Below are 72,089 nucleotides of genomic sequence, written 5' to 3'. Positions count from 1 at the left end.
TGATGACCAATGTAGTCGATTCTACCATAAAATTTTGAGAAAATTTATTATAAAACTGTTTAGTTCTGCAAATTCAAACAAATGATATTTTGAATTTTTAACATTGATTACTCTTCAAGATAATCAATTGGATGTTTGTGCCCTAGATTAGAAAAATAGAAACAGAACTCAAATAAAACTTTTTTCATAACATTGAATTGATGATTTCGGTTCAGAGATAATTTGTTTTTGATAACTTTGAAAAACTATAAGTGGAACTTTCAACTTTTAAGGTCAAATAATAATATAACAGTGTGAAATTCAAAATCGGAAAAGTTCACACATACAATTCAAAACAGGCAAAGCGAATTTTCAACATGGTTCAACAAAGTTCGGAGGTCTTTTTAGAAATTTCTTAGTAAATAAAACTTAATTATTTCATTGTACAAGGAGATCATCCATCTTGAAATGTGGGATGATTTCCAACAGAGATTTTCATTAGATAAAGGATGGGAAAGGTAAAAAAAAACAAACAGTTTGATCTTTTGAAGATAAAATATAAGGCTTTATCTGTTCAAGCTTCCTAAAAAATTATGGTTGTATTTAAAGGATGAATTAGCATTCTAGGGAATTTTTTTTTAATTTAGAGTTAATAAAACTTCATATAAATGTTTAAATAATATGAAAACGATAAACACAGTGATTAATCTAAAAAAAAAGAGTTTCCAAAATTACAGAAAGCCAAACGTTTCAGTTTGATTTATATTTTATGTGAACCCGAGCAAAGCCGGGTAAAATCAGCTAGTTCTCCATAAAAATAAATCCTAATTCTAACGGATAGTTAGTACTTTATTAGTGGACTTGTCTTTAAAAGTTTGAACATTCGACTATCTAAAAGAAAATGCTTCAAATTTTGAGAGTAATTCGATTGAAATATTGAAACACGTTCACTTATCATAAAAGCTTCAAGAGTTTCTTACTTAGTTAACAACAAACATTACTTGGTCGTTTTCAATTCAAGAGAAAACCCAATATTCACGAGAGTTTTGCTTAGACTGAAATATATCTTATGTTTTGTACCAAAATCTCAAAAATCGGTATGAAATTAATATGTTTTGTCTGAAATCGGTATTCGGTATACACAGACTTTAGGTCAAAAATTTGCTCAAAAATCGGTATAAATAGGGTAACGGACTTATTTTGGACCAGCGGACCTATTTTGGACCACCTTGCCTAGCTTTCTTATAAATCAACTATTCATGAAAATTGTTGGAGATTTTCCTTATGTGAAACGGCGTGGGAGTGCACACGGTAAAGCTCCTCATCACCAAATATGCCACAACTAATTAAAAATTATGTTTTCATGACTGCATGTATTCAATGAAACGTTTTACTCACTCTGACTTTACTTCCGGCGCGGCATGCACATGCACTACTGGCGATTGCTCGCCCATCGACCCTAGCGCCCACTGCCATCAAACTGCTGATCTGCTAAAAGTGCTGATCCAACAACACAGGATTCCGCTAACGATGCAGTACGGATCGAGATGGTTGCCTTCTCGGCTCTTTTGCCTTGCGAGAATGGTGTCGCGATCATTTGGTGGGTACTTCCCTAGTGATCGGTGAACCAAAGCTGGCCGGATGTCGAAACCGGATCTAATTTTGCTGCTATGGTTGCTCGCAGGCCTCTGAGGAGCCCCAGCCAAGTCCGATTCTGGGATGACGTCTTGCGACGGCTTGCAAAGCGTTGCGGTTGTTGTTGCTGATGCTCGATTGTAAAGTTTGTGGTCACCGGACCACGGATCCTGCTGCTGCGATACCCGTTGGCAACCAGGATGCGGATCGCTGATCGGATCTGTTCCAGATGGCTGTTGTTGTTGCTGACGCCCGGTTGGCAGATTTGTTGTCACCGGACGATGGAACCTTGCTGCTGCGATGCTCGTTAGCGATCCGGATGTGGATCGCTTGTCGGACCAGGCCCAGGTGACTGGCGAACAGTGAAGCGTACAGAAGTGAGTTGACGTGGCGTGGCTACGGCTTGGCTGATGGGGACTAAAGAGGGGAAACAAAAAAGATAGCCCCGATATTGGGGCTACTGTTTTATAGGTCTTCCCTAATGCCATTGCGATGTAGTGCGCTCCGACTGACTGGCTCTGCCCGTTGGTCTTCGGCAATCAGCCCGCTCAAAGTTTTTTGCAGCTTTGAAAGGAGCGCCGTGTCTGAGCGTCCAAAGGCCTTCCCCGTAGTGTTTTTCGAACCGTTTTTGATGGGCGGGACAACCAGCAGCCGCCAGAACCGAGGAACTGTTGATCGGTGCAATCCGGGATCGGCACCGGAGAATATCGAGTCTCGTGGTGATATACGGCTTCTGCTGATTGTCCTCCGCCTTCCGGTTACCGTTGAAACGACGCGCTCGATAAAAATCACTGTGTCCGCGCTTTTTTCACAGCCACCACGTCAGCAATTTTCCGTATATTTTTTCTTTTCTTTTCGGTACTCCGAGGAATGATTTTTCCGTTTTTTTGTTTCCTTCTTTTTGACATTTACACCGTACGAGGGGTGTTCGAGAGTGATGTGAAAAGTTTCACACTGAGAGAACTTCAGCATATGTTTTTTTTCTAATTCTGTGCTACTTGTGTGCGCAAAATACGTTACTGAATACATGACTAATAAATACAACTGTTACAAATTTTTTAACAAATATTGTTGAAACCCGGGCACTTAATGGAATGCACTATTTTTTTATAATTAGTTGCTTTATAAGAGCGCTAGACAAGGTGGTCCAAAATAAGTCCGTTACCCTACCGATAAATCGGCACATTTGGCATCGCTGCTTCCGAGTGTATTCCTCTTTCGCTGATCGTGCTCCACTCGTTATCCGATTTTACACGAGCTGGAAGCGACTCGGACGGCAAGTGTGAGAGCTTGTGCATCTCAATGAGAGAAAGAGAATTCTAGCCAAGAGCGCCCTAGTGTTTCAGTCATACTTATACACCTCAGTGTAGATGAAGAAAAAAATTATTTTGACTTCTACCATACAACGTACAAAAATTCAGTTATAATTTTGTTTTTTTTTAAGAATCAGGGCAATTCGTAAGTTTTTGAAAAACTCGGACGGCTTCTCGAAGATCAGGACACCTCTGCCATCTCTGGTTCGTAGAGCAGCGTCTTTTCTCATTAACGTACCAAGAAAAACCGTATTAGCTTTCAGATTTCTCCTCAATACAATGTGCAATAGATTTTTCTAGAGGAATTTTCTTCATCAGCAGATGTGAATGCTCTCGCTCACTCTTATGTGTTAACAATCTCACACTTGTTTGCAGTGCGATTTATCTCTTCCCTCCCTGCACAGCTTGGGGGGGGGCAGACGAAAACAAAAATGCACTCTCTTTCACTGGACAAGCCGATCTGAGGAGTTTTGCCATCCATGCTGTCGTGACGGGGCTTGCTCGAATTGAATAGCAAGACCTAACGCGTGCGTTCTCATTGAGAATCTCCTATAAACTAATCCTTGAACATTCCCGATTCGCAAACTATGGATGCGATGTTTTTTTTTGCGAAACGTGAGAGAAAGTTCCAGCGTTTTCCTTTTCATGTGGTGTCCTACGCTCTTTCTCTCAGAGCTTGGTTAAGCGTTTAATTTTCATACCATTTTTACACGCTCATTATATAACGTGTCTATTATCAATGTTACTAACCGTAAAAAGTAATTTCAATTTTAATCATTGATTTCCATTCTTTTAGCATTAATTACTATATTCTTTTATTATCGACACTATACACTACACATGCTTCCAGAGAAAGGAGGATGGAGCGCGTTCAAAAAAAAGTTAAAATATTGAAAAATCACTTCCACCTCTAAAACGTAAGGTACATCCAGAAGATCTTTTAAAATTGTATCGAACAACTATTCTCTCAGTGATGGAATATGGTAGCTTCTGTTTCCAGTCAGCTGCCAAAACTCACCTCCTCAAGCTCGAGCGTATTCAATACCGTTGTCTTCGCATCGCTTTGGGCTGTATGCCCTCAACGCACAACATGAGTCTTGAAGTTTTGGCAGGAATACTCCCTCTGAAAGATCGATTCAATCTACTATCACTTCGGTTCCTCATCAGGTGTGATGTCATGAACCCACTGGTGATTGTAAATTTTGACAGGCTACTTGAGCAAAATTTTCAAACCAGGTTTATGTCTATATACCATGTCCTCATGTCAATGCAGGTAAACCCTTCTTCATTCTCTCCAACTCGTGTTTATAGCCCAGACTACGATCATTCTTCTGTCCAGTTTGATTTGTCTATGCAGCAGGAAATTTGTGGAATCCCGGTCCCTCATCGCTCCCTTCTGATTCCAAGAATTTTCGAAGCTAAATATAGACACGTCGATGCTGATAAAATGTACTTTACTGATGGATCACTTATAGAGGAATCAACAGGATTTGGAGTGTTCAACGAAATATCTAGCGCCTCTTACAGCCTCGAGTCACCATGCTCTGTGTATATAGCAGAGTTAGCAGCTATTCATTGTGCTTTGGACAGTATAGCTTCAAGGCCGGTTGGGCACTACTTTATTGTAACGGATAGTCTGAGTTCTGTTCAAGCAATCCACTCAATAAAACCGGGAAAGCACTCGCCATACTTCTTCGAGAAGATACGGGATAGTTTGAGTGCTTTATCAAAACGTCGCTTTATCATCACCTTTGTTTGGGTTCCCTCTCATTGCTCGATAGAGGGTAATGAGAAGGCAGACTCTCTGGCAAAGGTGGGGGCGATGGAAGGCGACACGTACCAGCGTGAAATTGCCTTCAACGAATTTTACTTTTTAGTTCGAAGAAACTCTCTTGTCAACTGGCAGCGCAAATGGGACGAGGATGACAAGGGTCGGTGGCTGCACTCGATTATCCCTAGGGTAAGCCTTAAACCATGGTTTAATAGATTGGACCTGAGTCGAGATTTTATTCGTATATTTTCCCGTCTCATGTCCAATCATTATTCCTTAGACGCGGTATTCTATCGTTTGAATATTGCTAGCAGCAATTTGTGTAGTTGCGGCCAAGGTTACCACGACATCGAGCATATTGTTTGGTCGTGCGAGGTCCATCTTGTCGCTAGAACGAATTTGATAGACTCCCTTATTTTCATATTTCCCTATCTATCTTCTTTTTCCTTTAAAAGTGAACTAGATATAAGCACACAATTGTTATCAAACAAAACGAGTGTAGCTCCTTAAAACCTAAAGGTATGAGCCGTTTCAAATAAAGAATTTACAAAAAAAAAAAAAACGTAAGGTATAAAAAAGAATCAAAATATGACTTAATTCGAACAATTTTTGGACACAATTTCAATCAAAATATGACACAACTCGATTAATATTCAAGTGATTTTTATCAAATTCGCTAAACAAACAAATTTTCTTTCATAAAAAGACGATTTTTATAAGACAAAACCTTTCCACTTTATAAAGGGGAGAAGGGGCTCCTATTTTAAGTCAATATAAGATATGAAAATGACCTGTGATGTTTCAAATTTGAAACACATTCATTTAAAGTTTATGCGAAGAATAAAGAGGACTGGTAGATATTTTCAAGCAGTTGACATAAAGTCAACGTGGTTCAAAACTCACTACAACATTGTGCTTAAAAAACCGTCAAAGCTGAAAAAATAACTCTCAATTTCGCATTTACAGCTCGCGCTGAACGAACTGTTAACGATTTTTGTCCGCTCGTTGGCTCCCATTTGTCAGACTGGTAAAACTCTTTACCAGAACCATATAATTATAACGAGGGTAATTAAATTTTCCTTCACAGTGATTGCAAATTGCAACCAGAGAAAGGATCGCGCGGCACCCGATCGATGGGTGACGGCCATTTCTGTAGGTAGGTTTAGAAAATAAATCCCGGAAAAAGGGGAGTTGCCTTTTTTTTGCTCTCTGCCGGTTTCCTACCAGGACGGCATTTTGCCGTCATAGTACGTGCCAACTTTCCGCAAAAAGAGGGCGCTGCTTTTTGACAGTTGAAAACATCTCACTTGGCACAGTATGTCACTTGTTTTATTGGGGGCCCCACGAAAGTTAACGACTTCCCAATGTTTCTTTCCCTTCCAAGAACACGTGCGCTCAAAGTCGTCGTCAAAGTCGGTTTCTTTTTCGGCGATCAGAAATGCGCAACAGGATTTGCCAAGTTGATCCCGTTGCGCAGCCTGCTTTTTGAACTATTCCTTAAAACGTATAATTTGATTACCGATTTCCTGTCGCGCTATAGCTAAAAGATCGTTGCCGAGGCCAACTTCGATTTGGGTGCCGTTTGTTTGGCGAAAATAGCGCTGTCGTCGTCGTCGTCGATATCATGATGAATAATTTTCGCAACGGGGTTCTCCAGGCAACCCTATTTTTAAGGAAAACTCCGCTGTTTCTTTGTGAAGATATGAGAATTGGTAAAGAAACTAACGGTTTGCTCACTTCTTTTTTATAGGATGAATGTACGCTGCGTTTGAGCAAAAGTTCAGACATATTTCACAAAATAAAGAGATTTTTTTCGACAACTATTTAAAAAACTTCATTCGTTCATTCAGAAAATTATTGAGTGCATTAAAAATTAGTAATAGTTACCAGCACTTGTAATTATGAAATTTTTACCACCAACTAGTAAAATCTCGCGAAAAAAGCCTAAGTTTTTTGGTTTTGCACTTTTTTCGAAAATTTATTGGTTCATGGTAAAAATTTCATGATTACTGGTGCTGATAACTGTTACTAGTTGCTAGAAGGTTTTAGCATTCATTTTAATAATTCTCGCGTAAAGCTCTTTGATTTGGCGATTTTTGCGAAATTTCACTAGTTCGTGGTATAAATTTCATAGTTACTAGAGCTGGTTTCTATTAAGGCTATGATTATTTAGTATCCGGGCACTTTATTTCGGTGATAGCTACATTAATAGAACTCTGATATGCAAAACTTTAGTAGCGTTGTGTTGGTTATAAAAAAGACTATCTTGCCTATTTTTGATAGATTTTTAAGTTAACGTGTTGTTTGAGATATTTACGATGCAAAAAAATATGGTAAAAATAATTTTGCACAAATTTTCTCCTTTTACGCATTTTGCGCCTCGAAAATTCTTCATTGTTGCAGGATTGCCGAAGTAAATGAAAGACTTGAAGTTAGTTTTACGTCTTTATTGTTTGACGTCTCGAGATATTCTGACGCGATTACAATTATGGAATCCGCAGCCTCCTGATCTAGCTGAAACTAGGCTAACGTGATTGATCCTAAACCCTACAGCTCGGCCATTCTAACAAATGCATCGTCCTCGATGCCTATCCAAGGTCAGCTTTCATTGGGGACCCAATGTTTAAGATTAACAGGTTCAAAAACACTAGAAAACGGAACTCGTGTTTGCTGACAACCATCCAAGTCATTGATTACATAACGGTTGTTTGGTAGAACCTTCTTAACAACATAAGGACCTTTGAAGTGAGCTTGTAACTAAGATGATTCTCCTGGAATTCCACGTTGTGGAATGTACACCAGATCTTCTTCTTTATACACTGACTGAATTTTACATTTTGAATCATACTGATTCTTATTATAAAGTTGTATTGCTTTATTTACCGCATTAGCTTTGTTTCGAATTTCTTCCAAATTTTTTTCTAATTCCTGATTTTTACTAACCATTTTTTGAGTTATAAGATTATTGCCCTTTCTCTGATTAACACCAAATAAAACTTGTGATGGAGTATTTGCAATAGATTTACAATAAGTATTGTTCATATAATATTCAGTATCGTTCAAAAGTGGACTGAATCCTTTACGCGGGTTAGAGTCTAAAAGTTTGGCCAAAACGGGTATGATAATTCTATTAAATCTTTCAACTTGTCCATTAGCTTCAGGACAAGCAGTTGCTGTTAAAATATGTTTAACACCACTTTCATTCAAATTATTTTTGAAACTACAGGCTGTAAAACAACTTCCTCTATCCGAAATTATTTGGAAAGGAATAGAAAATATAGAAAAATAATTGTTTAAATGTTTCAAAATTTCACTAGTGTTTGTTGTTTTGCAAGCGTATAGTTTAATGAATTTAGAAAAGGCATCAATAACTACAAAAATATATTTATACTTAAAATTTTGTAGTTTAAATGGTCCCAAATGGTCAATATGAATTATAGAATGATTCGTTTCCTTTATCAATAATTTGTAATAAGACATCTTGTTTAAAATTCTTTTTAGAAAATATAAAACATTTCAAACAATTTTTTATATACCTAGAAATTTGATCCTTCATGTTTGGAAACCAATAAGATTGAATAATAGCTTCATAAACTTTTTCTGTGCCAAAATGTCCAAAATCATCATGATACATTTTTAAAATTTGGTTGATCATAACATTGGGGACTACAAATAAAACTTTGTTATTTTTTAATTTTCTGTAAAGAACACCATTTCGAAGTTCTTTATGTTTTATGTTCTCTTCACTCAAGCTCCAAACGAATTTGTTAAAAAAACACAAATCTTGAATTTGACTTGCGATGAGTGCTCTCTCGAAATTACTATTCTCATTTTCTAAAGCATTTATTAAAGGCAACCGAGATAATGCATCTACGTGTTTCATATTTAATGAACTTCTATGTACAATATCATAATCGTATTCTGATAAAAATAATTCCCATCGTGCAATTTTAGCATTTATATCCTTTTTCTTCAAAGTTTCTTTCAAAGCAATGCAATCTGTGACAATTGTGAATTTGATTCCTTGCAAATAAATATGAAATCGTTTTATACTATTTATTACTGCTAATGTTTCTTATTCGAATGAATGTAATTTTGATTCATGTGAATCGGTTCTTTTACTAAAAAACATAACAGGGTGCAAAACTCCATAAGATTGAGCTTGCATTAATATTTCACCAAAACCTGAAGAACTTGCATCAGTATGAAGCTCTGTTCTCGCATGAGGTGAATAAATTTTCAAAACTGGTTCTTCAATTAGTTTGTTTCTTAGTGTATTAAAAGAATTTAGTTCAACATCTCCAAAACAAATATCTTTCTTTTTAACTTTGACTAGATCATACAATGGTTTAGCTATTGTTGAAAAATTTGATATAAGTTTACGGAAATAGCTTGCCAAGCCTACAAATTTTTGTACATCGTGAATGTTTTTAGGAACAGAAAATTTTTTGATGCATTCGATATGCTTTTCACTAGGGCTTACTCCATTAGAACTTATCATGTATCCCAAATATTCTATTTTGGTTTTCATAAACGCACATTTTTTAATTGCAATTCTAAATGATTCTGTTTCAAAATATTAAACACTATTTTTAAAATTTGGAAATGTTCTTCAATGGTTTCTGTAGCTACCAATAAATCATCTATATATATTCTTAATTTACCTTCTAACACTAAATCTTTTAAAATGGAATTGATAAATCTCATAAAAGCAGATGGAGCATTGCACAATCCGAATGAGACACGAGTATATTCAAATAATCCCATGTGCGTTACAAAAGCAGTATTGCGGTTACTGGGAAAATTTCTAATCGCGCGACGGTAGCCTTCCGTGCGGTAGGCTAACCGGAGCAGTAAACACAGTTAAAAAATTCATTCTTACTCACTAATTTCATTGAAAAGTTAAGAAGTAAATTCTTGAATCAATCTTCAAATCATTATTTTGCAAGAGAGGACAAAACATGAAGTCATCGGAATGAAATATTATTATTTTTAGTATTCATTGAGATTGAATTAATTACGAGCGTTAAAATCCCAGACAAAACAAAAAAACAATCTACATTATTGAAAACACATTTTTCCATAGCCTAAGAATTAACTAATTTGGCATGACGAAGATTTTTGATGCGATAAATGCGTCTTTGATACTTTATATGCTGGTCGAATTCAATTATGTTGTCGTTAAAATGTAACAAATCGTATATGAGAAGTTAAAAAAAGGAGTTGTGTACGGTGAATAGTCTATTATAGGAAATAATACCATTCGCATCGCAAAAAATTGGACTGCGCACTCATAACTGCGAAATTTGTGCGATCTGTCAAATCAGTATAAAATCTGACGGTTTTCTACACGCTAACCGCTTTTCAGTTAAACTTTATACGGATAACTCCGACTGCAAAACATAGCACGAAATCCAACATTCAATGAATGATCGCTACCGTGTCGTCGAACTCTAAACTTATTTAAACAACTACAGGTTTTCATTTTTTTTTCGTGAATTTGTCAGCTGGTTGACCCCATCGCAAACAGGTTTTTTTTATTATTCATTTTTCCGTGATTTTGACTGCTGATTGACCAAGTTCAAGGCAAACACAATTTTTTGTTTTGTAAACAATAGATAATCCGATAATAATATTTGGTATACATGTTTGTTTGACAACTTTTTATTAAATCATCTTTCAATGTTTTCCGCTTGTTCATCCGATTTAATTTCAGTCGATAAATAATCCTTATGTAGAACAATGCTCATTTTTTTCTTGAATACTGTAATTTTTTTTTACAGTGGTACCCTACGGGAGCCCAAATCAGCTATCGCAGAAATAGAAAAAAAGAGTGGATCAGCAATATATTTTTGTGATTGTTCATCAATATGAAGATGATGATATCCACTTTTAAGGTCAAGTGTTGTGAAATAATTTTTATCTCGCAAACTATCTAAATGATCTTCAATTAATGGAAGTGGATACCGATCTTTTATTGTTATTTTATTTAACTCGCGATAATCAACACACATTCTCCAAGAGTTGTCTTTCTTTTTTACTAACACAATTCTACTAGCATAAGGAGAACTACTTTCTTTAATAACGGCTTCTGATAAAAGTTTATTAATTTGTTTTTCTATCTCTTGTTTTTGTGAAAACGACAATCTCCGAGGAGAAAAATTGAATGGTTGTAAACTAGAAAGCTCGATTCGCATTACATATTTATTCAACGGATTTATCGGTTTATATTTTTCTAAATATTCCTCAACGAAAAGATTCTTAATTCGATTAACATGATATAAAGCAATACAACTGTCACCAATATTTAACTCCTCAACTTCAGTGTTCGAGAAGAAATCTGGACTCACCCGAATGTTATCGATTTCATTAAATTTTTCTTTTTTACAAGCTAGCTCCAAAGGCTTCTTAAGTGTAGATGAAGATAAACGAGCAAACGAAATGGTCTTGGCATCGTAATCTGCGCACAACTCGTTCTTTTCAATAAAATCTGATCCAAGGATACACCCAGGGTGCATGGTCGAGTCGGGTACTATTTTAAACTGTGAAATATAAATAATTGATTACAATTTCAGTCGAAAATTCACCTAGAATAGATAATTTTGAATGATTAAGGCCTGAAAAATTATAACAAATACTAGAAGGAAAATCAAACGATTCTGGAACTAAACTGCGCTTAATAAGACAAATTGGACTACCTGTATCAAAAAGTGCTGAACAATCTAAAAATTTTTTATCAAATCTAACTAAAATACTAAAATATAAATTTTGAATACTAACTGTGCCCTGTTGTTCTACTCTACCTCGAGATGTATTCTGCTGCGCTTGTGAACCATCGGAACCAACCATTTCGTCTTCTTCTCTTACTGCAGAAACAAAATTCATCCTGGTAGCACCTCTGGAACCTGTATCACCTGGATTATTGGACCTTTTTACGTTGCCTTGTTCTCGATTGGTTCTCGGAAATTCTGACCGCTGTAACATTCTACTTCCTCCGACTTGACTGGGATCTTGATTAGCTACTCTTTGATAATTACCATTTCTAGAGTGCGTCTCTGGGCATCCTCGAATTACATGGCCCGGATTTCCACACCCAAAACAAACCGTTGGGTAACGTCCTTGTGATATTTGTTGTCGATTTCTGGATTCTTGGCTCATTGTCGATATACTTTCAAAGTGATGGATTGCTGTTAGAAGATTACCAATCGATTGATGTCCCGCTGTACTTAAAGCCACTCGAAGAGATAGGTTAGGAATTCCGTTGATGATGTATTTGATTGTAGCTGAATCACTGAAGTTCGCTCGTCTCGCCTTGGAAATGATGTCGTAAGCAAAGTTTTCATAAGTTTCGTTCGGTAGCTTTTTTCTCCTCAAGAGCGTACAGTGAACATCCGCCTCATCTTGATGGTTCGGAAAAGCGGGAATTACCTCATTTTTGAAGTCCTCAAAATTTTCGATCCGCTTCTCTACACCTTCAAACCAGAGTTTCGCTATTCCTCCTAGGCGCATTGTAGAATAGTGGAGTGTTTCTGCCGATCGCCAGTGGTATAAAATTTGTAGCCTTTCGATTTTTTTGTATCCACCGAGTCACTGCAATCAATTGAGGATCAAACTCCGGCAGCAAACTCCTAACATCATCCGGGTGAAGAAACATCGATCTTCCGGCTTCGGCCCCATCACTGCCTGTCGCATTCACAGCACCAGTGCCTGGAGAGACTGATCCTACAGCTCCTACCGACATTTCCGGAACGTTTCGATCGTGATCAAGGACGGAAGTTTCTGCTGGATCCGAATTTGAAAAGGCTGGTGGATCCTCCGAAAAAACTTTTCCTAGCTGTGGTTTTTCTCGAATGGTCTCTTGTTATAACCATCCCACTTCTGAATCTGCAGGATTGCCGAAGTAAATGAAGGACTTGAAGTTAGTTTTACGTCTTTATTGTTTGACGTCTCGAGATATTCTGACGCGATTACAATTATGGAATCCGCAGCCTCCTGATCTAGCTAAACCCTACATTGTTGAATTGAAAGCTCATGAACTATTGATTTTTTCTAATTTTTTTTGGAACCAAATGGTTAAGAAGTATAAGAAGCCACTCTAGGATCCACATGAAGTTCAAACGAACCATCAGAGTACTTCCCTTGATCTTAAATATGGTAATAAGTCTATGGTTATTGGAGATAACTGAAAGCAGACTTCTTAAATAATGCAAAAAATCCATTTCCGCCAGGCAAAAAGTGTTGCCTGTCTACTTGTCTACCAAGTAAATAATTAATAATGATCAGTTCCAAAGATCGCAATCTATGCATCCGGTTTTTACGCAATACGACAGATGTGTTCTGATGGACAAAAAAATGTATGTTAAAACCGGATTTAAGAGATCAAATTCTTCGAGATGCCTACTTATGAAAAGGTTCCAACCAGATTCCAATAGCTTTTTCCAGGTGAGTTTGTGTAAAATATCATGATTTTGCAAAGGTCTTGCTTCTGTGGTAAAAAACATAAATCAATACATGACTGAAAAAAGTGTGCAAAGATAAAAAAGAGATTTTATGAAATAGTTAGAGTATTTCTTGAAATCATTGATAAATATTTTTTTTTTATATTTTTACATTAAATGTCATATAACCACCTTCATTTTCTCCATAGAAAGTTTTTCGTTCAAATGCATAGTTTTTAAAATACACACGTTCGTATCTGTCCGGATTCTAAATGATCATAGCCTTACTAGTAGGTAAGTATTTTAAAACCTCCAACATTGATTCTAATAACTTATTATAATAATAAATTATTTTAACAGATTTCTCAATCGGCCCTCAAACACGAAACACATTGCATATTACGTATCCCAATTTCTATCATTTTCGACACCCCTTTCCCCTACGTAACACATTCGCATTAAATTTTCTATCCAAAATCCACAAAACGTAACAAGCTGTTATAATCCCTCTCCCCTCATAAACGCGTAGTATTAGAATGGTCCTTTATTTTGTAATATGTGATGGAAAAATGTCAATAAATAGATATCATTTTAAAAAATGGTAGACCTCATAGATAAAAGCGAACGGCTGCAAGCGATTGCTCATCCCTGTGATGATATTTAAATGTGCCTCCTTTTTAACAAAAAAAAAATGTGTTAAATTTTACATAATAGATAGAGTAAAGTAAAGGAACTTGTTTGGGCAAGTCAAACACTTTTTTAAGTTTGGTCTGGTGAAAACTTAGGTCGTATTTAGATTTTTTTAAAAATAATTCCGAGATAGCTTAATGCCTGAGACATTCTTGTATTTCTTGAATTCAATTCGTGGAATATGTAATGACATATAACCTCTTTCTTTTACAGGGTCGTGGTCGTGTCCAACATATGCCGATTGTGAGAAAACCACACATCATCATCTGCTGCTAGAAGAGGGTGCGTGAGCTGCGACATTGGATGAATAGAGAAAATAAGAAGAAACAAACAATAAACAAAGACAAGATGGACCCCATCTTTCAAGAACAATAAAAATAAATTCCAACGCATTTTCCAATTCCCCGCTCATGATATGCAACTGAACCGAAGTCACTTGTGAAGCGTCATGTGTCATTTAACCTTGTTTTGACATACTTACTCTATCTAGAGGCATGTGAAGAGGTGGAGATAGTCTCAAGCCAAGCATATGGGAAAAAGGGGTTCTCTCGTCGTCGTCGTCGTCGTCGTTGATCTGAAAATTGAAAAGTAATAATCGGTCGTCGGAACCTGCTTGCTGTACCGCAACATCTTCCTCCCTCAACGACGAGTCAGAGTCGGCCTCTCTAGAGAGACACAAAACACAAAACACAACACATTACACAACAATGGAGCGAGCAAATATCATAATTACAATTTAATTATGACTAGCTCCTCGTTTTGTGCTATCAACCCGACAATTTTCCGCTGCCGTTGACTTTAGGGTAGCTATAGGTAGCTATAGGTATGTCATCTTGGTCGGGTGCGCCTATTATTGGCCGCTTTGCCTGACTTCGGTTGAGGTTGAATTGGGACGGTTTGGGTAATACGGGGAGACCGTATGGCGGATCAGGCTTTCTGATGGAAGGGTTAATTTAATAAGTATACTTTGGCGCAACGACCGCCAATCTACAGTATGTTGCATTCAGCCAATAATGCATGGAACAGTAGTAGCGGTATTTGTCAAATGCGTTGTGCGTGGCTGTCAGTTTGTGGGTGCCAACTAACCGACAATCAAGTGCTGGCTACTGTCAAATGGAATACAACGAATGGCGATTGACGACAAAACCGATCCATATATGGAACCAGACTGAGACAAAGCGGAAAAGGATGTGGTTCGGTTAAGGTTGAGCAGTTAAAACGGATTTGCGAGTCAAGAACGAACGCTTCAGTTCACACGTCCCTTTATAAAACTTGACTTGACTTTTCCACGCAACCATTTGAATTTTGAAAGGTTTTTGTAACCATCAAGACTAATGTCAACATTCTTTAATACTCTTCGAAACAAATCTACACAATATTCTTCCCGAAGATTTATCTCAACCGTCTATTCTATGTTTTTTTAAGATATATTTTTAAGAAGCAAACCGAACTTAAAAGTTAGATATTGCTGCTCTGCTCATGCTTCTAAAATAATGTTATGTGTAAAGGTCACAAAAGATTAGATTAGATTAGATAGAGACCCTTGATCGATTAAGGTGATGTTAGATTCAATGTGTAGGTAATTTATTCTAGTTCAGTCCGCCTCCTATTTGAAAACTTTTGGGTTCTTTCGGAGGGCCTGCTTAATGATCGCCCAACATTTTCTTTCTGTAAAAGAAACAGGTTACATGTCATTACATATTCCAAGAATTGAATTGAAGCTATAAAAGAGTGTTTCAGGCATTAAGCGATCTTGGAATTATTTTAAAAAAAATCTAAATACTGCCAGAGTTGTCACCAGACCAAACTTGAAACACAGATTGACTTGCCCAAACAAGTTCCTTTTTTACTTTAATGCTTGCCCATTCTGTAAAAATTTTACACACTTTTTTGTTAAAAAGGAGGCACATTTAAATGTCATCTCACAAAACTGTTTCACAACAAAAGACATCCTTTTTAAACGCGGTACTCTATCGTTTTGATATTGCTGGCAGCAATTTGTGCAGTTGCGGCCAAGGTTACCATGACATCGAGCATATTGTCTGGTCATGTGAGGTCCATCTTGTCGCCAGAACGGAATTCATAGACTCCCTTCGGGCCCGAAGAAAACCACCTAACGTTCCAGTGAGAGATGTACTAGCTGTGATAGATTTGGACTACATGTTCTTAATCTATCTTTTTCTAAAAGCCATCGATCTTCGTCTATAGTTCTTTTTATTTTTCATGTTTTCCTTTCTATCTTCATTTTCTTTAAACTAAAAGTGTTAAGCTAAGCAAACAATTGTAAAAACAAAAAGAGTTTGGCTTCTTAAAACCTGAAGGTACGAGCCGTTTCAAATAAAGATTGACAAAAAAAACAAAGACATCCTTTTAGGGCATGGGTGAGAAGCCGCTTGCAGCCGTTTGCTTTTTTTTTTTTCTATGCGGTCCACCATATTTTTTTTTCAAAATTATATCGTTTTTCAGTCACACTAAATAACGAATTATTTGCAGGACAGTGTATTTCACTTTCCAAACTTAAAAAAAAACTACTAACCTATACTAATTATCGTCTCTTTTCAAGCCCAGGATAAATTTAGTTCAATCGACGAATTTCGATTGCTTCCAAACATCGATTTCCGGTTGATTAGAAGACATCTATGCAAGACGTGCCAATAGCGGGGTAAGATGACATTTTTCTTTACAACTCAAAATTCACCTCACATGGAAAATAATTATTCAATGTTGCTTAATTTTCATTAAATCAAAGTTCGTTGCAAGTTACCCCTTTTTTAAATATGTATAGTGAAAATCGCATGTTTTAAAAAAAATTAAAAATAACTGAAGAAACCAATAATTTTTCTGATTACGTCAACGTTGCTTCAACCAATTGAGCTGAAACTTTCAGAAAGTCAATTTTTCAACTTATGGCACCAATATGGTTGATGACGTGCCAAAAATAAGGATTTTTATTATTATTGACCAAATGTAAAGTCAACCGTTTTGACCAGTTTTATTTATAAGGCAGGTGCTCATCTCTTGGATCAAAAACAATGACTGGTACACTGTATGTGGTGGTATGTGTTCTACCAAATTTTACATCTTGAAAAAATCAAGATCGAGATCCATTAGAATTTCGTATTTCGAACCCATCTACGGTCGCCATTGGGTCCCAAAATTTGCCCAATCATCTTGGACCATAACATTAAGTGGCTCCACCGTTCGGTCCATATTTTTTCCCTGAGCTTTCTTTTGATTTCTCCCGGGGCAAAGCCAAACCGATTTGGAGCCTCCGGCGCGGGGCATTTCTGTGCGTCGGCGGCGGCTTCTGGCCATTCGGCGCTATAATGAGAGCAAAATATAGCAATAATAATTGACTTATTGACGCGCATCATTACCAAATCAATCAGATCGGACCCTTCTTTCTATCGAACGAGAAGCAGACATCGGGAATCGGTAGCGTATGTGGGCAGGATTTTGGACCCGACGATCGGTCAGCCCCGAGCCACATTAATGGCGCTTTGGAGGTCAATCCGAAATGGGAGAAGATGATGGTGGTTTTACCGTTAGAGATTATTGGCCCCTTGTGGTTGATTTTACCTATCGAGCAGTGATTTCAAATTGCTTTAAAGGTCGTACACTGGACTAAGATCAGTTTTACTGAGTAAAATTGTTTAAATCGTTTTTTGTTTTAATTGGTTTTTAGAATTTAACCAAAAAAAGATAGTCTTATACCGTATTTTTTTTACCTGGAGGCAAACTAGAGGCAACCTAGGTTCGCTCTAACTACTGTCATCGTGCTCATTTATTGCTCGAGAGGCAACCTAGGTTCGCTCGAAAAACGGACGGAGTCGCCCTGAAAAGAAAGTCAGTTTTGCGAGAAGTTCACCAATACTCTCAACGTTGTTGTCAAAACATTAAACAGCTGTTTTTGGCTGAAAGCAACACAGTTGAAATAATGAACGGGAAAATGATGATTGCCGCGATTTTGAACCTCTCGGCCAAGCAAAATCGTACTATCTGCTGTCCAGTGCAATCTGGACACGAAAAAAAAAAACAATCCGGATGTGAAGAACCGAATGAAGAAATCTAGAAGGGAGAACAAAATGACAGCTGCATGTAAACATTGCGCTCGTTCTCACGCACACTTACGAATGGAATAACTCGAAACCCGAAAATCGTTTTTTTATTCTGACGGTTCCAGAGCCAAATCCGGAATCAAAAAAAAAAAAAAAATGCCATTAATGAAAATCTTACCTTTCAGTGATCATAAATGACTTGATTTATCAGTGAATAAAGTAAAATCAAACACATTTTCTAACCAAAATAACACAAGCTTATCCCACAGTTCAGATAATCTCAAATCCAGAGCGTCTGAATTGGGTAATTTTCGGACAACAGGACGACGAGCCGGTTGACTACACCCGGAATTATATGGTGAGTCATCCCCCCTTACTCTGGAGGCGAGCAAATTAGACGTATCTAGAGAGTAGAATGGGTCGATCGGGTTTCCGAATCGGATTCTCCAACCGGCGGTGGCGGTTGGCCATCTCTGGATTTTGCTACCAATTTTGAAAATGGGGCACCCGTAGGGTAAAATTTCACCGGTTTTGATTTCGGAAAACACATTAAGAACTTTAGGAAAGGGTTTTTGGTGAGGTAGCTCCAAAGTCATTGAGCTTTTGCTAAATTAAGGGCCCTCCTCATTCGAGTGATCGATTGGATTCGGATGGCGCCAATAGTTGATATTAATTTGAAGAAATTTCTTTCCGAGAAGTTTTTTGAAAGTTCCGTTATGGTTGTTTAAAGATATTCCTATGAAAACCGATTCGGGATCATTAAGGATTCGGGGTGCTTCCGCATTTTAATTCAATAAAAGATCCTCCACGAAAAACAGTTATGTTTCAACTGTCAAATTATAGGAAAACGGAGCAAAGGGACCGGTTTACAAAGCTTTATTCATCCAAAGCAGTATTTGCCCGAATGAATGAAATTCTTTTATTGGGTATTAATCGAGCCATACAGATTTAGGTAAATTTGAAGATAAATTACACTAGTTTACAAAATTAAAAAAATAATCGTGAACTTGATTGACCGACTAATATTGTTAGAATCCGAAAGATCCCACTTCCCTGCGCTAGCTCAACAGGGGAATAAACTGGATGGTTCTCGAGGAGGAATCACAACAACAGAAACATTTAGGTTTATGGGCGGACTTCTAACCAAAAACAATACAACATGATATTTACAAAAACGATTAAATTTAATGTTTGATTTACGGAATGCACTCAATTAACGTCATTACAATTTGGATGTTAGGGACCATACAATAATTGGGGGTGGATTGATAATTTAGCACTTTGTGCTTTCAAAAAGTGATTATAATCGTAATTAAATTTAAGTAATTTATTTTTATATGGGGTTTTGTACTTGCGCTTTTTTTTACTGTTCTGGATCTCGTTGCGGCCGTTACTGCGATGGTCGACTCGTTGGGGGACACCTTTTGGGAACCACGGAACGGGATTCGGGAACAGGACTGCCGTAGCTGGTATTGGAAAGAATATTCCGGCGACAACTCGGCCTTTTGGGCGTAGGCCTTGTTTCTTAGTAGGTCCGGGGAGTGGTAATGGTGCACTTTAAGTTCCACGCGAGTGACTCACCAATCGAGAGGGCACTAACGAAAGCGGTCGGCGAATGGACTCCCAGGCGTGCCTCCACCAGGCCTCACCACTGCCACCGTGCCTCAAGGGGGTTGTAGCGTAAAGGGCACTTTAACACAGCACGACCTTTTGCACTCGCGGAACACCGGTGACTTTTTCTGGGCAATGGTGATATCGGCACTGGGAAGAACAAATGTCCTGGGAATCACTACACTCGGCCACACTCGACCGACCAGCTAGGAATTAACTGCGTGTAGTCGTCTAGCTGGTCGTTGTTTTTTTTTTACAAATTAACGGAAGGGGGTCTGTGCCACCCAATTTCGTCGGAAACGTCGCTGTCGCTATTCTCACTCCACCCGGACCGGAACTATCATTTGATAGAATAAGCCTCGAGCTGCGGGCGCAGAGCTTATTTATAATTTTTTTCTATGTGTCCCTTTCCTTGTCACTTCCCGTGGAGGGTGTTGTTATCCCCTTCGTTGAACATCAGGCACACGAACGCTTCACAACTATTTACAAAAACATGGCTGGTGTCGGACTTACAAACGGTTATATATACATCTATATTTATCTTGTGCATTCCAAAGAAATTTACTAACAAGTTTTAATGTTTAACAAAATTACGAATAAAAAACTAAGTAAATGTAATAATAAATATTTAACGAAAATGTACAAAATAAATAAATAAATTAAATAAATAAATAAATAAATAAATAAATGGCTAAACAAAACAAACGCGAATTGACACCAGCCTTATGCTGCTAAAAACAGGAAAAGATATCACTCAAACATAAAACACTGAGTCTGACATCTTGTCCTATTTTTAGATATTTAACAACAATAAAAGAAGTATACAATATTTACAGAATAACATCCAAATTGGCCCAAAAACCAAGATGTTATTGTAACCCATCAAATGGATGGTTACAATATTTATGACGTAAAATCGGGCACTGAATCCGAAAATGCTTCAAATATGAAATAAAGAAAAAATATAAAAAAAATGTGTAGGTACTAAGATTCCAATATCTCGGATTGCGTAACATAAACATAAAACCTCTTTTTTGCACGTTGAAGGAGAATAAATTTTTCATTGATCATCTGAACTTAATTTTTGCGTATTGTAACAGTATTGTTGATATTAGCGAATTTATGATAGAAAAAAATGATTTAAAAGCGCAGTTTTTAGAGAAGATTTTGTTTTATCGACAGTTTTAGACTCGATGGTAACATCAAAAAATCTGATTTTCTATGAGCCTTAATTTTCATTTCAAAACAATGATTGAAAATTATTCACAAAATATTTTAAAACGTTGTGTTAAATAATGTTTTCAATTCATCAGTCGTGTCAAAAGTTTCACAAATAAATACAAACAATCAGTCTTCATCATAGCCACTTTACGAACAAAAAGTATTCAACTGACTTGTGTATGTGTTTGTGTTCATTTAAAAAAAAACTGTTGTACATTCAAGTGTATTAAAATATTACTAAAAATTGATCTCACAGATTCTCAGATGATTATTCATAGTTGCATTATATTTTTAAAAATTATTGTTAAAGTAAATAAAATAATAGAAATTATGAACACTTATTTGAGGCATTGTTTAGTTATATAAACTTATCTTTTATTATTGAAATACCAATAACCATCAAGATATTAAAAAACCCACATGAAATGTCAAAAAATAATTTACCCGATGATTAATGAATGGTAATTTTTAAATGATCATAAATCCTAGTTAGACGCAGTGTTTAGAATCCTCTGGGAATATTGACAACACCCAAAGTTATTATCTAACAAGGGTTTCTGTTGTTAACCCTAGTTTTTGAACGAAAAATATTTTCATTACAGTTTTTTTCAATTTTTAATTCCTTGTTAAAGTAGTTTTTTTTAAGAAACAATCCATACAACTTTATTTTGCATCATAGCTCCAAAGTTCACATTATAGAATTTGGATATCACGTTCTCAATTTAGAACTCTGATTGCGAAAATAAAAAAATAAATATGGACAACAAGTTAAAAAACCTAGAATTTACATTTACAGTTTCGGGGATTTTTTTCATCAGCAAATGAAAGTTTGAGATAAAAAAAAGAGTGTTACATAAGACAAATCGATTTCAAGTCAGTTTTGAACTTTTAAAACCCCGGGGTCTAAAAAACTTCATATTGATTTAAAAGTTAAACTTTTATGATTGTATCGAAGAAAATTGAATACTTTGTTCTGAAAAATCAACCTAATTTTTGTTTCTTCTTTGAATCCGAGCTTACTTATGGCTTTTGTTCCATTTTAGTTGAATTGATTGTTTTGCAACGCCATGCCAGACCGCAAAAGAAATACTGCTATTCAATTTCTGATCATTTTTTTGATTAATAAGAAATTAAATTACAATCTTTGACAAAATCTTTAAGCGAAAATTTACCTTTAACACTAGAAAGACCGCACCAGTCAAAATGACTGGTGGGACACTTTGTTTGTTGAATATCTTTTAAATACTACCCTCTAAAAATTCACAAAAAATACGACTTTTCATGAATTTTGAATCTCTACAAAACTGTGAATTTTTTTTTCTAGCTCTTTAAATAAGCGAGAAAAATTTCGCCATGGACACTCGGACCGTGACCAGTCAAAATGACTGGTAAAATTCACAAACCTATAACTCAAACAAGATAATTTTTTTTCGCTTGCTTTTGGTTTTATTTGAAATCTACATTCAAGACAAAGAGCCTTAGGTGATTAATGGTGGGCAGGAGTGTGTCATTAGCTATGAAATTATTGATTTTCGATGCGAAGTCATGGAAATTTGTAGAAAAAGTTCTCGGATCGACCGCTGTGTGGCGCTTCAAGCACTTGACTCCCAATTTTGTTGGTCTGTTTTGTTGCTCAACTATAATCAAACTTTCTGTCAAAATTTGGCGAAATTTCATCAAGATTTGTAAAAGTTATGTTAGTTTTAATACATGTCCATTCGAGTAATCGAGTAATTTTAGGTGATAAATATGTTTTATACTGAACTAATATGAGTAAAATAATTATGAATTGTGTACTTATTTATTCAAATTTGAAGACCTTATGTCTATGAAACTGAACAATTTAAATGATTTTTTTTATATTTGACTATTCTTCATACGTTGGTTATCCACCATGGGTGCACGGATTCACCGCAGTTTCTGCCCAAGTATGTATTCACATGCATTCTTAGATTATTAGGTTCGACAAATTTCCAATTCAAGTTCCCTTACAGGTATTCCGGCACCCGTGTATAAAGCTGGCAACTGATTAAACATTCTTATTATAAGAGGAAACACGTCTTACCTGTCGGCAACTTACGGGGTTTGAACCCTAGAGATTTCTTGCCGATACCGGGATTTGAACCCAGTACACCTGGCATACCTAGACTAGACTCACGCCAGTCTATCTGATAGACCACATTGGTGCTAAGATTTTTCAACATGGGTGCACGGAATGGCTGTAAATTCGCCGTTGTTAATTATATAGAAATAAAAAGTTTTCAACTTCCTTCAGAACACAAAATATTTTAGAGTTAGATATGATAGGCATTTGAAATGCAACATTAGTCAATCGAAAAACTTTTAAGGAAAAACAAATCAATGTGTACATTTGACCTTGTTGATTCATTATTTTTATTTCCACTGTTTTCCGTCGCACGACATAACTTGATGCATATAATTCCTAAAATTCACTCGATCCATGATAACCGTTTTCCAATTTCTTGGATGTTGATCAGGTCTTATCAGATAAATATACGATGGCAAAAACCTGTTTTTTAATAATAAATAAATAAATTTATTATTTCAAGATATAATTGAAATATTTCTTTTCCAGGAATGAAAAAACGGAGCTTAAAATAAAAATCGTTATTTAAATAATTATGTCTCAACATGAAAGACATGATTTAGACTTTGGTTTAGTAAAGATTTGTAATAATGGGGCTTATTCTGCGACGCGAGTGACGTGACTTACGAAATTTCATATCGTTTTGCTGGCTTAAATAGTCTCTCTAGCCTCAAAATTTTCGTTCGGATGAGCTGTTATTGGTCTTCAGAGCTCATCGATAGACAAATATCTTTTCTGAATGATTTTCTGGAGTCAGGACGAAGAAGTGAAATTTCGTGAGTCACGTCACTCGCGTCGCAGAATAAGCCCCAATGCTTTTTAAAAAATTGCAAAGTCCAATATTTGATTAAAACGCGGTGAATCCGTGCACCCATAGTGAAAAACCATGTATATAACACAAATTTTCATTCGAATCTTTAAAATTCCTTATTCTTTTCCTTTAACATGCAAAAAAATTGATTTTGGATGAATTGCGGTGAATCCGTGCACCCATGGTGAATTGCTCTACTTATATAAAAAATATGCTTCAAAACCTACAATATCAGGTATAATTTATAGGCATCGGGTTGAAAAACTTCAGAGCGATGGATGCTAGAAAACATCTACTAAAACAAAACTGAAGTGAAACCGTGCACCCATGGTCAATAACCATAGCCATCTAACATGTTTTTATTATTAAATTGATAATGTGTTTCAATTTTTTGATAATTATTTGACATATTCATTTTATGACATACACGCATTCGTCAACTATGCCAAACTGAGGTGATTCCGGGCACCCATGGTGAAAAAATATTTCAATTTTATAACAAAAATGTTATCGAATTAATAACAAAATAATTTCAAAAGAAAAAAATTAAAAATGTTTTGATAGAAAAAATTTCCCCTTTACCAGTCATTTTGACTGGTCACGGTCCGAATAGGTATATTCAATTTGCCGGTCCTTCTAGTGTTAAGGAATTTATAAATCGGCACGAAATGGTTAGTAAGGTAAAATTTTCTTAACAACATATTCTATTTTCCCATACAAACCTTACAGTTTGAATTTACTCATGCTATCGTAACTTAAAAATCTGCCAAAAATCATCGATGATTTTGGAACTAAAACGCAACTTTTTAGACCCCAGGGTTGAGAAATTCAAAAATGAACATTCAGTCAGACCATGTTTCAATTTTTATTTGCCAAGGAATTTCAATTTTGAAATTTATTTTCAAGAAAAAATACGGAAAAATAAGAAAATTATGGTTTTAAAATTAATTATAATACAATCAAAAATTGTATACCAACAAACATTAGAAAACATTCATTGTTTAATTTCATAGCGCAGAAAAATTGTAATTCACAATTTAGGAATTTAAATCGGTTGAATCTCGAATTGAACTGTGCTATTTCAAAGCTCTGAACACTGAATTCAGAACCCATAAATTTGAAGTTCAAGATAAAATTTTTATGTATAATTTTAGAAATCCGAGATCAGTTTCTTCAATCAGTGATTTCAAATAAAGTTGTACCGCATATTCCGGCCTAGCATTACCCTTATCTTTAATTTGTCGAATATTCCGCACACCAAACAGTTGCGCCACATATTCGGACGAAATTGTTGTAAATTTTTATACAAATTATAAAATAAAAAAATGACCATTTGTTTAAAGTTTGAAGTAGTCATAAAAGTTTAAAAAAAAGACTGTAGAGCATTTCTAAACTTTATTCAGTAATGCAAAACGTTGCCAACTAATTTTAGAATTTGAAAATTTATTTCATTTCTTACACTTTTCAAATAATTAACCCTTCGTTTCATAAGGGAACAAATTTGCAACAATTAATGTATGAAAAATGTGAAAATTTTTTATTTTAATTTTTTTCTTGATGTATTCATCATTTCCAAATGATAAAAATCATTTTTAAAGAAAAATAAAATAAATCATGAAATAAAAGGTTAAATAAATTGATTTACATAAATTTCTTAGTTAGAGGTGAATTAAATTATATCCATCGACAATTTTTTTTTCTCAACTTATTCATAATTCATGCAATAACTTTGTTATGCAGAAGCAAGTGGTTTTATACCTTTTTTAAAAATCTCAAAACCTTTTTTAAAAATCTCAAACATCGAAGCTAGTAGAAAAAAAATAATTAGCATATTTGGATTCAGCCCCTCAACTTAGTTAAAATTACCTCCTAAACCTTTGGCAGCACGGGAAATTGTAAATTTTGATGCCTTGATTTATCGAAAAAAGAGCAAAAAAAGAAGTAAAAAAAAATCTTATGCAACAATTTTGTTATTTTGTTTGTTTGTTGAAAAAAATCTTCTTTTAGCATTTAAATACCTACAATGATATTTTGCTGTGTACTTCATTAAAAAAACAAATATATTTCACGCGTGAGCTTTCATTACGTCGCATGAAACAAAATGTAAACAATCAATTTTATAGCAAAAACATGCATAAACTTACATAAACCAGTAGCAGCTTTGTTTCAGTTAGCATATTTTTCAACATATTTGTTATTTGTTGTTCAAAAAAATAATTCTTGGCTCACGTTCATCGCATCTGTTTGTTTTACGCTCCGTTCAAAAAGTGTCTGAATCGCATTTAAACTCACCTGTGGATATTCGAGTTGACCGCATCCTGTCAATCTGAGGCCGCAGAGATCCCCCATCCATCCGGATAACCTGAGCAGGCACATTCCTTGGCAACACATCGGATTTTCGGTGCAGTATTACGGAAAAAAATTTCTTTTTCCGTCTCTTCTTTTACTATACTATTGTAAACAACTGATCAATTCGCGCCGCCGGTGTCACTCATCGCGCTCACTGCTCACTAATTGCTGTCGACCGTTCCTGGTAGCTGATATTATCGCTTGTTTTGATTTCGTCAATTCTACACTGCAGCTCAAAAGATTTCGCATAGTTGCAAAAAAATGGAAGATGAAAAAGAAATTTTCTGTTTCATATGCGAAAACGTCGTTCATGATTCAACAAAAGTGGTTGAGTGCGTGCACTGTCATAGATCGGTACACTTCAGGTGCAAAAAAATTTTTGGCAACAGCATATCCAAAACAAAGAAAAATCCGTTTTTTTGTTCACCGGAATGTATCGAAATGTTCGCTCGTGTTAATCAAGCCGTGAATCGTGCCGATTCTGTGAGTGACGATATCCGTAAGTTGACAGAATATGTTCGAGGGATTAAGGAGGATCAGTCGGTGGTTCGTAGCGAGGTTCGAGATGAGCTACTGAAAACTCGTGCTGTCGTTGACAACTTGGTTGAGACGAATAGACACATTGAGGAATCCCAGGAGTTTTTGTCGAGCAAGTTCGAGGAATTGAGAGGAAACTTTAAATCAATTGGTAAAGCTATTAGGGAAATGCAAGTGGACAATGAAAAGTTAAGGAATACGGTTAGTGTCTGGCAACAAAAACACTGCGACTTGTCGAACAAAGTAGAGAGGCTTGAAATGGAACTGGACAAAGCAAACAGGACTTCAGTGGAAAAAAATGCGGTCGTGCTTGGACTTCCGACTAGCTCAAACGAAAATACAATCGACACCGTTCATAAGTTGGCAACTACATTAGGGTGTCCGCTGAAAAATGGCGACGTCGTCGAAGCGAAACGGCTGGTAAGCAGGAATCCGTCGACAAGAACCACACCACTTCTTATCTCTTTCAATTGCGTTACTACCAAAGAGCATATTTTCCAAAAAAAACGTGAATTTGGAATTTTAATAGCTGCGCAGATCGACGACGCTTTTAAAGGGTCGTCTAATAGGGTCACAATCCGAGATGATTTGACGAACCTTGGAAAAGAAATGCTAACGGAAACTAAGAATCTGCAGGATGAACTCGGTATCAAGTATGTTTGGCCAGGTCGGGATGGTAAAATCCTCTTCAAACGCCACGACGGTAGTAAAATTGAACAGATTTCAAGTCGAAACGATATCCGCAATCTCGCAAGATCAACCCAGAAACGTTCTCTAAACCACTCGATCGATATGGAAGCTTCAAACACAACGATGCCGGAGATGTCTTCACCGAAGCGGGTTAACATGAGAACAGGAGATAATTAATAAATCTCGCTAAGCCTTTATGTTGATACTGATTTTTTTTTTGAACACAATGAATAATAAAAAGCATAATATACTGCACGATTCTCTGGATTCCTTATATAAAAATAGCCGAAATAAAAATAATCCCCACTTTCTAAGAGCTCTTCAACTGAATATCAGAAGTCTTAATGATCCAACCAAATTGGATACAATTAAGATTTTTCTAGAAAAATACCCTGCATCTGTAGACATCATAGTCCTTGGTGAAACCTGGTTGAAGGAAGAGAATAAACATTACGCAAATATAAATGGATATCGTAGTTTCGTCTCCTGTCGTCCTGATTCCAGTAGCGGAGGTCTTGCTGTTCTTGTGAAAGAATCTCTAAAAATCTCGGAAGTGGAGAACACACACATTGAGGGTTTTCATTTTATTCACATGCGACTTGATCCTGGAGGCTCTCCAATCGACATTCTTGCCATATATCGTCCGCCGTCTCAGAATCCGCAGTTGTTGTTTGACAAAATCGATTCTATTCTTGCATCCCTGAAACCTGATACTCGGATCTTAATGCTTGGAGATGTAAATATCCCTATAAACAAGGAAATGTGTCCAGTTGTCCAACGATATTTAGATCTTTTAACATGCTATGGTTGTCGTGTATCTAACACACATGCAACTCGTCCAGCTAGCAGCAACATACTTGACCATGTGGTATGCTCAGATTCATTAGCTGATCAAATATTGAATGAAACGCTCCCATTTGACATCAGTGACCACAGCCTGGTGTTGACCACAATTAATTTAAAAAAAACCATTTCGTATCAAACACTTGAAAAAGTTATCCTTCAACACGAGCAAATAAATGCAGCTTTCCGAATAGAATTCGAAAACATACAAGCGTGCAATCCGTCAGAGAAACTTATCAAACTTATAGAATTATACTCTTTGCTGAAAGAGAGGTTCTCAAAAACAGTATCGGTTCAAGTAAAAGTGAGAGGTTATTGTCCATGGATGTCGTTTGATGTGTGGAAATTGATGCGTATTAAAGACAGAATTCTTGCCCGATGCAAAAAATACCCTATCAATGAAAACCTGAAAGAACTCCTATCGCACATCTCGAAAAAACTGCAGCGCGCCAAAGCTGAGGCTAAGAAAGGTTATTACCACAAACTATTCCAAAAATCTAATCAGAAAGCGATGTGGAAAAATTTTAATGATCTGGTTGGACGTAGCATGTCACAAAGCGAAACTATTAAATTGGAAATAAATGGAGTGCTCGTGGAAGATGCGAAATTGGTTGCAAATGCATTCAACGACTACTTCTGCAACGTTGGGACGCAATTAGCGGCCACGATACCGAGAAATGTGCAGAGTAGTAATACTCCATCAGTTCACAATGGTAGAAGTATATACCTGAGACAAGCAACCGAACAAGAACTTATTGTTCTTATTAACAACCTCGATTCTTCTAAAAGTCCTGGACCGGATGGCATTTCGGCAGAATTTGTTAAAACTCATCATGTCATCTTGGCACCGCTGATCAGAGACATATTCAACGACTGTATTAGGACAGGTCAATTTCCGGAGTTTCTCAAAACAGCACGAGTCATTCCAATATTCAAAGCAGGGAAAAAGACTAGCTGCAGTAACTACCGCCCGATATCAATATTATCAGTTTTTAGTAAAATCCTTGAAAAACTCGTAGCAGAGCGGATCTTGCACTTCCTAAACCAGCACAAACTGTTCTACAACTATCAATATGGGTTCCGGGAAGGTTCAAGCACATTAACTGCGGCAACCGAGCTTGTAGATGATATCCACAACGCACTCGATAATCGCAAACTTATGGGAGTGTTGTTTTTGGATCTGAAAAAGGCCTTCGACACAATCGATCATTCCACTATGCTCCAAAAACTGGATGCTTACGGAATCAGAGGTGTTGCAAATTCCCTCTTAGCTAGCTACCTTGCCAACAGGAAACAGTTCGTCCAAATCAACCATACTTCAAGCAAACTAGGAAACTTGCCAGTTGGAGTTCCTCAAGGTAGTAATCTTGGTCCTCTTCTATTCATCCTGTACGTGAACGATTTGCATAACTTGCGTCTACATGGCAAACCCCGACTTTTTGCTGACGATACTTCACTGTCGTACGAACATGCTGATCAACAAATAATAATGTCTCGAATGGCGCAGGATTTGGACACACTTCAAGGATACTTCAATTTCAATCTTCTCTCGCTCAACTTGGACAAAACCAAGTACGTCATTTTTAGGACAGCCAATCGGCGCATTGAATGTGAGGATCTGCTTCAGACTGGTACAACAGTAATCGAAAAAGTTAAAACCTTCAAGTACCTTGGGCTTATCTTTGACGAATTTCTGAAATGGGATGCGCACGTAGACAGGCTCAGAAAAGAGCTTAGTGCTATACACAGCTTAATGTGGAAAATTTCGAGGTTCGTACCCACTAAACAGCTGACGTACATCTACCATGCTTTTGTACAGTCTAAACTGCAATACATGGTCTCTATCTGGGGAGCAGCAAGTAAAAGCAATATAAGACCACTCCAGGCCATGCAAAATCGATGTCTGAAAGCAGTTTACAAACGACCCAAACTCTTCTCCACGCTCAGCCTATTTAAAGAAGCCCCGTTATCTGTTCTACCGATAGCTGCACTAAGAGAACTACAGAGTATTGTGCGGATTCACAACGTACTGTATAATCCACTCTGTCACCACAATCAACATGTCCAGCAACAGAGTCATAGATTCCCCACAAGATCGAGAGAAAACCTAATGCAAAGAAGACCAAACACAGAAAAGATGAAAAGATCCCCTGAATACTTCAGTAAAATGAAGTATAACAGTCTACCAGCGCACTTAAAAATCATAAGGAACAAAGCCAGTTTCAAACGTCAACTCAAAGTTCATATAAAAAACCACTTGGAGAACTTCTTAGTATGAAACAACAGTAAAACAAACTAGATCGTTGAACCTGCCGTAAACCAGTTTTTTCAAAGTCTCCTTAACAGAGAGTAATCTCACTGGAGACTTGAAAGAAGTCCAGTTCCTCACTTCAAACATATCTGCCTGCCACTAATTGCCTCCATAAAATTTTGTTTTTATCCCTCTCCGCCAGCCACCGCCACCGCCCACCACCGCCCACCAACGCCACCCACCACCGCCACCTACAACAGTCACAATTTGAAGAAAATACAGCTCTCAAACAATGAGCCCGAATAATTGAAGCATTTATAAAACAAAAATTCTGTGTAATCACAAAAATTGTACGAAAAATATTGAAAAAAACAAATGAATAAAAAAGTGAGGAGGTTTTATGCCTTCGGGAGAATGGTCTTGAATGGTGACCAACTCCCGGGGGCTTTTCCCTGCTCTGTTAAAAAAAAAAAAAAAAAAAAAAAAAAATTTGGTCAACCTATTCTGGATGTGAAATATTAATTTTAAAGTTGTTTTCCTAAAATACACCTTTTCGTGCATAAAGATGATTTGTAGATTTATTTTTAATATCTGTCTTGAATTAAACACTATCACTTGAAAATATAATATAAGTCTCTTTCAACGTTCCCAAGTTTGCAATGAAGAGTTCGGAATCCAAAACTTAACTTTCATTCACTTGCTTTTATTAGATTGATAATTTTTTTTATGATTTTAATGACATGCGATACTTGAACAAATTTTAAGTGACTTTTTGAATTATTCATCTCATTCTTCGAGACAGTTTTAGTTTTAGTTTTTTTTAAATTCAAAGGTGATTGAAGAGCGATCATAGTAATTTTTAATTTCAAAACTGAAGATTTTCTTAGCACACATTTTTGAACTGTTAAATTCTGACATAAAAATTTTCAATTTTCGGTTCAATTCCTGAACTTAGAACTTAGACTAAGTTTTGGTGTCCTTATGAAAATTTCTCCGGTTTTGGGTCTGAATTCCCGGTTTTCCCGGTGCGATTTCCAATTCCTGATTTTTTCTTCGTTTTCCCAGTTCCGTGGCCACTCTGCTTTCTATAACAGTAATATTTGCATTTTTGTATAACTAATCGAACCGCAGTATACTAATCTTATTAAATGAAGAATTAAAAATGATAAATCTGACTTGCTTCAAGCTAATTTGATCATTAGCGGTTGCTATTTTGGGTGTTATACAGAATACTTTTTCCTTCACTTCTGGGCTTCCGATCGATGGTCAATTGTTCCTCGAACCGCTTAATCACTCGCGACACCGTGGAATTCACGATTCCCAGCGTTTTAGCGATGGAACGATGCAAGAGATCCTTGTTCTCGTGATGAATGCGCAAGATTTTATCACGCACGAGCTGTTCTTTCGACTCCATTTCTGCGAGTTTTGATCACATGACTTTGAAATTTGACGGATGTAAACAATGCTCTATGAACTAAATCCACCCAAATTTTTAATCAATTCTACCCAACCGTTAAAAAGGTTGAGCAATTTCATGGTGTGGCAATTTCATCGTGGACGCCCTTTATGTTGTTCATTTTTTTTAAATGTATTGTTTGGTAATCATAATATTGATACTTTTAAAATCGAAACAGGAACTAATATCAACGAAAATATATTTTTAAAATTTTCAATTATTATCAGGTACAAACATGTACCAGAACGAATTTATAATATTAGTATTGATATTTTTGAAGTTATTACTAAAAAACCTTGAGTTTCCGGTAGTAGACAAGTTCTCGCTTATGAGTTTTGTCATCCTTGAATTTTATTCAATTACATTCGACAATTATACAAGTGCAATTCGTTAGTCTTTCAAGCTTGTATTTAGGCGTTAGGCTTGGAATTATTTAAAATAGGTTAAAAAATCAGTTTACTATTATTCTTGCGAACCAATGACATATGTTTTCAGATCCGCTTGGTGAGTTTCACATAAATGCGAACGGGTACAAAGCACGAAATTTGAATCCTAACCCGCGCGCGAATAACGGGAAATCCTACAAACCTGAAGGGAGTGAAGCCGGCAAAAGAGGAACGAGGATAAAGGAATTGGCAGCGGAAGGAAGCAAGGGAAAAAAGATGATTAACAGCTCCCGGGTCACGCCCACTTTTGTGCCCTTTGACATGCGACTTTTATGCGACAAACAGCAGCGGCGCAACAAAACAACAACGACGTTGACGACTCTCCTGTTTTTCACCGATCCCTAGCTTTACCGGTTTAGATGATGGTGGAACAAAAAAAAAATTAAAAACTTTTATGCTCTCGGAACACGACATCATTTTTAAGAACTCTAAATCGGGTGAAATCTGAAGGTATAGGAACCAACAAAAAAAATATAATCATCGGAACCAATGCGACACACAATCCATCAGAAATTGGGGTGCACAAATGCACACACCTTTCCAATGAACGACTGAAAGAGAGAAAGATCGCTCCTATTTTCGGCCCTAACTGGAATACAAAAACATCATCGGAGGGAGGAAAACTCCCTCCTAAATGTGTGTATCAAACAACGCGTTTGGCAGTTATGACAAACAAGAAGGGATTAACGGTATTAGCAAAATGCTGCAGCCATCACTTGGGTGCACTTTCCGGAGCATTTATGTTTTATGAAAAAAAAAAGAAAAGAAGTCCACCGTTATGGATTTTGATTCCCCCATCAACTAAATAGTTAGAAAAACTGAATGGGCGCTGCACAAAAATATGTATGGAGTTTCCTACCCAATGTTCCGACTCAATGAGGAAGGTTCGGCTTCCAGGACTACCCCGAATAATTTGGTCCAAATTGTGTTCCGACAGACACAGAATGGTTAAGATAGCGGAGGTCTGGGAGGGTTGGGACGATAATTATTATGATAGACAATGTCGGACACCCCCCGGGAAAATGGAGGTTACGCTACTGATCTACTAAACTAGCAGGAGAAAACGGACATAAGTTTTATAATAAACTTATCGTCTTTTTCAATTGATCGAATTGCAAAATTTAGAAACTTTGAACTGAGAGTTCTTGGAATCTAGGAAAAAATGCCGATAATTTTGAAAAAAAAAATGTGCTTATCAGTAGTTTTAAAAGTTGCAATTTTTCTGAATGTTTTGGAGAAAACCTCGCATTTTACAAATTGTGCATTTTGGGCCCAAAAATTCAAAAAAAAATCTAAGCTGCAGGAAGGCTGACCTGAGAATCAAACAGCAAATTTTATGACATTTTAACATTTAGCTGTCGAAAAATTTAGCTACGGCTGTAAAGAAGGTGGCCATTGTGTAATTTACTGTGTTAGGGATTATCCCTGAATTTTTTATCCTTTCAATTGATCATAAATTGTTTGTTACATAAACCTTTTGTGCAAGGTTGGGTCATTCGGCCGAAATTTATGAGGCCGAAAGCCATACGGGCGTTAGGGTGAATGGGTTATCAGTAAAGGGTCCATTTTCCGGCCATTTTAGCGTTCTCAAGAAGCGTTCCTTCTCCCAAGAACTCTCGGGATCCTGGGAAAAAATGAACATAGAGATTATAACTCTTTACTAAATAGGAAACTTTATATCAATGATATTTTTAATTTTTTTAGTTTTTGCAAAACATTTCAAACTTTTTTAGTGCCTCCAAAATTCAATTTAGCAATTGTAAAACCACTTATAAAGATCCGAAAACTAAGAACTTTAACAGACAAACTTGACTGATTTTTGTAACAAAAATTATAAATAATTGAGAACGATTTTTCACTATCGCTTAGCTAGACTTCAGGTTATGCATCAAACTTCGTAAATTTTCAGCTAACTATCCTTTTGATTTAAAATATATCATTTCTTTGCTGATAATTTTGCTACCGTCGACAGTTTATAAAACGGAAGTTCTAAATGATGAGTATTCCAAAATAAAACATTCAAACTCAGCGTTTCTGTATTGGAATTGTGTGGTTTGATAGATTCTTGGTCGTTTTTCACCTTTACACTAAGTTGTCGAACGAAAAACTTTTTTTTATACAATTCAATATGTATTAACCAGTTTATGGAATTGAAATGTCTAAGTCTGAGCCATATATCAAGGTACAACTATTATTTTTTTTGCTCAATCTGATCCATTTTTGAAATTTAAATCGTGTAAAATTTTAGTAAATTAGACTTTTTTATTGGTTTCGGGAAATCTTAGGATTTTTACCGTTTGCGGATTTTTTTATTGCTGATAATTTCCGGTCGGGAAATTCGGGTAGGACACTCTAGTTAACAGGGCGAATAGGCCACTAGGCCGAATTATTCAGGTGAAGGCTGTAAGGCCGAAAGGACGTAAAGCCGAAAGGATGTTAGGACGAATGGTCATAAGGCTATATGGTCATTAGGCCAAATGATCATTAGGCCGATTGAACAATAAGCCGATTGGTCGTAAGATTGTATTGATGTTAGGCCAAATGGTTGTTAGGTCGAATAGTCGATAGGCTGAATGATCATTAGGTCGAATGGAAGACACCGTTGACGCTTATCTGCATGTAAGGTCGAGTGGTTGTTAGTCCAAATGGACGTTATGCCGAACGATCGAATGGTCGAATCATTATTATGCCGACCATTCGGCCTTACAACCATTCGGCTTATCATCTCTATAATCCACTCGATTTATCCACTATCTATTCGGTCTAACCACCATTCGGCCAAGTGATAATCCGGCTTTTCGGCTGAACGACCATTTGGTTTAGCAGAAGGTTGCCAGAACTTTTCCAGGATTTATGCAGGCCGGACAAATCCGGGAAATTTTTTATAAAAACCTGGCAAAATTCGAGCCTTTAATTTAAAAATTGACAACCAGAAATCCGGGCATTCTTTGTTAAAAGCCAGCAATTTCTCAAACAAATAATCAAGACACCAGGCAATCTGGCAACTTTAGTCTAGCATCCATTCGGCCGAATGACCATTCGGCCTTATATCCAAATGTTAATGTGTCTTATCGATCTAGCATTCATTTGGCCTAGAGACTATTCGGTCGAACGACCCTATAACTTTTCTTTAAATCCTAGAATGTTTCTTCATTTATTGCGACCAATATAAAAATGCAGAGCACTGCAAGCCGTTTATAAAATATTTGTATCCCACTCACATTAATTTTTATCAAATGCAATGTAGGCCATCAGGAATGTCCTATTTTTAAACAACGTTAAAAAATTGCAAACTAACTAGAATGCCAACTCGTGTCAAATTCGGTTAAAGTTTCATCGTCCTCCAGAAGCCACATTTTTTTCTCACATTTTTTCTTTTAGAAGAGCTCGTTTAAACATTGTGATTTTTTATATATATAAGAAAAAAATACAATATTTCTTTAAAGGAAATTTTGTATTATTTATTGTTCTAAATCGATTTAGCATTTTTTTTATGCTGTATTGTTATGACTATAAATTTTTTTTGGAAATTTCTTCGAAATTTTTTTTTCTAAAATTTAAGAAGCGAACGGTAGCTTTCTCTTCATTCCGGTTTCCTGGTTCTCTCTTTCCATCCAGATTTCGGTAAGTGTTCAAGAAAATAAACTTTTCAAACACCTTAATTATTTTATACACCGAAAACATCGCATCCTTCTAAATTCTCTCCACAATTCTTTCGGACAACTCTAGCGATCAGAAATAGTATCAGCTCCAATGGCGTTCACATGTTGAGCCAATAACGTTGAACTATCTAGAGCTCATAATTGGAGTAAAGGCTAAATATCGAGTGTGGAACTCTCGATCGCTCAACGATGGGTTAACTCCACTTATTCCAGCTTCAATTGAACTTTTTCAACAATTTTTCAACTTAATGCAAAGTTTCACAAACAATTCCACTAGATTATTACAATTCTAGCTAATATACTTACTTGCTAACATTAAATAACCCGTGTTTATTTGCTTTCGTGAGCAGTCCTTATTTATATTCCATATACACTACTGTATGTGAGAGTGAGTATAAAATTTATTTGATCTATTTAAAGATTCTGTTTTTAAATTTCGGTTCTGCTTTCAAGCTTTCGAGCTTTTGAAAATGATTTCTAATTCGGAAATCCTAATGTTTATCGGAAACTTAATTGCAATCACCCTTTTAAAGCTAACTTTAATGCTAAATATCTTCACTTCGCTTTTATTCGTAACTAGCTGATCCCATACGAACTCCGTTTCGCTTTGAACTTGGAATATGTCATGAACAGTTTGTATGAAAGTCAATTGCCGAAAATTTTCCAGATGCACTTCCGAGTTCATTGGTTAGTAATAATTGCAAAAATATAATTCTTTTTCTGTCGTCTGCTTCTAAATTTGCAATCAGGGATTAATTGACCGTGCCAAAAAAAACCCGTGTATAAATTTTGACTCGATCGTTGCATAGCAACACTATTATTGCCAAAAAGTTAAACCCCTTTCGGTGGCCTCTCATACAATCTTTGATATCTGAAATTGATAGCCTTTCCCTCAAAACTCCTGTGTGCAAATTTTCAAAACAATCCATTGCATATAATGTCAATATGGCTGAATCAGTGAAAAATTAATTAATATGGAGCACCCCTTTCGTCGACCCCTGGCAAAACATTTGACATCTGAAATCGATTGCCTGTCCCCGAAAACTACCGTGTGCAAATTTTCATTACAATCCTATGTCAAATAACGACGATATTGCAAAAATATTTAAATTTGGACGACCCCTTTTGCCGACCCCTTACGCTGAATTTAATACCTGAAATCCATAGCTCGTCCCTCAAAACTCTCGTGTACCAATTTTCATCTGAATCCGATATATAATAACGACAATATCGCATTAACAGTGAATAGTTAATATGGACGACCCCCTTGATCGACCCCTGTTTTTAATTTGGATAAGTGAAACCAATTGTTTGTCCCTCATAGCTCCCATGTGCTAAGATTCATCCCGATCCGATGTATAAAAACGTCATTATAACTAAAACAGTATTTGTGTAGTATGGACGACCCCTTTTGCCGGCCCCCTACACCGAATTTTATACCTAAAATCGATTGCACGTCTCTCAAAACTGTCGTGCACCAATTTTCATCTGAATAGGATGTATAATAACGTCAATATCGTAAAAACAGCAAACAGTTATTATGGACGACCCCTTTGGCCGACCCCTTACACAAAATTCAACACCTGAAATCAATTGCTCGTCTTTCAAAACACTCATGTTAAAATTTTCATCACAATCCGACAAAAAATGACGTCAATATCGCGAAAACAATATTTGTCTTGTATGATCGACCCCCTTCAGAAGGGGTCATCCGAAAATCTGAAAACATTTTTCATCTTTCCTAGTCCCAATGAGCATCCATGCCAAATTTCAGACCTCTAGCTCTAAAGACGGCTGAGTGTATAGAGGACAAACAAACAAACAAACATACAGAAATTGCTTTTTATATATATAGATAAAAATTTTGCAAAAGCAGTAGAGGACATAAAACTCTACTCAAAGTCATTTTGGGAATTAACTAAAATTCTTGAAAAGCTTCAGTTGCCAATTCCTACTTTGAAAAATACAAATAAACTTCTTTTAACTAACGCAGAAAGGCTTAAAAATAAGCCCAACAATTTGAGTCTGCACATGATTTTAATTTAAACGTTGTAAGTCCAATTGATGCTCAAATTTCCTTTGAATTTGATGATATTTTTTCTAAGCAAAATATATTTGAAAGTTCTTGTGAGATAAATATTGATGAACTTGAATTGGTTTTCAAAAAATTTTAAAATATGAAAGCTCCGGGGGAAGATGGGATTTTCTATATTCTTATTAAAAAGTTGCCTGAAAGCACTTTAAATTTTTAAGTAAAAATCTTCAATAAATGTTTTCACTTTGCTTATTTTCCAAATAAATGGAAAAATGCCAAAGTAACTCCAATTTTTAAATCGGGAAAAAGTGCTTCAGAGCCTTCAAGTTATCGACCAATTAGTTTGCTTCCTTTTATAAGTAAACTCTTTGAGAGAGTTATTTTGAATAGAATGATGATCCACATTAATCAGAATTCTATTTTCCCTGAGGAACAATTTGGTTTTCGTCATGGACATTCTACTACACATCAACTTTTGAGTGTAACTAATATGATTAACGCTAGCAAATCTTAAATTTATTCAACTGGTGTTGCTCTTCTAGATATTGAAAAAGCTTTTGACAGTGATAGGCACAAAGGTTTAGTAGCTAAATTAGCTCGGATTTTTCTGTATATCTCACTAAAATTATTCAAAATTATTTGATTAGCCGAACTTTACAAGTAAGCTATCAAAATTCATGCTCTGAAAGGACACCCATTAGAGCTGGTGTCCCTCAGGGCAGTATACTTGGGCCAATTTTATACAATATTTTTACTTCTGATCTGAAACATCAGGATAACAGAAGGAAAAGGTAGAAGATTATTTGCTGATGAAACTTTGCTTTCAGCCAAAGGTCGGAATTTACGGGTGGTACGCAGTAGATTGCAACAAAATTTCAATTCCTTTTTGAATTACTTGAGAATGTGGAAAATTTCTCCTAACGCTTCCAAAACTCAACTTATTTATTTCCTCATAAGCCAAGAGCAAATTTTTTAAAACCTAAGGAAATCATTCCATAACTTTTAATGGGGTTTCATTAGAATGGTCTGATCACGTGAAGTACTTGGGACTTACACTTGATCGGAATCTTACTTTTAAAAATCACATTGAAGATATTCTATCTAAATGCAATTAATACACTAAATCTCTCTATTCTCTCATCAACAGTAAATCCAAGATGTGTTTGCGAAATAAGATGCTCACCTACAAACAGGTGTTCCGACCAGCGATAATGTATGCAGTTCCGATTTGGTCTAGCTGCTGCACGACGAGGAAAAAAACCATCCAGAAACCAACCAGAGGATTCAGAACAAGGTTCTAAAAATGATTTTGCGGCTTCCACCTTGGCACAGCACCGAAGATCTTCATCGGATTGCGGGCATTAAATCTACCGAAGAGATGGCCAACAACATCATCTTCAAGTTCAGAGGCAAATCGATGCAGTTTTCCATCGCAGATATTCGTTCTCTCTATAATTAGTTTAATTTTAGGATAGTTTTAGTTTTTAGTTGTAAGTTTAAAATATTTTTGACATTACAGGATGTTCTACTATGTTGTGATAGCTTGGCAACACTGATCCTTCATTATATGCGAGTGTAACTAGAGAGAACAAGAAGATGATCATTAATAAAGAACCTATCGTAAAAGCCACACGCGTCGTGTTTCAATCCCAACATTTTTGGCGACGAGGATGGGATTAAATTCGTTTTTTAACGGTTCTAAAAGTTAAAATGATTAAATTCGAGTGCAATTAATACAACTACGCAAGCGAACCCAAGATTAAATTCGATTGGAGTTTTTAAAGTTGCTAAAGAAGTGTAGCATAACCTCAAAGTGAAAAAAAGATGGATCCCTCCAAAGCGGCTCTGTTGCCGTTCGATGTTTCGGATACTGGTTCACTCGGAATCAGATGGGCGAAGTGGAAGAGATCGTTAGAGTTATTCCTTGAAGTGAATTGTATTGTGCTACCATCCAGAAAACGGTCGTATTTGTTGCATTATGCCGGGACCGAAGTCCAGGATATTTTTTATAATTTGGAAGGGCATGACGCGGTTGCTCCATACGGCACAGATGTGTATCGAGAAGCTGTTCGTTTGTTAGACAATTATTTCGCAGCATTTCTTTTGAGCGTTTCAATTTTCGGAGAATTAAACAACAAGATGGCGAATCTCTTGATAAGTTCATTCAGCGACTCAGAGACCAGGGACGTCTTTGTGGCTATGGTGAAGCTCTGGATATGCGCATAACCGAGCAAGTGTTTGACAATAGTAATTCGGACGCATTAAGAGAAGTGATTCTTAAAAAGAAACTCATGACAGTTCAAGAGATCGCAGAGGAAGGTCGAATCTTGGAAACATTAAAAGTGAATAAAGAACTTTTGAAAAAGCCGACTGATGAAAACGCTATCGGCCAAGTACGAAGAAACAAAGAAGAACACTGCTATAGATGTGGTGAACAGGGCCATTTTGCCAACAATAAAAAGTGCCCAGCTATGTCGGAATTCTGTAAGAAATGCAACCGCAAGGGACATTATGCGAAACAGTGTAAAACAAAATATAAAAGTGCTGGGGAGCAATCGCGAAGCAAAAATAGGGTCCGACAAGTGAGATGTAGTGACAAATCGAGTTCCTCGGGATCTGACTCGGAAGAATCCGACAATCAGCTAGCTCAAGTATATGCAGCTGAGTTAGCATCGGACGTGGTGACGTGTTTCGTGGGGGGAGTTAAACTTAATTGGGTGGTTGACTCTGGGGCTCATGTGAACGTGATAAACCGGGAAACTTATAAACTATTTCGAAAAAATGGATGTATAATGACCAAATCGGAGAGGTCATCTAAAGAACTGAAAGTGTACGGTGATGGAAGACTAAAAGTGTATAAAGTGATTAAAATCGATATTGCTACAAAGAGCAAAACAGTGCATCATGAAATCTACGTAGTAGAAACGAGAAGAGGAGCTAAGCTTCTGAGCAAGAAAACATCGATGGAGCTAGGACTACTGGAGATCCATGGCGAAATTTTCAACATCGGGAAACCTTGTGAGCCATCCATTGGCAAGCTCAAACATGTACAGGTGGAAATAAAGATTGACAGTGCGATTCCTCCAGTTCAACAGTCCTGTCGTCGACTTCCAATACCGCTTCAACCTTTGGTGGATGAGAAATTGGAAAGCCTATTGAAGCAAGACGTAATCGAACCCGCACCTTTGGATATAACGTGGGCTTCTCCATTGGTGGTAACGCCGAAGGACGGTGGTCGAGATGTACGAATCTGCGTGGACATGCGAAAAGCCAACAAAGCAATTATTCCAGAAAAGCATCCATTGCCAACGTTCGAGGAAATAATGCCCCACTTGGACGGCTGTAAGTTATTCAGTAAAATAGATCTCGTGAAAGCATTCCACCAAATCGAGCTTGCTCCCAACTCACGGGACATAACGACCTTTGTTACTCAAGATGGCTACTATCGCTACAAAAGGTTAATGTTTGGAATGAAGGTCGCAGCTGAAATTTTCCAGCGTTGTATAGAGCGAGTGCTAAAAGGGTTGAAAGGAGTCAAGGTTTTTATTGACGACATTCTGGTGTACGCATCAAGTAAAGGCGAACACGATATCCGACTGAAGGCAGTACTAAACCGACTAAAGGAATTTGGATTCACGATAAACGAGGCCAAGTGCGAATACGGAAAATCATCCGTTGTATTCATGGGTCACCTGCTATCAAACAAAGGTATCCTTCCATCGGACGATAAGGTGAGTGCCATTAAAAATTTTCGACGACCTCAAAATGCTACCGAAATGCGAAGCTTTTTGGGTTTAGCCAATTATGTCGGTAGATTCATACCAAATCTATCGACATTAAGCACCCCACTTAGAGACATGACAATCAAAAACACGAAATTCCGATGGAATTCAGCAGCCAAAACTGCTTTCACACAAATCAAAGAAGCGTTAGCCAACCCTAAGCACCTTGCGTACTATGGTACCCAGTACCCAACGATATTAGTAACTGACGCTAGCGATACGGGATTAGGCGCAGTACTCCTACAGGTAGTAAGATCGAAACCTAGGCCCATAAGTTATGCGAGTAAGAGTCTTTCCAAAACCGAAAAGAAATACTCAACCCTAGACAAAGAAGCACTAGCCATAGTGTGGGCGACGGAGCCCTATGAAATGTACCTTCGAGGACTAGACTTTACGATCGTAACGGACCACAAGCCTCTAGTAAAAATATTCAGTGAGTCTTCGAAGCCAAACCAACGCCAAGAAAGATGGGTCCTCAGAATGCAATCTTTCCGGTACAGTATTGTTTATTCACCGGGAGAGACAAACATCGCCGATCCCTTGTCGCGTCTTTCCGAATGCGATATAGCAAAAACATTCGACAAACAAACAGAACATGTTTTAAGCGCTATAGTTGAAGTTACTAAACCAACTGCCCTGACTATGTCCGAAATCATTCGTCAATCCCAGGAAGACGAACAAATCCAATGTGTGAGGCGCGCATTGCTGGATGGCGACTGGAACTCGGTTCCTAAAGGGTTCCTTCCATTCAAGACCGAGTTATGCTCAGTGAAAGATGTACTGCTACGAGCTAACAAAATTGTGATCCCAGAAGGACTTCGAGCCGGTGTGCTGGACCTTTCCCACGTAGGTCACCCTGGAAAAGAGAAAATGAAACGTCGATTGAGAGCTGCTGTGTGGTGGCCGGGAATAGACGTGGATGTGGAGAAAAAATGCAGAAGGTGCGTAGAATGTCTAATGGTAAGCCTACCTAACAAACCAGAACCACTCCGTATTCGAGAATTGCCGTCCACTGCTTGGTTCCATTTAAGCGCTGACTTCTTAGGTCCTCTGCCAAACGGAAAATATATCTTCGTTTTGGTGGATCTGTATAGTCGGTTTGTGATTGCTGAATTTATGACCAGAACTACTTCCGCCGATGTTATCCGCTTCCTTAAACAAGTCTTCACAAGAATGGGCCTCCCAACAGTTTTGACCACAGACAATGCGAAAAACTTTTCAAGCCAGGAACTCAAGGACTACTGCGTTGACTTCGGTATAAAACTGTCACACACAACACCATACTGGCCAAGCGCAAACGGAGAAGTGGAGAGGCAGAACCGATCTCTGTTAAAGGTTTTGAAAATAAGCCAACAGAAAGGTACAAATCTGGAGGAAGCCCTACAGGAATACTTATATATGTACTCTGTAACACCACACAGCGTGACCGGGGTTGCCCCCGCAACATTAGTGTTCGGTAGGCGATTCCGTGATCTGTTTCCACATTGGAACGAAGTTGAACCCTTGGACGAAGAAATGCGCGATAGAGATAACATCATCAAACACCAAACGAAGGAGAGTCGGGACAGACGAGTGGGAGCCAAAGAAGCATCTATCCAGGTGGGAGATGAGGTGCTAATGAAAAACACGCTGCCAAGAAATAAACTGTCTCCAACTTTCTTGCCGACTCCCACAACAGTAACTACCAAGCACGGTAGCTCTATCACCGTAAAGGCTCCATCTGGACAAGAGTACACACGAAACAGCTCGCATCTTAAACTCATACCACGAACACAAGAAGAACGTAACCCGGTGTCATCGGATGCCTTTGAAGCTGAAGAGTGGAATAAGGAATCGTCCGGAAGCAGCCGCTCCCGTCCAACGCGTATCACATCTGCACCCAAGAAGTTCGAGGACTACATCATGCAACCGGAAGATAGTGTCTTCGAATAAACAATATGAGATATGTTGTGATAGCTTGGCAACACTGATCCTTCATTATATGCGAGTGTAACTAGAGAGAACAAGAAGATGATCATTAATAAAGACCCTATCGTAAAAGCCACACGCGTCGTGTTTCAATCCCAACATACTACATAAAAATACTTGATTGCGCTCAGCAAATTTAAGTCGAATAAATAAATTTTAGTTATTAGTTAACTATAGGGCTTTGGACAGTTCATTATTGAACTGAACACCTAATTTAATGTAATAATGTAATATAAATGTTTTGATGAATTGGTACGAATAAAGACATATTTAAAAAAAATGGAGAATTTGATCATCCATATCTTTGAAAATTTTCAATAACGGCTAAATCTATGTTGAAATTTCTCATTTAAACTTACAGATAAGATCATGAACTACAAATAAATTTTCTGAAAGATATAAATCTCCCGTCCATTTATGAGAAAAACATGATTATTTGGAAACCACCGCTTGAAGTTGTCCAGAAGACTCATACAGGTGAGTGTAAAAAAGGCTAGCTGAACGATTAATACCGGTCCGGCATTGAATCTTATACCGATAGTTCCACCTCCAAGGAAGTTCATTATTGGAGTATGGTCTGGTTTGTGGGGACACGGTAGATTTTCTTGACCCCATAGTAACATTTTTTGTCTTGTCAAGATCTTTGGAATATCCGTGTACATCCGATAACCAAATTGTTCATTCTCCTTTGTATAATTTTTGATAACAAAATTTGCCCTGTGAACACTTGACATAGTACTAGAAGTGAGTGAGAACCCACATGAGAACCCATATTTGTGAAAAAAAAAAGTTCATTATTCAACAGGAAACGAAAATGGATTAAATCATCCAGCAATTGTTGTGATCTGTTTTTTGTTTTCCAATTTAACATGAGCATTGTTGCCTTGATGATCAGGTTTATCAGGTCTGTTATTATATCCTTAATAACAGCAGCGAGGGCACTTAATGACCCATACAGGTGTTAAATATCGATTCACTCGAAATGAGATGGCTGGCGACCGAAGCAATTCCAACTTTGAACTTTACAGAAGGAACCTGACCGAAATCGATTACAGCTTTTTTAGTCCTAGCAGGGGTCATTTGTCTTCTGACAGGTGTGATCGCTCGATTTTTATTACCACCTTTCTATAGGACAGAAAACTCAACTACCCATTAGACTGGCCCAAATTTGTATGGGATGATTTTTACAACATTTTTTTCAACGCGGCACCCCCTAGATTGGTGCATTTAAGTGAAAAAAACGACTTTCTGAAAGTTTCAGGTCATTTGGAAGAAGCACGAGCTGGCGCAAAGGACTTGAAATTTGTATGGAGATTTCCTGCAAAATGTATGAAAAATTGACATTCTTTCACTCTTTGTGTCCTAAAATATGTTTCCAGTATGCTAGAAAGTTCAGAATATCAGGAATTGTAGTTCAAAAATTGTCAAACAAGTTTGTAGAAGATTATGACGCGATACGAGTTGACTGTGATGAGTTATTTGCAATTATATGCGTAATTTTTTTCGCGTTTCATCGGTATATCGTGAACGGTGTATAGGTGGATTATTAGTACTTACTTGATCGAATTGTCACACTATGATAATAACAGATAGAAAGTTTGTGTCCTAGGCAAAGTTGTAGCTTATTTAATAACAAATATCTGCAAAAAGTTGAAAGAAAGTCACAAATTTTCTATTTGTTATTCTTATTGTGTGACGATGTGATCAAGTTAGTGCAATTATTAGCCCATACTCCGTTCACGATATATCAAAGAAATGCGAAAAAAAATCACACATTAAATTGCGGATAACTCATCACAGTCAACTCGTGTCGCATCACAATCTTCTACAAACCTGTTTGTCATTGTTTGAACTACAATTCCTGAAATTCTGAGCTTTCTAGCATACTGGTAACATATTTTAGAACACCAAGAGTGAAAGTATGTCAAATTTTCATACAATTTGCCCAAAATCTCCATACAATTTTCAAGTCCTTTGCGCCAGCTCTTGCTTCTGCCAAATGACCTGAAACTTTCAGGTAGTTATTTTTTCACCTAAATGCACAAATTTAGGGGGTGCCGCGTGGAATATAAGGATATTTTTTGTTGTGGGCCAGTCTACTACCCATATTTCCGCCTGCCGGAGCAATGGTAAAAAAAATCATGCATCCCAACGTATGGCTAAAGCATAAAGGTACACTTACATATTATCCAGTCGCGTAAAATTGGCAGCGCCACAGATAAACCAATCAATAAATCAAATTTGCGGTTCATGACTAGCAATTTCCTTATCGATTTCACCGCAAAATGGCTCCCCTTTTTCGACCGCAAATCGGAACGGTTTAACGATCAGTGTTGGTTGGTGTCCTCCGACCGCGGCCTTTCGTTCCGTTTCGTTTTGTTTGTGCCGTTTTGATTCGATTTGTGGTCACTCTGCATGGCATACCAGCGGTAGTCGAAGGGCCAAGTGGACATACTTTCCTTCCGGATATACACCCAAGTTTCCGGTCCTTCAGTAAAAGGTCTGAATTGGTTTATTTGTCATGATGGATTTAAACTTTGGATACAAAATTCAGCGGCCGTTCTGAGTGATTTGGAAAACGCAGCACAATCAATTTACGCATTAAGATGAACCTCGAAGCTCAGCCAGTTTTAAAATGGCAGACCTATCGGCAGAGGGTGTCCAATTTGCCCCAACTAAGTCGACAAGTTACAGTTAAAACCCATTTTCATATCAATTATACATGAAAAATCAAAACTTTAATGACGGGTAAAATCGAGAAACGCTGTGTTCATCATGTAGCAGTGTAATCTTTTCAGATCAATGTTTCTAACCGAGGGCTCATTATGCCCTGATTTCCCCTACATTTCTGTAAAAATTTGTGTAGTTAGTAAAGTTAGTGTTTCAAATGAAAACACCTGCACTATTTCGCCAGTGATTTTTTAATGCCAATAGATTCCACCATGCAAAGGTTCAAAATCCTTTCACATCCTGCCCGGAAACCACAAAAGCTCGCCCAACTTTTGGCCACAAATATCCGCCGAATCGCACTCGGTACGGCTCGGCTTGACGTGGTTGCAAAATTTTGTATTCCAATACCGTAGCAGGGACCTCAATGTGCCACAAAAGTCTGCAAGCCACAGCAAATGGTAAATGGTCAGTTATGTCGGCGATAAATAATTCAAGTCGCTGTGCAGCAACCACTTCGATCTATTGTCATCATTCGTCATCATTGATTTGCCGGCCAACATTCTCATGGGACGGGCAGGAATGGACCAATTCACAGGCCTTTTTTCCTGAAAGAAGGTGACTTCCCAATCCTAAACGAGGACCGAACGGCGCGTGGAAGGAAACTTTTGACAATTGATAGTGATGCAACCGGTGGTGTCTGACTGTCTGTCTGTCCTTTAGTTATTTTATTCACTGGATTTTTTTTCCTCCTTTAAAATAACCCTCAATCATTCGGATTTGTGCAACGAGGGGGACACACAGACAAAAACTGCAAAACCGGACCCACAAATGCCATGCCATAAAATTTGTCAAAGGAAACAAAAAAGTCGATAATCGTCGCAAATTGTTGCAAAATGGATGGGAATTTGCAGCCGAAGAATAGCCGGAATGTGTTGGCCTCCTGCTGGCTTTGGCTTCTATCATGTTGTATGATTTATGTCCTACGAGGTCCTTCGGTCGGTCCCTCGAATCGGATTGATGGGGACAGGACTGTCGGAGCTTCCCTGGTGGGACAGAAGAGAGAGAAAGAAAAACGGCGAATGACACTCAACCAAAGCCATCACCGCAGGACTTCATTCGGAATCTATGAACAGAGGCTGAATAATGAACAACCTGGAGAAGAGAAAAAAAAAACTCCAAGCAAACATCAATAACCGGTTTCGAACTCGCCACTCTAGGTCGATGAATGATTTATGAGTCGATGCGGTACCTTAACATACACAGAGTTTGCCTTTGACGGGGTTGACAATTTTCTCTCTAACTATTGAATCTATGAGTTGTGGCTTATTCATGAATTTACATGGTTTCAGTTCCATCATTTGCAAGGAAATTATTGACGGAGGTTCTGATTGGAATCGATCAAATCATCCTATATAGGTTATCAAAAGTTTCACTTTCATCATGCTTCATAATTGATAAGAGATGGACCATTATATTAGTCAGATGTGGGAGCCAAGATGAGAAAATGTCAGTCATAAATATGGTTGCCTGTTTGGAACCCGTATAATCAGTCGAATGAGATAGAAGGCGATGTTTCAACCAAAATAAGAAAAAGCATGACGTTGTGTTGCGGTAAGTTTTGGATTTTGTACCACCCTAGTGTGTCTTTGGCGTAATGACATCATGCCAAATCGGGCCAAAATATGACGGGTCAATCATGCTGCTTGATCATCGGCAATAAACGCTTCTGGAGACATTCTTTGATATAGTTCTGGGTGTTCATTGTTTCCTATATGACGTACAGGCTATATATTTTGCCGCACTTGCAAATTGCCTGTCACACCATCACCTTCTTGTCAAATTTTTTTGGTGAAAATGACCTTCCCAATTTCGGGGATATCCTTGTCCTTGCGTACAGTGAAGTATTGTGGCCCAGGAAAGGGTTTTATAGGCCAATTTCACCTACGTTTCATCGTCCATGATAATGCATCCAGAACTTTTGCAAAATATTGAATCATACAGTTTCCGAGCTCTTAGTTTGACAAAAGCGGATTGATTTGGGTTCCTGGGTTTTGCCCCCGCCGTGGCCTAGATGATAGCGTTCAAGTCTTCTAAGCCAACGGTTGTGAGATCGATTCCCGGTCACGGCATACATAGTACACATTCTGTGAGTTGGTGGTTTTAGCGTTTGTAAGATGCTAGCCAACATATCCTCGGAAGATGTACTCTTCGAGGAAACGTCAAGTTTCATTGAGATCCGATGTGTGTTTGTGTTCGTTTTTTTAAGGTTTTTTCTGCTTCCGGTACGTCTTAAACCCAAGTCGTTCTTGAGCACGCATTACTTTAGACGTCGAGGTCCCGACTTTTCTCGCCACATCCCGAATGGAAGCCGGTGGTTCCCTGACCTTTTTGTCAATAGCAGGACCTACAGGACCAAATTTTCGATCCCTCTTCGGTTCATCTTCAAATGTACAATGTTTTTGCAAATATTTTTTGATAGCTTTCCGTACTGCTCTGACGCTCACATCCTCTTCTTTGGCCAATTTTTCCACTGAGATTCCACTCACAGTACACCACTTTTGCACGATACTTTTTCTCTTCTCCGGAGTACAACCACGCACTTAATGTTTTTTATCACGTCACAGAAATGTGTAAACAAAAGGACGCAGCCAGTAGGATTCGAAAAAAAATATTCGATTCAAAATGACCGTTAACATTAGGTGTGCTTATAATTTCTGAAACAGTTTCTATAAACTTTAGACATAACTAATCATTATCTAATGATTTTTTTTTGTTGATCAATGTTAACCCGGTGATCAAAATGCTCCCAGCTTACGTTAGGTAATTTTTGATATGCTTATTTAGACTTTTTTTTTTAATTTCAACTTTTTTTTAAATTTTATAAATTTTAAATATTTTATAAATTTTGTAAATTTTGTAAATTTTGTAAATTTTGTAAATTTTGTAACTATTGTAAATTTTGTGAATTTTGTAAATTTTGTAAATTTTGTAAATTTTGTAAATTTTGTAAATTTTGTAAATTTTGTAAATTTTGTAAATTTAGTGAATTTTGTAAATTTTGTATATTTTGTAAATTTTGTAAATTTTGTAAATTTTGTAAATTTTGTAAACTTTGTAAATTTTTAAATTTTGTAAATTTTGTAAATTTTGAAAATTTTTTAAATTTTGTAAATTTTGTAAATTTTGTAAATTTTGTAAATTTTGTAAATTTTGTAAATTTTGTAAATTTTGTAAATTTTGTAAATTTTGTAAATTTTGTAAATTTTGTAAATTTTGAAAATTTTGTAAATTTTGTAAATTTTGAAAATTTTGAAAATTTTGAAAATTTTGAAAATTTTGAAAATTTTGAAAATTTTGAAAATTTTGAAAATTTTGTAAATTTTGTAAATTTTGTAAATTTTGTGAATTTTGTAAATTTTGCAAATTTTGCAAATTTTGCAAATTTTGTAAATTTTGTAAATTTTGTAAATTTTGTAAATTTTGTAAATTTTGTAAATTTGTAAATTTTGTAAATTTTGTAAATTTTGTAAATTTTGTAAATTTTGTAAATTTTGTAAATTTTGTAAATTTTGTAAATTTTGTAAATTTTGTAAATTTTGTAAATTTTGTAAATTTTGTAAATTTTGTAAATTTTGTAAATTTTGTAAATTTTGTAAATTTTGTAAATTTTGTAAATTTTGTAAATTTTGTAAATTTTGTAAATTTTGTAAATTTTGTAAATTTTGTAAATTTTGTAAATTTTGTAAATTTTGTAAATTTTGTAAATTTTGTAAATTTTGTAAATTTTGTTAATTTTGTTAATTTTGTAAATTTTGTAAATTTTGTAAATTTTGTAAATTTTGTAAATTTTGTAAATTTTGTAAATTTTGTAAATTTTGTAAATTTTGTAAATTTTGTAAATTTTGTAAATTTTGTAAATTTTGTAAATTTTGTAAATATTGTAAATTTTGTAAATTTTGTAAATTTTGAAAATTTTGCAAATTTTGCAAATTTTGCAAATTTTGTAAATTTTGTAAATTTAGTAAATTTTTTAAATTTTGTAAATTTTGTAAATTTTGTAAATTTTGTAAATTTTGTAAATTTTGTAAATTTTGTAAATTTGGTAAACTTTGAAAATTTTGTAAATTTAGTGAATTTTGTAAATTTTGTAAGTTTTACAAATTTTGTTTATTTTGTAAATTTTGGAAATTTTGTAAATTTTGTAAATTTAGTAAATATTGTAAGTTTTACAAATTTTGTTAATTTTGTTAATTTTGTAAATTTTGCAAATTTTGTAAATTTTGTAAATTTTGTAAATTTTGTAAATTTTGTAAATTTTGTAAATTTTGTAAATTTTGTAAATTTTGTAAATTTTGTAAATTTTGTAAATTTTGTAAATTTTGTAAATTTTGTAAATTTTGTAAATTTTGTAAATTTTGTAAATTTTGTAAATTTTGTAAATTTTGTAAATTTTGTAAATTTTGTAAATTTTGTAAATTTTTTAAATTTTGTAAATATTGTAAATTTTGTAAATTTTGAAAATTTTGCAAATTTTGTAAATTTTGTAAATTTAGTAAATTTTGTAAATTTTGTAAATTTTGTAAATTTTGTTAATTTTGTAAATTTTGTAAATTTTGTAAATTTTGTAAATTTTGTAAATTTTGTAAATTTTGTAATATTTGTAAATTTTGTAAATTTTGTAAATTTTGTAAATTTTGTAAATTTTTTAAATTTTGTAAATTTTGTAAATTTTGTAAATTTTGTAAATTTTGTAAATTTTGTAAATTTTGTAAATTTTGTAAATTTTGTAAATTTTGTAAATTTTGTAAATTTTGTAAATTTTGTAAATTTTGTAAATTTTGTAAATTTTGTAAATTTTGTAAATTTTGTAAATTTTGTAAATTTTGTAAATTTTGTAAATTTTGTAAATTTTGTAAATTTTGTAAATTTTGTAAATTTCGTAAATTTTGTAAATTTTGTAAATTTTAAAAAATTTTTCAAATTTTGTGAATTTTGTAAATTTTGTAAGTTTTGCAAATTTTATTAATTTTGTAAATTTTGCTAAATTTTGTAAATTTTGTAAATATAGTAAATATTGTAAGTTTTACAAATTTTGTTAATTTTGTAAATTTTGTAAATATTGCAAATTTTGTAAATTTTGTAAATTTTGTAAATTTTGTTAATTTTGTAAATTTTGTAAATTTTGTTAATTTTGTAAATTTTGTAAATTTTGTAAATTTTGTGAATTTTGTAAATTTTGTAAATTTTGGAAATTTTGGAAATTTTGTAAATTTTGTAAATTTTGTAAATTTTGTAAATTTTGTAAATTTTGTAAATTTTGTAAATTTTGTAAATTTTGTAAATTTTGTAAATTTTGTAAATTTTGTAAATTTTGTAAATTTTGTAAATTTTGTAAATTTTGTAAATTTTGTAAATTTTGTAAATTTTGTAAATTTTGTAAATTTTGTAAATTTTGTAAATTTTGTAAATTTTGTAAATTTTGTAAATTTTGTAAATTTTGTAAATTTTGTAAATTTTGTAAATTTTGTAAATTTTGTAAATTTTGTAAATTTTGTAAATTTTGTAAATTTTGTAAATTTTGTAAATTTTGTAAATTTTGTAAATTTTGTAAATTTTGTAAATGTTGTAAATTTTGTAAATTTTGTAAATTTTGTAAATTTTGTAAATTTTGTAAATTTTGTAAATTTTGTAAATTTTGTAAATTTTGTAAATTTTGTAAATTTTGTAAATTTTGTAATATTTGTAAATTTTGTAAATTTTGTAAATTTTGTAAATTTTGTAAATTTTGTAAATTTTGTAAATTTTGTAAATTTTGTAAATTTTGTAAATTTTGTAAATTTTGTAAATTTTGAAAATTTTATAAAAATTGTAAATTTCGTAAATTTTGTAAATTTTGTAAATTTTGTATGTATGTATCTTTGTACAGTGATCATAGTGATCGGTGTTCAACATTCAAATCAAAACAATGAAACTTTCAAATCTATCAAAAGTTACATTCAATAAATTTCTTCGATTAAAGTTTTAGTAAGTATTGTTGAAATTAAAAAAAAAATTAGATGATATCCGAATATTTTTTACCTCATATTTTTTTCCGTTGTAGTAATTTTGACATACTGTGTATGAGTTAGGAAGATATTAGGCCCTCAAGACGCAAAAAAGCGAGTTCATTTGATCTCGCTGGGAGAATTCCGGAATTCCATTCACAAAATTGACCCATTCTCGGTCCCTTAATCGGGACCGATTTGTAAAGTCTTAGAGTAGCGTCGACGCACCCCGCGCTAGGGTACGAGCAATAAAAAAACTGGCGCGCCCAAACATCCAAATATCTTCAGAGACAACAACACAAATCTCGGTTTCGCTTACAATAATTTTATGAATGGGTTTTGCTGAATGGAATGAATGAATCAATGGCGCCGACGACACCCAAAAGCAGAAAAAAAAACTCCAAACTAAACCAAACGAGAAAAAAAACAGTCCGCCGCGCAATTCTCAGGAATTTGTAACAGGTCGAATCCGGTCGCTCCCTTTTGTGTTGGACCATATTTTTCGAGGGCGGGTTAAGTGAGAGAGCGCCTTCGCCCACCCATTTTTTAGGCCTTAATAACCTCGGGAAGATTCAAGCCAAACGATTCGGGATGAAACTGATCCCGCTGAAATCGGGGCTACGGACCATCAATAATAATGGCTACGAATGGTCAGAAGAATGGTTTATTTGAAGTTGGATCAAATTACCTACTTCTTGCTCCCGCCCGGAAAATCGCTTCTATAAGGTTCGGAAATGAATCAAGGACAGTTAAGCCAGAGTGCTAGAGATGAAGCTGGAAGAAATTACCGAATTGTATAAATTTCCTATACAAGATCAGATTAAGGTTTTTTGAGTACTTTAGCTATGTTGGATAAGATAATAAATTTTTTTTACCAGTTTTAGAGAACTCCACATTAAAAATTTGAGATCAGATTTGGAATTTAGAATGACAGAAATACGTAAATGACCTGAGCATTAAAATTAAATTTACTCGTTCGATCGCTTGAATGAACTTGAATTTAAAACTAATTAACTTAAAACCATAACTCTGATGTCACTAACCTTATACATTTTTAGCGCTAAATGCATTTTGTCTTTTTATATCTGTTGTAAATACCATATTGTCGAAAATTTAAGAACTTGATTCAACTAAAATGGAAACACTGAATGTGAGTATGGACAAAACTTTTCTCTTTCAGCTCTACTCTTCAAGATCATAAAGTAAAAATGGAATATCAAAAAGACAAGATTTGTAAATTGACGAAATTGACGAATTTTTACAAAATTGACATACCTAATCCACACAAAAAAATCAACATTGACAATATTGAAAGATTGGACAAAACTGCTACAAAATTAACCTTATTGACAAAATAACAAAAATGACAAAATACGGCAGATTGACAATAATTGATATCAATGTCAATACAGACAAAATTCACTAAACTTCAAATTGTTAAAAAAAATATCAAAAATGAAAAAAACTTGCAGTATTGAGAAAAAATGACCAAACTAAAAAAAAATCAGTAAAATTGACAATATTGACAATATTGCTAAAATTGCCATAAATGACAAAATTGACAAAGTTGACAAAATTTAACCAAATTGCCTTTATGACAAAGTTGACCCAATTGACAAATTGAAAAAAAAATTAGTCCAATTATCAATAAATCATGAAACTGGGAATGTTGACAAAAATTGCAAAATAGATAAAGAAAAATTTTCAAAAAAAGCAAAATATACCTACAACCTACCTACTGATGAAATCGACAAAATTGATAAAACTGACATAATTGACTAAATTCACAGAGTTGAAAAAAATTATTTAATTGACCAAATTGGCAAAATTAACTTTATTTTTAAAAAAATACAAAATTGACACAATGAACAACACTTCTATAGTTGACACATTTCACAATGCCAATAAATTTAATAAAACTGAAAAGAATGATAGAGTCGATAAAATTGTCAAAATTGAAATTTTGAATTCTTTCAATTTTGTCAATCTTGCAATTTTGTCAATTTTGACCGTCTGTTTTATTTAAGTTAAAATTTTGTTTAAAATTTATCAATTTGTCAATTGTTCAAATATTTTCAATTTTTGTCAGTTTCCGTTAATGTCAATTTTGTCAATGTTGTCAATTTTGTCAATGTTGTCAGATTTGTCAATTTGGTCAATTTTTTTCAAAATTGACATTCATGTTAATTTTGTCATTTATGCCACTCGTGCCAATTTAGTAAATTATGTCATTTATTTCATTTTTCCAAATTTTGCCAATTTTGTCCTATGTGTCAAATTTGTCCATTTTGCCAATTTTGCAAATTTGATAAGTTTAATTCATTTTGTTCTTCTTGTCAATAATTTTTATTCTGTCCATTTTTTCCGAATTGGCTAATTTAACAATTTTGACAACTTTTGCATTTTGACAATTGTTTTTAAATTTTTTCAATAATGTCAGTTTTGTCATTTATGTTTATTCTGTCAATTGTGTCAATTTTGTCGTTTATGTCACTTTTGTTAATTAGTCATTTATTTCATTTTTTTCTTTTACTTCATTTTTGAAAAATTTGGCAGTTTTATCTACTTTGTCTATATGTATTATCAATTTAGTCAATTCTGGCAATCTTCTCAAATTTAATAATTTAGTCAATTTTATAAATATACGTCAATTGTGTTCAAATACTTCAACCTTGATAATTAGGCACATTTTCAATTTTTGATATTTTTTTTTTTGACAATTTCGTCCTTCTTATCACTTTTGTCATTTTAATAATTTTTGTAATTTTCGTTACATTTGTCAATTTTCGTCATATTTATCACTTTTGTCATTTTGAACATTTTCGTTTTTCGTCGCCATATCAATCACCTGATTAAATTGGTTCTAAGACAACCATCCAACTCATCAGACTATTTGCTAGACCTACGAAGTTGCCTTAATAATCGTCTGATACCAAGCGAATTCCCATTAGTTGCCTTTCAGGTATTTCCTGAGACAGATGTTGGTCCGCTTTCTTGATGATTATATTTTCAACAATCATTACATCACAGTTGATTTTTGTTTTGAACTGTGAAGATAAGATTTGTTCGATGAGTTTTAGAAATAGATTTTTTTTGTTCAAATTAAATATTCGTTTTCAGTAGAAATCTCACATTTTTTAATAGTTGATTTTGACCATTTGATTTAAGCGTCAAACATATTTAGATACTGCGCGTCCATTGAACATGCCTAATGTTGTTGTTTTTTAGTGGACCATGATAAGCCTAAAAAAAGAGTAAACAATGAGGAATCAGCTGTTCGTTCGACAAGCTGGGCAATGGCTGATTAGTCAGAACAAAAATCGGTCGACGCACTCTACGCGATTTGACTAAAAGAAGTTAAAAAGCAGGTTGTTTTTCCTATAGGGAATGCTCGACTGGCTTGAGCTAATGACAGGTCGGATTGGCAACCGTCTCGTCATCATCTTTGGCAGATTGTAAGAAAAACAACATCCACAACAACCGGACAATTGTACTGCACAGGTTTTTCTGCGAACGAAAGCTGCGCATCATAAGCTGTATAGAGGGGAAGATAAATTAATTGAGAAAACGAGCCTGAGAGCTTAAAGCTCGAGTCTACAGATGACTAGCATTTGTCTAGTTTGTTTCAATTCGCTTCATCACACTATCTCAACTTCTCCCATGGCGTTCGTGCCCATCCCAGGAATGAACATGCTGCCAGTGATGCCAACTGTTTTTCAGAAATGTTTGGAGGATTTTGAAAAAAACTGTCTGGAAAAGTCTGGATTGCAAACTTTATAGGTGACGACCTTTTTTTTTGGTCGCCAGATCGCAATATTGTAGTTAAGGGATAAATACTCACTACTTGAAAATAATTAACGTCTGAGTCTATGTGAACAAAAGCTTGAACAACGGAAAGCTTAGACCCATTCAGCTGTCAAAATAACTTCTGTATTCTGCTTCACAGTAAATTCAGTGTTGCCGTTATGAGCTATTGGATTTCAATAATATATTTTTTAATAATATGTTGAGTTTATAGAGAAATTTCTGGACAAATCTGGATAATTTTTTAAAAGTCTTTTCTGGTCTAGACATGAGGTCTGTATTTCTGGATGACACATAAAAATCTGGAAGTTTGACAACGCTGTATGCGGCTTCGGCTTCGTATTCCTTCGTGAGCGATCACGAACGGCGTGCGTGAGAGAAGTTTAGCCGGTGTGCATCCATCGTCCGGGTTCTTTATGCCGCGATGCCGTTTTCCCCTTCTCAGGGCCAATCTGACCTGTCATTTCTGCGTGAGAATAGAGACGTTGGAAGAAGTATGAGACTTGCAATCGCTATCGTAGGATACGATTTGAGAATCAAGTCCCTATGAATGACTCATTTAACTTCGGGAATAAGGGAAGAATCATCCGACAGGATGATAATCCCAGAAAAAATTGACTTCGGGGTTGTACCCCATATTGGTGCAGTCCATCTTATCAATTTTTGGAAATGGAGCTTCAGCTCCAAATTTTGCAACTGATTTGGCCGACGTTAAACTGGTATACAAACTAAGATCTAAGTAGAAAAGATGGAAATTGTTAAATTTTGATTTTGTCAAATCTATCGATTTTTACTTTCATGACTTTTGATTGAATTTAGAGTTTCCAATTAAGTCGAGGGTAATGCAAGCGCGCCCATCGCCTATCGTGCCTATGACGTCATAGAAAATGACGTTAGATTTTTTATCATCTTGATTAGTGATTGCTGGATGTTGCTAGCTAGCCAAATGGATATGTTTTTTGGAGTGATCATTTTTTCATATTTACTATGAAAAACAAAATTTTAAACTATTTTTTTTCATTATCTTATAGATTGAAGAGAAAAAAACATTTTTTTAAAGATAAAAATCATTTTATTGTGCACCCCAGTTTCGCAAAAAACGCCGAGAAAAATAGGTATAAAAATTCACACTGATACACACAAATGCATAGATATCGTCAGAACTCGTCGAGCTAATACGATAGGAACCTATTAAGATTTGTCTAAGACCCATAGTTAATGATCACCCAAATCGACCGATAACTATATCTTTCTGCAAAAAAGGTTAAAAGATAATTTTTTCCTCAAGAAGAGTAAAAGGGCTCAAAACATTACTTTATGAATTATCTCTATTCATATTAAATACTTCTGAGATAGTTTTGTAGATTTCCATTGATTCAAATGTTCATGTTAATAATCTAGTGCATGCTTAAAGATTATTTCCGAGTAATTTATTTTAAGCCACACCTTACTCAATTCAAACCTCTCAAAAACAACGCACTGAACCCAAATTCACTCTTAAAATACACATGATTTTTCACTTAAAAACAAGGATCCAGTAATTTTCTTCCATTCAAGTGCGACATATAGATTTCACTTGGCAGTCACTTAAATTTCAAGTGAATTCATCCACATTCACTTCAGTCGTCACTTGAATTTGAAGTGAGAAAAAATATTCACTACCCCAACACTTGAATTTCAAGTGAATGTCGGGTTGTAATTGTGTTTATTTTCAGAGTTCAAAATGGCAAATTCTAAAGAGCAGCGTTTAAAGCTTATGCTGGATTTGGATTTTCCCAATTCTTTACTAGGCGATTTTGGTGGTAGTTTGTGTTTAACGTGATGTAAGAAAAAGTTATTTAAAGGTGTTCTTATGTTTCAGCTTGTGGATTGAACTGGACAGATTTTCTGGTTTGCAGCAGGGAAGATTTAGAAGTCGAACTATTCGCAGTAACCGATCTGCCTTGGGATAACGATGGAATTTTTCAATCAATAAATTTATGGCGAAAGCGTAATGTAAGTATTTGAAATCGAAGTGGTGTTCTATAAATGTTCTTTTATCTAAAAACGCGAGAGATAATTAATTAGAAACTTACTTAGAAACTTAGATAAACATTGTTTTTGAAAAGCTGATAAAATTTCAATGCGTATCCATGTGCTATATCATGATTTTCGTTGAACAATCACAAAATTTTGTGCATTTGAAATCTAACCTCAAATATATTGGAAATTAAAAATTGTAATAAATATTCAAAGAATTCAGTATTTTAGTTGTAAAAATAAAATATATATGAATTGTTGGAGAAACTCTACGAATCCCTGACATAAATTGTCAGATGATAATAAAAAATTCCCTTTACTGACAATGACATGACTCTTAGAATAAAATCCAATCGGTTTTTAGCGAAAAAAAAAACACTTACCGTTGACATTACACGACAACAGTTCATCATGAAAATCTAATGTATAAAAACTAGCTGACCCGGCAAACTTTGTTAAGCTTGTAATTTTTGAGTATTTTTTCATCTTTTAGCACTATTCCTTAGTCAGCCTTCCTTTAAAGTGTATAAAGGCTAGTGGATACCTTTGTATCAGAAAAAAAAACCGAAATTATGGTTCGTTATTCAAATTTCATAATTTTAAGTTCATTCAAAAAACCGCTAATGGAATGGAAAATAAAATTTATATTCGAAACCGGCAGTTCGTGACACAAAAACGCTCAAAATATTTGCTCTAATAAGTTCGCTTACTTTTGTTTAGCGAACTTATTTTCTTGTTGAGGTAGCGTATAATAAAGTTCTGCTAATGATCAGTTCCGGTAACTTGAGAACGCTTAATCTATCAAGTTTCAATTTAGTTTAGTCATCCTTCCTTTTCAAAAACTCCTATCTGATAAAGTATTTTAAAAATGTTGAAGATTGATTTCAACAGAAAATGGATCTTTTTTGCTGGAGTGGTCTTAAATAGCGATGTATTTTCGATTTGTGTTAACCTCTGTATTCAAATACATTACAGTTTTCTTTAAACATGGTCGTCAGAAAAGAAAAATTAAAAAATGGACCCGGAACATTTAAAGAATAATGAATATAAAATTAATTTTTGATTTATTTAATTATTTCAAATGTCTTTTTTCGGACTTTGCACTAAATACACTAATTGAATCTCATTGTGAATTTACAGAGCTGAGTTTGACAAATATTTAACAAATCATAAAAAGTTACTATTCATTTCATTTTACAGCAACACTTTTCTAATCAATATAATGTTTGAAAATGTCTTCGAAATTCGCGTCATCATTATCTTTTTTTTAATTTTCAGTTAGGGATTGGCAAATTGCACTAAGAATTAAAGAATTAAGAAAAAAAAGAATTTAAACTTTCTTGTATTTATATTATTTTTCGCTTAACAGGCAAACCCTGAATGAAAGCAAATCTATTTTGAGTATTTGGAATATAAATTCAAAATATTCACAAATTACTTAAATTTATAGTTTATGATCGTAAGAAAAGAAACTGTAATGCAGACAGTTAAAATTAATTCTGAATTTTATTGTTAATTTGAATCAATATTCTAAATTTGGCTTTATTAATCTAGATTTTCAGTTATATTAAAACGTTAATTTAAAAGCTGAAATTTAATTTAATTATGTTTGACAGATTGATTTTTTAGATCTTATATCTGGTACGAAACTTTTTTTGTATTTTCGTGTATTGGTTCAGATTTTTCTCTATACTTAAATGTTCGAAATTTTGGGTGGCATGCTTTTTACTTAAAATTTATTTTTATATTCTTTCAAGTTTTTAGTACTTGATGATATTATTGATTACGATCCTTTTTTCTGACTTATGAAACTGAGAGTTGGATCTAATATCGAGATAATGTCCTATATAGCTAAAATTTTCATAAGTTCCGATTAACCACTGAGCATGAAAGGTAGTGTGGATTTTCCAATGTTTCCTGATCCTCCAATTCGTTTTCATGATAATGATTCAATTTAGTTGGAATCACAAAATTAATAACCTTCAATTCTCAAACTAACTGGATAAAATCAACAAAAAATAAATTAAGGTGATCTTTTACCAGTTATATGACTTTCTATTGGTGTTACCAAAACTCATAAAAAATGATTTGATAATGAAATGTTTCAATTCAATCTCATTAAGTTGTTTCGAATCTATTGGAAATTTTACAGCCATATTGCTTGAGTTGCTAAAAGAATATGACATTTCAAAAAAAATTAACGGTGAACGAACAAACATCTCAAAAAAATCTTAGAATTGATTCTGATGCAAAAAATTACAAATTTTGTCAATATTCTTCGTACAGGCTTTGCTAATGCTTCGTAGTTGCGAAACCCCATAGGGAAAATCACATCCAAGTATCCATTTTACTGGTGCCACGTGAAAAGTACACTTGCAACGAAAATGGGCGCCAAAACTTCCTATAGAGAGATGGATGCACATCAGTAAGCCTTGATTGCTTTTGACGCCTTCCTACTCTGGGTGATTCGAATGAAAAAAAAAAAGGAAATTGGGTGCCATGACTTTTATTTGATACGAATAAAAACTAAAAATAATTTTCTAATTCAACAAAAACATTTTCGAAATTGTCTCTCCGTTGTGTTATTCTTGCATGAAGACGAACACAACAAAAAAAATCGCATGCAAATCGGATGATCCAGTGAAGAGTTTTGCGTGTTCGCACATTTCTGTATGGTCTGTCTTTCTCCCTGTTTTATATATATATAGATGTAGGCGTAAATATGTACGTACATGAATTACTCTTGCAGGGTTCATCCGATTTGCATGCAATTTTTTATTGTGTTCGATTTCGCGCTGAGCAGTACACAACGGAGAGATAATTTCGAAAATGTTTATGTGGAATTTGATAGTTGATTTTGAGTTTTTATTCGTATCAAATAAAAGTCATGGCACCCAATTTTCATTTTTTTTTCATTCAAATCACCCAGAGTAGGAAGACGCCAAAAGCAATCACGGCTTACTGATACTCATCCATCTTTTTGTAGGAAGTTTTGGCGCCCATTTTCATAGCCGGAGTACTATTCACGTGGCACCAGTAAAATGGATACTTGGATGTTATTGTTAAGTGAAAAAAAATGCAATAAGCCAGTAAGGAGCATGTTGCCGAAAATAGTCGATTTTGTTTCAAGGTAACTTAAACATTTCTTTAAGATGGTCTACGCAAAGTTGGCTGGATTTCTTGGATTAGCCCGGATATTTTCACTATATTTGAAAAAAAAAAAAAAAACACCGAATCCGAATCTTAATAAAATAACCTGGATTCGCCAGGTCCGGTTCGGTGTTAAGTTTATATTAGAGAGTTTCATATTCAACTGTCATGAGAATGTTATTCAACTGTACAAATTTTGACGTACTCCAAATAACTAAACAGATAACGATGAAATATTTCATTACATGTTTATGGTAACATCAATAGAGTCTCTTATTATTACCTTATTAGTATAAGGCAATTTTAAATTGATTTTAACGATTTTCTATAATAGGTTAAGAATGTATCCGTTTAGTTTGAGAATATGGTATCAACTTTGTGATTCTACGAAATTTTATCTTTGAAAAGACACAATTGGAAAATAAGAAACATTAGAAAAGCTCCTCTTCCGCCTTTCCTGCTAACATCCTTTTTAAATTAAAGAAAATTTAGTAGATAAAAAAGGTTAACGTTGTAGAACAAAAACTCAAAATTTGATTCAACATTCTGTATTACTTAGCAGTCAGAAACAGGTTTTGATTCAATAACATATTCAAACACAAGAAGCTTGAGGAATAAAAATTATAGTCTCAAGAAGTAAAGTTTATTTTTTTCCCTAAAAAGTTCAAGTTTAATCGAAATTTGAGAAATACGTTCCACTTTGTTTATAAAAATTTATAGTGGAGCATGGATCCTGTTAGTAGTGCCTACCGAAAAGTGTATTGTGAAAATTTCTCTGAATAAAACACTCAAGGCTTCTCGCTCCTCCTCCGCCCTCTATTTTAGTGTTCTTATATTGAATAACATTTAATTCAACAGTTTAAACTCATCTTGCATTTTTCATAGAATATTCTCTAGTGTGACATTCTTGCGTAGAACTATCAGCATAGAGACAACCACCTTGATTCAAATTTCGTATAAGTTCAGAACAAAGTATACTTGTTTGTGATTTTATTCGAAAGTTAACACTCAAAGAGACCATTTCCAGACAAAAAATGGAAATGACGCAAAAGTCACATGGGACAGTCTTGCTAGGCACGGTAGTGTAGTACTCTTGAATTAATTCTATTATCTGCACCCGTCACAATCAAGATACGATTTCGATCGATATACGATCAACAGTCGATTTGTATCGCTCAGTTTTATTACCAATAATAAACCCCAAACGGCTTAAATAGCCGAAACAAAAATATAAATAATCACTCTTGGTGGAAAAAATTTATCATTGGCTCATAACCATGCGGTTGACTTGACCGAGCCTTATTTTTCATCCGCCGAGGCTTGCGCCTGGGCACGGTCATCGGTCATCGTTGGCAGCCGCCGAAAATGGGCTCAATTCGGGAAACGGCTTGTCTAGTAGGTAGTTTTATGGTCGGGTTCTCTCCTCCTCCTACATTCAGTTACGCTATTATCCGGATTTTGGGCTGGTCGTCAATGACCAGAGACAGAAGGGACGAACGACTCCATTCGGCGGGTCGTCATAATTATCTTAATTTGTAAAATATTGAAATTTATCTTTCGATGGAACAGAACCCGGAAACCCCGGGAAAACAAGGGGGTTCATACTTTTTGTCGGGTCTCGGGTTCTTTAGAATGGACGGAGGCCGGTCATCAATGGCGGTCACCACCAGTAACCGGTGCCAGAACAACCGGCAGCAATTATCCAATGTGGCCACCCTTTTTTTTTAAACAAAAAAAAAACAACTTTTTTTTCTCGGTTTCCCCTCCTAGAAAATTGCCGCGGGTCCGATCCGAAGTCATGTCAGTAGGTCATAGTTTATCGTTTCCGGGAGGGGTTTTCTACCGCGGGGTAATTTTCCGCCATAGATCATTCCCCGGATGGCGACCGCCGCCGGCTTATTGGTGGATAGTTTTGTTTTTTGTTGCGCTTTTCACTACCTTTGAGAGCACATTAAATTTGATGAGATGGAAGCTTGTTTTCGATTGCAGCTGCTCGATTTTTTTCTGGTTTTAAATAAGCATATAATCTAGAGGTTTGTTGGTCCAATTCGGGTGCACCATTTTGCAACAGCAGTTCAACCAATTGCCCATTCAAATGAGCTTTTGACTGGGACTTCTGTGAAGACTTCGAGAAAGATCGTGATAGAACACGCCTTTTTGAATTCGAATAACCATCTTTGTGATTCAATAACTTGTGTAATCGAAAATGTTAGAAAACCACTTACAAAACTTAAATAAAATTTTAACAAATTTGGTGAAAAAAAAAACCATCTATAACAACAATTGCAATTCAAAGAGGTTATCACAATTCACCCGATTCCGCACCCTCATTCGAACGAAAAAAAGAAATCACATTATCAGCAACCATAAAACCCCATAATTGAAACTTTATTACTGGAGATAAGGAAAACAGATTTAACATAATCATGTTAGCAAAAATTGAATCTCGAGTTCCCTTGTGAAAATACCAAGTAAAGTATCAAAGGAGATAAACCGCAAAAGCCTCGTTCGTTCAAGAACTCACAAGCTCATCATGACAAACGATCTGCTGGCCCCTCAAAATCGAATCAGTCAGTCGGTCCGCAGGGATGGAATGTCACCCCTCTGCTTGGAAAAGCCAATATTTGGAAACAAAAAGTAGGCTCTGGATTTCTAAACCAACTTGGAGGGTTTATGGAACGATTTTTCTTCATTTGATTATCTTTGCTGTTAACTGTTTAATTGAAGATTTATTGCCAAAACAAGCGAGGAATTTAATTTATTTGAGATAAAAACCGATTTGAAGGAGGATGATGAATGAAATCTTGTTGAAGAATTTACAACCAACAGGATATTATTGAAATTATGAAATGCCTATAGATTTATTAAAAATTGATATTTTTTTTTTAAATTTTCAAAAACTTCTTTTTTGTTTGTAATGTTTTATTGTTTTGCCGAATGGATTTCCTGGATGAATATTCAATGATAATGGCGCCGGCCACGTTCTGGTAGCAACCAGAATAAGAATAAGAATAAGGATAAGTGGAAGAAATGTTAGCAGGACACTCTTTTAGTTGAACTAGAAACCCGTCGATTCTAATTATTGTAATTTTAGTAATTTTGGAAGTTTTAGTCTTTTTCGTCATTTTTGTCATTTTTGTCATTTTTGTCATTTTTGTCATTTTTGTCATTTTTATCATTTTTGTCATTTTTGTCTTTTTTGTCATTTTTGTCATTTTTGTCATTTTTGTCATTTTTGTCATTTTTGTCATTTTTGTCATTTTTGTCATTTTTGTCTTTTTGTCTTTTTGTCATTTTTGTCATTTTTGTCATTTTTGTCATTTTTGTCATTTTTGTCATTTTTGTCATTTTTGTCATTTTTGTCATTTTTGTCATTTTTGTCATTTTTGTCATTTTTGTCATTTTTGTCATTTTTGTCATTTTTGTCATTTTTGTCATTTTTGTCATTTTTGTCATTTTTGTCATTTTTGTCATTTTTGTCATTTTTGTCATTTTTGTCATTTTTGTCATTTTTGTCATTTTTGTCATTTTTGTCATTTTTGTCATTTTTGTCATTTTTGTCATTTTTGTCATTTTTGTCATTTTTGTCATTTTTGTCATTTTTGTCATTTTTGTCATTTTTGTCATTTTTGTCATTTTTGTCATTTTTGTCATTTTTGTCATTTTTGTCATTTTTGTCATTTTTGTCATTTTTGTCATTTTTGTCATTTTTGTCATTTTTGTCATTTTTGTCATTTTTGTCATTTTTGTCATTTTTGTCATTTTTGTCATTTTTGTCATTTTTGTCATTTTTGTCATTTTTGTCATTTTTGTCATTTTTGTCATTTTTGTCATTTTTGTCATTTTTGTCATTTTTGTCATTTTTGTCATTTTTGTCATTTTTGTCATTTTTGTCATTTTTGTCATTTTTGTCATTTTTGTCATTTTTGTCATTTTTGTCATTTTTGTCATTTTTGTCATTTTTGTCATTTTTGTCATTTTTGTCATTTTTGTCATTTTTGTCATTTTTGTCATTTTTGTCATTTTTGTCATTTTTTTCATTTTTTTCATTTTTTTTATTTTTGTCATTTTTGTCATTTTTGTCATTTTTGTCATTTTTGTCATTTTTGTCATTTTTGTCATTTTTGTCATTTTTGTCATTTTTGTCATTTTTGTCATTTTTGTCATTTTTGTCATTTTTGTCATTTTTGTCATTTTTGTCATTTTTGTCATTTTTGTCATTTTTGTCATTTTTGTCATTTTTGTTATTTTTGTCATTTTTGTCATTTTTGTCATTTTTGTCATTTTTGTCATTTTTGTCATTTTTGTCATTTTTGTCATTTTTGTCATTTTTGTCATTTTTGTCATTTTTGTCATTTTTGTCATTTTTGTCATTTTTGTCATTTTTGTCATTTTTGTCATTTTTGTCATTTTTGTCATTTTTGTCATTTTTGTCATTTTTGTCATTTTTGTCATTTTTGTCATTTTTGTCATTTTTGTCATTTTTGTCATTTTTGTCATTTTTGTCATTTTTGTCATTTTTGTCATTTTTGTCATTTTTGTCATTTTTGTCATTTTTGTCATTTTTGTCATTTTTGTCATTTTTGTCATTTTTGTCATTTTTGTCATTTTTGTCATTTTTGTCATTTTTGTCATTTTTGTCATTTTTGTCATTTTTGTCATTTTTGTCATTTTTGTGATTTTTGTGATTTTTGTAATTTTTGTAATTTTTGTAATTTTTGTAATTTTTGTAATTTTTGTAATTTTTGTAATTTTTGTAATTTTTATAATTTTGTAATTTTTGTAATTTTTGTAATTTTTATAATTTTGTAATTTTTGTAATTTTTAGTAGTTTTTGTAATTTTTGTAGTTTTTGTTATTCATGTCATTTTTGTCATTTTTGTCATTTTTGTCATTTTTGTCATTTTTGTCATTTTTGTCATTTTTGTCATTTTTGTCATTTTTGTCATTTTTGTCATTTTTGTCATTTTTGTCATTTTTGTCATTTTTGTCATTTTTGTCATTTTTGTCATTTTCGTCATTTTTGTCATTTTTGTCATTTTTGTCATTTTTGTCATTTTTGTCATTTTTGTCATTTTTGTCATTTTTGTCATTTTTGTCATTTTTGTCATTTTTGTCATTTTTGTCATTTTTGTCATTTTTGTCATTTTTGTCATTTTTGTCATTTTTGTCATTTTTGTCATTTTTGTCATTTTTGTCATTTTTGTCATTTTTGTCATTTTTGTCATTTTTGTCATTTTTGTCATTTTTGTCATTTTTGTCATTTTTGTCATTTTTGTCATTTTTGTCATTTTTGTCATTTTTGTCATTTTTGTCATTTTTGTCATTTTTGTCATTTTTGTCATTTTTGTCATTTTTGTCATTTTTGTCATTTTTGTCATTTTTGTCATTTTTGTCATTTTTGTCATTTTTGTCATTTTTGTCATTTTTGTCATTTTTGTCATTTTTGTCATTTTTGTCATTTTTGTCATTTTTGTCATTTTTGTCATTTTTGTCATTTTTGTCATTTTTGTCATTTTTGTCATTTTTGTCATTTTTGTCATTTTTGTCATTTTTGTCATTTTTGTCATTTTTGTCATTTTTGTCATTTTTGTCATTTTTGTCATTTTTGTCATTTTTGTCATTTTTGTCATTTTTGTCATTTTTGTCATTTTTGTCATTTTTGTCATTTTTGTCATTTTTGTCATTTTTGTCATTTTTGTCATTTTTGTCATTTTTGTCATTTTTGTCATTTTTGTCATTTTTGTCATTTTTGTCATTTTTGTCATTTTTGTCATTTTTGTCATTTTTGTCATTTTTGTCATTTTTGTCATTTTTGTCATTTTTGTCATTTTTGTCATTTTTGTCATTTTTGTCATTTTTGTCATTTTTGTCATTTTTGTCATTTTTGTCATTTTTGTCATTTTTGTCATTTTTGTCATTTTTGTCATTTTTGTCATTTTTGTCATTTTTGTCATTATTGTCATTTTTAGCTGATTTCGTGCACAAACAGTGTGATTAGATTTCAATGTATTGAGAGGAAAGCAGCTTCGTGGACAGAAAAACCGGCTCCGGTGGACAAAACTTTGGACCGGATAGTTATGCGTGCTTACACTAGCAAGAAGACTGTCTCAGTTTGGGATGTGGTAAAAAAATTGGTACCAATCTATGAAAGTCTGAATGAGATGAATCTGCCAAATTGTCCTCAAGCGAGGCCGATTTATTTTTGAGAAAATATGGGAATCCTGCGAAAGTGTCCTCTATCAGGTGTGTTTTAACGATAGTTCACAAAAAAAAATGCGAGAAAAGAAATTTTCGAGCAGAATTACTTATAACTTATTAGCGATTAGCGTGTTGTTCCGAACACTGATTCAAATGCTCTAAGAACGCTCCATGATGCATTTTAAGAACTTTAAAATTTGATGCCCGAAATAAAGTGACACGCAACATTTGATTTTTTTTTGGAACGTACCTTTCTAAAAGTTACAGTAATCTACTGTTTTCCAATCAAACAGTTAAACTGGCACAATAGCGACCGCGGCTCAAATTACAGATCCCATTTTCCGGTGGGTAAAAAATTGCCCCCAATCAGTGTGAACTTCATCAACGAACGTCAAATGAATCAAGTGGCCGTTACACTATGGTTGTCATCATCAATTTGCCACCACCACCACCATTATCGTCAGTTTCCATTCAGCTGTGCCGATGAGAGCTATCGAGCTGATGAAAGAGAAGGTGGAGTAAATCCCACTTCCGTGATCGAGTGCACTTGTTGTTGTGCTTTCCGGAAAATGGCTCAACGCACAGAAATAGCAATCGAAATGCAGTCCAACATTAATCAACAGTCTCATTTGAATATGTGATTGCCGCTCTCTGATTGTAGGGCACTAGTCAAGTAGCTGCCTACAATAATCCTGCAGTTGCCATAAAGGATTTTGGGGAACGGAACTGATTTGCACTTCAATCGAGAATCGGATTGACATGATTGGTGTTACTGGTTTGATTGTCACATTTTTTTTTTCAGTGTACAGCCACATTCCCCCCCTAGAATTAGTAGGAATAATCAACGGAACATCGAACAGATGTTGAATCTCTGCCTTGACATAATTGATAGATCTCCTAATTGTTCATCTTTGGAAGCTAAAGGTCCTAAACGGCCTTCCGCAGTCCTTAGATAGCCCACAATTCAGATTTGTACAAAAGCTATATCTACAATCGGTTGCTGTTCCAAAGACTTTCCTTCTTCCAAGTCAATTTGCGGTATTACGAGGCACTAGATTCAACTTCCTTCTTTTAAGATACCGGAGACGTACCGTCATTTTCACCTTCCGTCATTATCTTTCCAACTTTTTTTTTTTTTATACATTTTCAAAGGCGAACGATTTTGTCCAAATTGAAAACGTTTTTGTTCCATTCAAATCGTCCAGAGAATGATGTTTCTCAATGGAACAGTGCGAAAGGCAAAGCCACACGTTTAACAGCTGTTGCTTTCTGAGAGGATCAAACTTCTGAAGAAATCGTGAAGAATGTGACGTTAGAAACTATCTTTCAGTAGGGCCGAAATTTTCTAAAATATGTAGGTTAACCGATTGAATTTCATTGACTTCCGAAACTTAATATGGAATTCAGAAAAAAAAACAAAATCAGGAATTCTGCATCAAAATACAGAGTCTAAACTTATAATCGGAATTCTGATTTCCTTTAATCAGAATCCCTTCAGAATCTTTCCCGGGTTTTTTTTCAGGTTCTACTCCTGGAACAAAAACGGTCATATTGCGTGAATGAGGTAACAGTTTTTCTGGAAGAATTACTTTGTCAGCAGCATGTTGCCTTTTTTTCAGAAAAGCAAAGAAACGGACAGCCAAAGGAAGAATCCCCGTCTTTATAGGGACACAATGATGATTAGTGAAATTTTACAACTTTAACCGCCTTTCGAAGGAAAAAAAATAAGAATTCTTTCAGAAAAGCCTCCCGATCGAGGTAGGGTTTGAGGTTATGTCATCTGCTTTTTGTTCGACCGGAGACTTCTCGGGACTTCTGGTGCCCCTTTGTGGTCAGTTCTCCGGTTCGTGTCGTTTATTTTATTTGTCCGACAAATTGTGGATTTGTTGTCGGTTTTGAGAATGAAGTGCCTACCTAGCTAAGGTTTTTTTTTCTCTTGCTTAGTTTCATTCTAAGGGTAGGATGATTAATTGACATTTGTTTTAAACGGTGCTGTTGCCAAAATTAGCGTTGTGACCACATCTGGGCATACTTGCTAATATTTGTTTTAGCTTATTGAACGTAAATGGAATGATTTCTTTATTAGGCTAACCAATTTGTGGTTTTGACTAAAACAGAAGAAAAATCGGACTTTCGGAATTTTAGGAAATCTTATTTAAATTGTTTTTTTTTCCGCTGGCTCCGGATCGTCAACAGTGGAGGTCTTTTACCACGGCCCTATGCACCGGAGGATCGGCGCGGGATCATTAAGTAAGTAAGTAAGTTATTTAAATTGTTTGAACCACATGTTCCTGTTTGGGTACTTACGTAGGTTGAGGTCGATTTCATTTTTCGATGATGCTTCACTGAACATACTTTCTATAGCGACTGTCAAAAAATGATTAACGAGTTTTAAAATGTCGCATAGAGTTTTTTTTTAAATTACTAATGAAATAAAACATAACGAAATATCCAACCAAACAAACACAGAAGTGTAAGCTTTTCCAAATAAATTTCAACCTTTCATTCAAGTTTGTTATCGAGTACCTTTTGATCATCCGAAAGTGAACTTCAACCGCAGAAAGTTTTTGAATGATTGGGTTCCAGGAAAAATTGCACATCCCTAAAATAATAGTGCTTTATCCGTATTTCACAAGTCCATGGCGAAAGCTGAGTAGGTTTCTTTTCAGATTGTTGGTTCATAAATATGTTAGATAAGGAAGTATCTATTGAAATTTAAAACTATAGCTTAAAAGAGTATGCTTTGCTTCATTTTCCAAAATTATTCGAAGAAATTCTTCCAATTCAAACAGCTGAAAAAGCGAAAGTCAAACTATAAAAAGAATGAGGATACTTGATTGCTAGGATGACTTAATCCCTCAGCCATAATATCTCGTAACTTGAATCTCTAGCGAAAATCTAACGTGTTGCAAAAAAGTGCCAAAATGGAGCAAATAACAACGCTGTTACCTTGGATTTTTTTTTTAAAATTTATTAAACCTTCGATGAAAAACTTAACAAAATGTGACTTCAAGATCTATTTTTAATCTTTTTCTATTTTTTCTAACATAAGCCAAATTTATCGAATTTGATAGACTCCCTTCGGGCCCGAGGAAAACCACCCTATGTTCCAGTGAGAGATGTGCTGGGTGTGAGAGACTTGGACTACATGTTCGAAATATATCTTTTCCTAAAAGCTATTGATCTTCGTCTATAATTTCTTCTTATTTTCATTTTTCCCTATCTATCTTCTTTTTTCTTTAAAAATGAACTAGATATAAGCACACAATTGTTATCAAACAAAACGAGTTTGGCTCCTTAAAGCCTAAAGGTATGAGCCGTTTCAAATAAAGAATTTACAAAAAAAAATAAGCCAAATTTATCAAAAACATTTATTTTAATATGTCAATCGTTGAGATATGGTATGAACTTCTTAATCCCATTATTCCAGAGCAAAGAATAACACTTAAACTTTTAAAAATTTCTTTTTCTAAAATTTTACCTTTGAGTTCAATTGATCCCTTGAGTTAAAAAACACATGTTTTTCAACTAAATGAACCGTGATCACAATTTAGCACGCCATAACTTATAGTAACCGAAAAACTATTATTTATCGAATGATTGCCGAGTTAAATAGACTTAAAAGATTGATTTTGTATAAATAATATAATTTTTCGCCTAAAAGTATGCTATGACTATAGGGTTTAGAATTTTCTTTTTCTAAGACTTTAAATCTGATAAATAAACAGTAATATGGCCAACAAACCGTCAATCTACCTTTTATCTTTCGATTTGCTTGACAATATTCAGGTCTATTTACTTTTACTAGAAAAAAAATCACAATTTTGTTCGCTCTACGCAAATGATTCTAATTTAAGTAAGGTACCGTCAAACGGGGCATCATGCAACAGCGGGATTCGATGCAACATTTATATAACACTACATTGAATCAATTTTTAATTTAATGTATTGTAATAAAGTTATCTTTTAATGATAACAAAATAATGATGACATAATTTCTCGCATCTTAAGCTAGTTGTCTTAAGTTTTTTATTTTTATGTAAAATTTGAAAAATCGAGCAATAAATGTACAAATTTTAACATTTTTTGATGCCGAAAAAAACTTTACCCAGTATGACGGATCGGATTGATAAAATTACCTACAAACTTTTTACAGGTTTCCTCATGTTATACCAACATTGTTGGTGTAAAAATATATTTCGAACAATCACCCAATTTTTTTAAATTAATATTTTTAAAATTCAGTTAGGTGTCTGGGGTTAAATGCAACAAAATGCAAATCAAAGAAATACCTTGTAAATCTCGTTTCCATGTGCTGGAATATGAATGTTTTGCATCACGCGTTTGTAAACATTTAAATTTCATTCATATAAACATTTCATTTTATGATTTCAGCTTGTAGAATTTTTCGTAGTATTATTTAACCCCTAAATGTATGCAGCATCCTTATTTTCAGAAAAAATGTAAAAATTTGTTTTTACAGACCCAAAAACTACTGCAATTGGTGCTGTCATACGTAAAAGTCTTTAAGGCAACGCAAATATATTA

The 72,089-nt window shown here is 34.6% G+C and overlaps 1 protein-coding gene across 1 annotated transcript; it reads left to right on the top strand.

The window, feature by feature from the left end:
* Positions 1-39,926: 39,926 nt before the first annotated feature.
* On the top strand, positions 39,927-43,617 carry LOC129759612 (uncharacterized protein K02A2.6-like). The gene is made up of 2 exons (XM_055757086.1): positions 39,927-39,978; positions 40,043-43,617. The coding sequence occupies exons 1-2, from the start codon at positions 39,927-39,929 to the stop codon at positions 43,615-43,617; spliced, it is 3,627 nt and encodes a 1,208-aa protein (XP_055613061.1).
* Positions 43,618-72,089: the final 28,472 nt, after the last annotated feature.

The sequence above is a fragment of the Uranotaenia lowii genome, chromosome 1 (assembly GCF_029784155.1).
Source record: "Uranotaenia lowii strain MFRU-FL chromosome 1, ASM2978415v1, whole genome shotgun sequence".
Taxonomy (NCBI): Eukaryota; Metazoa; Arthropoda; class Insecta; order Diptera; family Culicidae; genus Uranotaenia; species Uranotaenia lowii.
The sequence above is the reverse complement of the archived record's forward strand: the minus strand, read 5'-3'. Positions and strand labels throughout refer to the sequence as shown.

Coding starts and splice junctions, on each gene's coding strand:
- LOC129759612 (XM_055757086.1), top strand. CDS start 39,927: ATGACGCGGTTGCTCCATACGGCACAGATGTGTATCGAGAAGCTGTTC. Junction 39,979..40,042: donor TATCGAGAAGCTGTTCGTTT/GTTAGACAATTA, acceptor TTAAACAACAAG/ATGGCGAATCTCTTGATAAG.